General features: G+C 46.1%; 1 protein-coding gene across 2 annotated transcripts; it reads left to right on the forward strand.

The window, feature by feature from the left end:
* The first annotated feature begins 6,717 nt into the window (after positions 1-6,717).
* DDX3X (DEAD-box helicase 3 X-linked) lies at positions 6,718-44,990 on the forward strand. Of its 2 annotated transcripts, XM_069761637.1 has the most exons (19): positions 6,849-7,120; positions 11,959-12,016; positions 12,101-12,151; positions 12,447-12,518; positions 14,413-14,526; positions 18,814-18,940; positions 19,812-19,970; positions 20,053-20,152; positions 26,839-26,974; positions 28,387-28,472; positions 28,556-28,654; positions 28,743-28,903; positions 40,200-40,344; positions 40,450-40,594; positions 40,698-40,879; positions 40,959-41,076; positions 41,192-41,345; positions 41,577-41,701; positions 42,463-44,990. In XM_069761637.1, the coding sequence occupies exons 1-19, from the start codon at positions 7,076-7,078 to the stop codon at positions 42,543-42,545; spliced, it is 2,160 nt and encodes a 719-aa protein (XP_069617738.1). In that variant the 5' UTR covers positions 6,849-7,075; the 3' UTR covers positions 42,546-44,990. The 2 variants fall into 2 exon arrangements, with proteins under 2 accessions (XP_069617739.1, XP_069617738.1); XM_069761638.1 differs by lacking the exon at positions 12,447-12,518 and having other exon boundaries at positions 6,718-7,120.
* The last annotated feature ends 27,099 nt before the right edge of the window (positions 44,991-72,089 follow it).

Genomic DNA, 72,089 nt, shown 5'->3' on the forward strand with positions numbered 1-72,089 from the left:
CCAAGAATTAACAGTTATTTCTTTCCACTGTTGAACAAATTCTAGTAGTCTACCGCCCACCGGAGGAATAGGGTTCTCAGAATTTATCCGCTGGTCTGAAGGGACGCTTACTGAATAAATTTCCCTTTTGCCTGAACTCCTTGTTACTCCAGCGGTCCTTAAAGCCTCCTTTCCTGCCAAATGGCGGATTCCTGAACGCCCTTCTGTAGGAAGGAATAAAGGGATTAGGGAACCCCTTCTTCCTCTCGCCCGCCTTAGTGAGTATGTCATCCAGAACAGCTCCAAAGAGGTACTCACCCTGACAGGGTATGGCACACAACTTAGACCTGGACTGGGCATCCCCCTTCCAGTTTTTCAACCATAACGCTCGACGAGCTGTATTAGAGAGGTTAGCTGATCTGGCCGCCAGGCGGAGTGAGTCTATTGAGGCATCGGATATAAAGGCCGCAGCACACTTAATCAACGGAATAGAGGCACGTAACTTCTCCCTGGAAACGTCACTCTTGGGCTGCGTGTCCACGATCAGGATAGCCGGCGGTATCGTCGGAGCGGCTTAGCCGCTCTGCGGTAAGCCCCACCCCCTTCTGGAGACGCGATGATGCCGGATGTGTTCACAGCACACATCCGGCATCATCGCTCCCCACCATAGGGCCCTGTGCTATATCTTGCGGCGACGCAGCGTCGCCGCAAGATATACGGACATGCTGCGATCTGAAAAGACGTGCAGCATGTCCGGAGTCGCAGGGCCGCCGCGTGCGTGTTACCACGCATAGTGGAGACGGGATTTCATTAAATCCCCTCCACTATGCTGTAACATCTGGACGCTGCGTGTCTGACGCTGCGGCTCTATGCAGCGTCAGACACGCAGCGTTTCCTGATCGTGGAAACAGACCCTTGATATTTTGATCCAGCTGTTCCAGCCAAACCAGCATAGACCTGCTAGTACACGTGGCTGAGATTTCTGGTTTAAATGCAGTGACACAGGCTTCCCATGATTTTTTAAGAAGTGCGTCTGATTTTCTGTCCATAGGATCGGACAAAGAACCCACATCCTCTACCGGCAAAGAGGAACGGCGAGTGGTAGATGCTACAGCCGCATCAACTTTTGACACTTTAGCCCAGGTGGCCAAGTCCTCATCATCAAAGGGGTAGCGCCTCTTACAGGATACTGGTACAAACCCCTTTTGACCCTTACTCCATTCCTTTTTGACAAGGTCCTTTATAGCCTGGTTTACCGAAAACACATGACCCTTCCGTTGAGAGAGACCTGCGAACATAACCTCCTGTTGTGTTTGAGGTTCTTTTGATTCTGAAAACCCCATAGTACTCCTTACTGATTTAACCAAGTTATTTATGCCATCAGTAAGAAAACAGACATAGTCCTCTTCATCTGAGGAACCAGATATCTGAGAGACGTCTTACTCAACTTCCCCACTCTCTGCCGACGTGTCAGCTTTAGGCGAGGATGCTCTCCTACTTCTCCTCTCAATATTCACGGATGGACCACTTCCTAAAGACTGAAGCTCCTCACGAATCATAAGACGTATCTCATTCATTTTAACAGACTCCTCCTGCCGCAAGGTGTTATCTATACAAGCCTGACAGTTTTTTACTATAAAGGTACCTTCACACTGAGCGACTTTAGAACGATGATAGCGATCCGTGATGTTGCAGCGTCCTGGATAGCGATATCGTTGTGTTTGACACGCAGCAGCGATCAAGATCCTGCTGTGACATCGTTAGTCAGAGCTAGAAGGCCAGAACTTTATTTTGTCGCTGGATCACCCGCTGACATCGCCGATTCAGCGATGTCTTCACTGGTAACCAGGGTAAACATTGGGTTACTAAGCGCAGGGCCGCGCTTAGTAACCCGATGTTTACCCTGGTTACCAGTGTAAATGTAAAAAAAACCCAAACACTACATACTTACATTCCGGTGTCTGTCGCGTCCCCCGGCATTCTGCTTCCCTGCACTGTCAGCGCCGTCTGGCCGTAAAGCAGAGCACAGTGGTGACGTCACTGCTCTGCTTTACAGCCTGCGCTTACACAGTGCAGAGAAGGTGACGGCGAGGGACGCGACAGACACCGGAATGTAAATATGTAGTGTTTTTTTTTTTTCTACATTTACAATGGTAACCAGAGTAAACATCGGGTTACTAAGCGCTGCCCTGCGCTTAGTAACCCGATGTTTACCCTGGTTACCAGGGGACTTCGGCATCGTTGGTCGCTGGAGAGCTGTCTGTGTGACAGCGCTCCAGCAACCACACAATGACGAAACAGCGACGCTGCAGCGATTGGCATCGTTGCCTATATCGCTGCAGCGTCGCTTAATGTGACGGTACCTTAAGAATCAGGTAAGGGCTCGGTACATATTGCACACTGCTTGTGCTTGGTTTTCCCAGTCCTCTTCGCCAAAAAAACATAAGCAGAGGAGACCGACATAAGCTTCCATGAAGCTGCATATACACTCACCCCGAAGTATACTTGTATACCGGCTGTCGGGTTTTTTGTTCGGCCTGGGGTGTGGAACGGGACGACCTCTTCCCTGACTTGTCAGTGGAGTCACTCACTTTCGAGTGTCCACTACTCCTCTTTCTGGTATCCTCACTGGGTACAGCTAGCACTTCCATAGGGCGCTCACAGACCTCCTCTTGGGACGACATGATAACGCACCCTCTGCACCGCCGAGATGTAATTTATAGTGCAGGATCTCACACACCCCTTCCTGCTTTTTTTTTTTTTTACCTGTGCTCCAGTATAGCACCAGGGAGGACGGAACCGCCCTAGAGGAATCCAATATGGCGGTTCCCCCGGAAATGATACTCCGACCCCGGAAGTTCAGGAAACTTAGCCGTACTGCGCATGCGCTGGCATCTCTGCAGCCTGCCAGCAGATCTTACTGACAACGCTACCCCCGCATCATGTCACCTCCACTTCTGAGGGACCGGGGAAAGACGACACACCAACACGGCTCCTTATACGTCCGGAGGCCCCATTACCTGACCCAGGTCCGGGTCAGACCAGGTACATGCCACTCCATCCATTGACTCTGCTCGAGAAGTGGGATTTGGTGATTGCTGTAGCTAGAGATCTGGGAGTGTCAAGAGAAGCAATTTATCAACTAAGTTGATAATTTGTTGTTAATTAACAGTTGGAAAGAAAAAATTGGACAATAACTTTTGTGGTCCAGTTTCTCCTGTTACCCTTGGGAAAAAAAAATTGCGGGCAAAAATATCATTTTGTGGAAAGAAAAAATGATTTTTTTAATTTTCACAGCGCTACATTCTAAACTTTAGTGAAACAATTGGGGGTTAAAAGTGCTCACCACACATCTAGATTAGTTCCTTAGAGCAGGGGTCCCCAACTCCAGTCCTCAAGGCCCACCAACAGGTCATGTTTTCAGGATTTCCTTTGCATTGCACAGGTGATGCAATTATTACCTGGGCAAGACTAAGGAAATCCTGAAAACATGACATGTTGGTGGGCCTTGAGGACCGGAGTTGGGGACCCCTGCCTTAGAGGGTCTACTTTCCAAAATGGTGTCACTTGTGGGGGTTTCCACTGTTTAGGCACGTCAGGGGCTCTCCAATCGCAACATGGGCTCCGATCTCAATTGCAGCAAATCTTGCATTGAAAAGTCAAATGGCGCTCCTTCTCTTCCGAGCTTTGCCATGTGCTCAAACAGTGGTTTACCCCCACATATGGGGTATCAGCGTACTCAGGACAAATTGTACAACGACTTTTGTAGTCCAATTTCTCCTGTTACCCTCGGTAAATTGAAACAAATTGGACCTGAATTAAAAATTTTGTGAAAAAAAAAGTTAAATGTTCAATGTTTTTTAAACATTCAAAAAATTCCTGTGAAGCACCCGAAGGGTTAATAAACTTTTTGAATGTGGTTTTGAGTACCTTGAGGGGTGCAGTTTTTAGAATGGTGTCACTTTTGGGCATTTTCTGTCATATAGACCCCTCAAAGTCACTTCAAGTGTGAGGTGGTCCGTAAAAAAAATGGTGCTGCAAAAATGAGAAATCGCTGGTCAACTTTTAACCCTTATAACGCCCTAACAAAAAAAATTATGTTTCCAAAATTGTGCTGATGTAAAGCAGACAAGTGGGAAATGTTGTTTATTAACTATATTATGTGATATAACTCTCTAATTTAAGGGCATAAAAACTAAAAGTTTGAAAATAGCTAAATTTTCATAATTTGACAGTTTTTTTTTTTTCACAAATAAATGCAAGTCATATCGAAGAAGTTTTACCACTATAATGAAGTACAATATGTCACGAGAAAACAGTGTCAGAATCACCAGGATCCGTTGAAGCGTTTCAGAGTTATGACCTCATAAAGTGACAGTGGTCAGAGTTGTAAAAATTGGCCCTGTCAGTTAGGTGAAAACAGGCTTTGGGGTGAAGGGGTTAATATTAGACAGTTTTTTATTATCTCCCCCATTGTGTACACTTTTAAAAAGTGAAATTATGATGTGGATTTTATATGGAAAGTTTTTTTTTGCTGCGCAAGTGTAAAGATTTTTTTGCCGGCACTGTATATCACAAAACCAGTTTTCATTACGCATAAGTTAATTAAAAAAATCCTTATGTTTGGTGGCACTGCATTCACACTGACCTGCAGAATGAGGCTACATTCCACTGAGTTTTATACGCTGCTTGTTTCCCCTGCGTCAAAAATGCAGTGTCTTACATAAATGTAGGAGTAGCGAAATAGTTACTATATAGTGAAAAAATATATTCCAGCTTTATAAAAATCCAAAGGTTTATTAGAACCTCTTTGAAAAAGGACGCCTGAGAGCGCTTGAAACGCATTGCTTCCATTTGTAATCCACTATTAAAGGTGTCCTAATAAACCATTTTTATGAAGCTGTAATGTATTTCCTCATTATATGGACTGCACGTGGGGCCACGCCAGTTCCTTACTTCAGCATGCCGAGTGCTGCTATAGGTGAGCTGCTTTCAGTTACTAAAATGAGTCCCCTCCATTTATGACCTTACGGTGCCTGTAGTGTTGCCGCATATGTGTGTTCACTGCTTGACCCCCGAGAGAGAGTGTTTTGTTACCCATTTTGACTGTTTTTCAACAAAAATACACATTTTATTAAATAGGGTTTTCTGCTAAATTATTTATTTTGGGCCTTATTCACTCCATTTGTCCTTTATTTTTGTTTGAATTGTATTGGGAGTATCCAGAAATACACTTAGGAATATGGCCCTTGATTTTGTCCATTATTCTGGCAATTTTTAAAACTTTATAAATTTACTGCATTTTAACAGCCTAATAAAAAAAAATCAATTGAACTTGTTTCTTTTTACACTTCCCTCAGCAACAAAAACAAAAAACAAAAGCCAATCAGTAAAATATGCAAAAAAAGTCAGAACAAAATCTCCTACACACCTCCTTCCATAAAATATAAGTCCTTCTACAGCTAGAACATTGAAAAAAAATAATGGTTCTTTGCAAGAAACCAAGCTGCTCATTAACCAGACAAAGCGGCTCACTACGAGGGTTAATGAGCACCGTATGACGCTTCTATATAGCTGATTAGGAACTGTTGGGGGAAGCCGATCCTGCTGTCGTAGGGCTGCATTCACATTGGCCCCGTCAGGACTTATGTGGAGCATTTTCGGGCGTATACGACTATTGGAGGCACACATGCCTAAAAATGATGCATGTCAGCATACACTCACTCGGATGCCACCATTATAGTCTATGCCCCATCAGTGGGTACATCCAAATCCCATTTGGGTGGGGGGCTCAGACGTAAGCCCTGACGGGGCCACTGAACATGTGCCCAAACGCAGTGTGAAAGCATCTTAAGGCTTTGTGCACACCGCGTTATTAGCAGAAACGCTCAAAACCTTGAAGTTTCCGCTACTAAAAATAAGCACAAAACTGTGTGTAGGTACCCAAAGGCCGGGTTGCGGCTTTTAGCAGCATTGCCATGGTTGTTTCCTTGCACAATCACTTTATCTTGCAGGCAAACAGCTGGGACCCGGATAGGCTTGTAGCCATTATGATTGGCCACCTGGTTTGTGTTTGAAACTGCCGTTTACCTGCCAGGTTAAGTGATTGTGCAAAAAAAAACCAAAAAACTGAGAAAAGACTGTGGCGGCGCACGGCCGCTGCCACAAAATGACCGCGACGTGTAACCATAGTTTACACATGCAGATGTGAGCAATTTCTGTCCAACACCGTCTGATTAGTGAGGCTCATGGCGACTACTTGCTCTGACACACAGGCCTCGCCTCAGATCATGGTGGGGAGGAATGGGGTCCAATGGTGTTGTGACTGGCAACAAGCTAGACATAAAAAGACACAAATCCTACAGAATAGGAGTTCTCAGACGTAATCCCTTCCCTTTAAATGGTTTGGACCGGCTGCAAGTGTGCACATATATAGCTTGGACCAAACCATCTAAATTGAGGGGCCGTCTATTACGGAAAATCCCCTTATCATCCGAACTGCAGATGGGCCGCATATACTGATATAGCCTCCGTGTCCTGAACGACGGAATGCCACCAGGACGCCATATAAATGGCTGATTACACACAATGTCCAGCGCTTTACCGGCTGCGGCCTTCACAGCTACACCCGTATACCCACACGATGGAGCGAAATGGTAATCTCGCGATACTTCATGGGTCCCTGTGATAGGCGAGCGCGCGTGTAGGCTGCCCGGAGACAAGCGCTTCTCGCAGGACAGCCGAGCCTCGGTCCTCACTCGGGAGCGCGCCTCTCCGACCCCGCCTCCCCTTGCACGCCGGCCTCATACGTATTGACGTCATTCGTACGTCGTCTCTATTTAAGAAGTCGGCCCGTGTCGGACGAGCGATCAGTTGGGAGCAGCTACTCACACTGTTCGCTTCGCCAGTAATCAGCCGTAGAGTGAAGTACTAGCGACAAATTGTTAATTTTTTTTATAAGTTTATTTTTTTTTGTTACTCGCACACGTCACCAAGTTCGGGAATTGTGAGGCGGCCGCTGTGTTCATTACTTTCCTGTCCGCAAACACCGACACATTTCCTGCTTGAGGGACCCCGGCCTTCTTATCGTTTAGTTATGAGTCATGTGGCCGTCGAAAATGTTCACGGTCTAGACCAGCAGGTAAGTGTCCGTGTGAGGGAAGCGCGGCGGGCAGACAATGGCGGCCTAGTGCGGTGCCGGAGCCTGAGTGCGCACTTACATAACGCGCGTTCGCCCCCGCTCCTGTGGGGACCATCGTCTCCCGGCGCCCGGGACATTGCTCGCGGTGTGTCGGGGGGTGAGCGCCGCGCTCCGGCTGCGTCATCGGGGCCGGGTGTGAGATCCGCGGACACCCGGAATCGCTGAGCGTGTGCCGGGCGCTCCCTCCGCCCTCATCCGGTTTCCTTTCTCGTGTTGCCGGGCTGTGATGTGGAGGCAGGCCTGCTCGTCGCATCCTCACAATGGCGGCCTTTGTGAGAGGAGTGGGGGAGGGGAAGACACGCAGCGGCTGCTGTACTGCGCGGTCCCGTGTGACGGGCCGGGAATGAGGCCTACAGGCCCTTGTAAACAGCCCCTGGACACGTGGCTCGGGGGCGATCCTGCCCTTACATGGCTCCAGCCTGGCCGGTCTGCTCCCCCTGGATTCCTGTGTATTGGCTGACCTAGTTTTCCCCTGCTCCCTCACATGCCAAGGACCGACTATCCTTAATTTAACAGTCCACGGATGGTTGGCAGCATAAAAGTATAATGACGTTGTGGGGGCATAAAGTGATCCCCTAACATGAGCTGTACAGGAGCTCTAGGTAATAGGCGAGTATTACAAGATGGAATCTGGCCCCTTCCTTCACCCATGGGTGGCCTCAGCAGGCACATTCAAAGCTACCAGCATGGCCACTGATGTCACTGGCAATTTGTCAGCCGCAAGGACCACCGATAACACTTATCCTTAGTATATTCCCTAATTTAATCTCCTCTTTAGATTTCGGAACGTCAGGCTGTGCGGTGCTTCCCTATAATGTTACATAGGATGACTGACATGACGTTCAGAAGCATGTGCTCTGCCCCTATGGTCCCAATTTAGTCTGACATCCCAGGTTCTTACTGTGCAGTTACACATAGGTAACATTGGCCACCTGACCAGACTCTTTATAGTTAATGTTGGGTAGAACTCAAAATTCAGTTCCCTTTCGCTTTTAGTGGGAACCTGTCAGACACCATAACTGTTCAACCAGTAACATAACTATACTTATGCCCCATCTTCTAATGAAGTTGAAGTGAAGTAGTAACGATACGTTTTAATTTGCAGTGTTGCGTGTGTAAATGAGGCAGGACTAGGCAGACCTTTTTTTTTTTTTTTTTTTTTTTTTTATAATTTTACCTCAGCCCTGCCTTGAATCTTCTAATTATGCCTCCCTGGACACGACTACTGGAAATCTTACTCATGTTCATTACTATAACATAAATATACAATATCAAGTGTCAATCCCTCCCAGAGAGGCGTGATTATAAGATCTTAGACAGGACGAGCCTAAGGGAAAAGGCGCTTAGCGGACTAGTCCTGCCTAAAGCTGCAACTCTACAGATTAAAACTTTGTTTAAAAGCTAGTGTTACTTAGACCCATAAAGGACTTGTCCCTTTGTCAAACAATTTGAGTCTTCTGGGGTTCTGAACATTGACTCCTCCCAGACACTGGCAATCCTGACTCTGCAGTGTCTTGACTAGCTGGGGGGTGGTGATAGTGCACCCCACCCCCAGAGAAGACTCTGAGGAAACGCCCAGAACAGAAATGTCACATGCTGCTCTCCAAAAGCAACAAGTGAGAATCTCTGCAGTGGATGACATCACAAAAGTGAGAGTGGCAAAATCAGTGGAGTTCAGGGACTATTACAAGCTGTTTAACTTTTTTAATTTATTTTTATCTTATTTTTTGCTACTGACAGGTCCATCAGAATACAGGATTTGGAAAGGCTATGGCCATATTAGCAGTTTCTATTAGGCCGGGTTCACACTGCGTTAGCAGCAGTCCGTTCAGCACATACGCTAACGGGCTGCTGTAACGCAAGTGCTGACGTTTGCATCGCGCTAGCGCAGATGGAGCATCTGCTAGCTCTATCTGCGCTAGCAGTGACGGACCCGGAAATGATGCAGCCCGCGTCCCGGGGTCCGTCACTCAATGATGGCACATCCCTAGCGCATGTCCATTGTGGGTGTGCGCTAGCGATGCGTCTGACATTGCTTTCAATGGCGGCGTTAACGGACTACGTTACACCGCTTTATGCCGCGGTGTAACGTAGTCCGTTTAACGGACCACCATAACGCAGTGTGAACCCAGGCTTATGGGACCTGACTGATTCCCTTTGAAGGATCAGTAGCCCTTATTCTCTCTTGTCCCTGCATGGATCATGCATAAGACCCCATGCACCCCACCTTTATCTTGTAGCCTCTGTAAATGGAGAGGCGATTCCCCCATCCTTGAGATAAATGTGGCTCCCAAAGCTGGAGTACAGGTTAATTCTTGGCATATCCTATGGTTATACCATAATTTCTTAGTTGAGAATACACCTTTAATTAGAGCCTTTAACAGAAACTTGTGAAGTCCTGTGACACATCCTCTTTAATTACACAGTGCAAACTACATATATTATTAAATGGATATAGATTAGAGCTGGTGAAATGGATGTTCTCACTTTGCAAGAGTATAATACCGGTATTCCAACAGGGATTTTCAGAGTACTATGGTTTTGTCAGGTCTAACATCTATGTAATAATGTATGTTGCTTGTATTGTAAGATTTGGTGACCGATCCAAAGCAGTCTGACATTGATTAGTTCTTATTTCTTTTAATTTTACACTTGCCGGATGTTGCCTACCGTTCCATTTCTTTAACCCCTTTCTGACCTTGGACGGGATAGTACATCCAAGGTCAGAAGCCCCGCTTTGATGCGTGCTCCGGCGGTGAGCCCGCATCAAAGCCGGGACATGTCAGCTAGTTAAATGCCGCTGTCAAAGGCAGACAGCGGCATTCAACTACCGCGGCCGGAAATGACGGCAGCGCCGACCCCCGTCACATGATCGGGGGTCAGCGATGCTTCAGTATTGTAACCATAGAGGTCCTTGAGACCTCTATGGTTACTGATCCCTGGCAGCTGTGAGCGCCACCCTGTGGTCGGCGCTCACAGCACACCTGATTTTCTGCTACATAGCAGCGAACAGCAGATCGCTGCTATGTAGCAGAGCCGATCGTGCTGTGCCTGCTTCTAGCCTCCCATGGAGGCTATTGAAGCATGGCAAAAGTAAAAAAAAAAAAAAAAATAGTTAAAAAAAATGTGAGAAAAAATATAAAAGTTTAAATCGCCCCCCTTTCGCCCCAATCAAAATAAATCAATTAAAAAAATCAAATCTACACATATTTGGTATCGCCGTGTTCAGAATCGCCCGATCTATCAATTATAAAAAAGCATTAACCTGATCGCTAAACAGCGTAGCGAGAAAAAAATTTGAAACGCCAGAATTACGTTTTTTGTCGCCGCGACATTGCATTAAAATGCAACATGCGATCAAAAGAACGTATCCACCAGAATGCTATCATTAAAAACGTCATCTCGGCACACAAAAATAAGCCCTCAACCGACCCCAGATCATGAAAAATGGAGATGCTACGGGTATCGGAAAATGTTTTTTTTTTTTTTTTTTTTAGCAAAGTTTGGAATTTTTTTTTTCACCACTTAGATAACAAATAACCTAGACATGTTAGGTGTCTATGAACTTGTACAGACCTGGAGAATCATAATGACAGGTCAGTTTTAGCATTTAGTGAACCTAGCAAAAAAGCCAAACAAAAAACAAATGTGGGACTACACTTTTTTTGCAATTTCACCGCACTTGGAATTTTTTTCCCGTTTTCTAGTACACGACATGCTAAAACCAATGATGTCGTTCAAAAGTACAAATCGTCCCGCAAAAAATAAGCCTTTACATGGCCAAATTCACGGAAAAATAAAGTTATGGCTCTGGGAAGGAGGGGAGTGAAAAACGAACACGGAAAAACGAAAAATCCTAAGGTCATGAAGGGGTTAAGCAGATTGGGCTAGGTTCACATTGTGTTAGTGGCAGTCTGCTAATGGGATCCGTTACATAGCGCCACTAACACAATGTAACAGATCCGTTAGCGCACCCATTGACCGCAATGTATCTAACGCATCGTTAACGTATACCGTTTTTGGCATGCGATGTCCCGTTATTTTCTGACGGACTTCGAACGCTGCTTGCAGCGTTTTTCGGTCCGTTTTCGCTAGCGCAAATTGGGCATCTGTGCTAGCGAGATCGCTAAACGCAATCCCTTTTTGTACATTGCGTTAGCGCATTCCGTTAGCGTATGCGCTAAACGGATTTCACTAACGCAATGTGAACCTAGCCTTGCTAACTTGGATATCAGGAGGGTTTGTCTTTCGGATTAATCCTGCCCCTCTCTTTGTGCTCTGTTCAGCCTATGCTTGTTCAGGTTGTGTTTTAGTATCCAGTTTGCTATATGAAATGTCGTAGGATGCCTTTGCTGATTTGTAGGAATAATATTTTAATCGAGCGGTCTTCTATTTCTGGGCAGTACATCATGGGCGCTGGTGGATATTTAATTTATTTTATTTTTAAAAGATCCAGTTACTGTTGAATTTCCATGGTATTTGGCAAGGTGGCAAACTCACTAAAGCATCTTTTATTGGCATGTCTCCATTTTGTCTTTCGTCTTTCGTAATGTAATAATGTCTTGCTGGTTTCCTTGGCTGCAGTACCATGTGTAGCCAGAAGATGTCCAGTTTGTGTATACTGCAATGCATGTACCAGATGGGGGTGATATAGTCCTTTCACACAGATCTGGATGAACTGCATGTATGGTGGTCTACAAGTAAACTCTCGAGGGGCTTCCTTGTAAGGCCTTATTTATGATATTATACTCAAGTAACCAGTTATTTCTTTTTATCAGTTTGCTGGGCTAGACTTGAATTCAGCTGACTCTCAAAGTGGTGGTGGCTCATCAACTAGTAAGTATACCTGCTTTTCGTTCATGTACAAAGCCTGTGCAGGCGTTTTTATTAACTTTTTTTGTTCTACCTTTTGAACTTTAGAAGGTCGTTATATTCCTCCTCACCTAAGAAATAAAGAAGTTTCAAGACATGGTAAGTGTTGGCAGCTGCAGTTCATGTTAAAGTGCAGAAAAGTCTCAGATCTAACATATAAAGTAAATAAAAAGCCAATGCAGATGTTCTTTATGTATTTTGCACACACTTCTCTCTCCCTGTAAGCACCAGTGTCAGCAATCTGCAATAGATAGATGTTAACCTCCTCAAAATAACCTCCCAGGGTTTCAGTGCTCAGTTTGACACAAAATTAACACTTTCACCCCTTATTTAGCTTTTCTATAAATTCTAAATGGGTTGTAGAGTGTGTTCTGAAAGCTGTATTATCATGTAGGTTACCCAAGGTGTCAGTATCCAGCTGTAGATGTGTATAAGGGCTACGGTGATTGGTGGTCCCAAAGGAATGGTACGGTTGGTTACCTGTCTTGGTGTGTTGGCTGCACAATAGCTTTGACTGCATAAGCTAGCCACTGAGCTGCCTGTGAATTGCAGTGGAATCCTAATTAAATTGCTCTGTGTCTTCTGCACACTCCTAAGATACTGTAACAGGTCCACATGGCTTTGTGGCCCAAATAATTAATGGTTAGTTTATACCTTTTTATAGCCTGCATTTGCTGTCACCGCTATTCTCCATAGCAGTTTACATCACCCTAAAATGCTATTGTGAATGAGGCCTAATGTTGAGTCCCACGCAGGGTCACTGTGACCAAATATCTGTTTTTTAAAGGGAACTTGACAGCTGCTCTTGCCCCACTAAACTGCCATCTTGACTTTCATTCTAATAAGCCCCTTTTTTATTGCTTTCATTTAGCGACTTCGAAATAAGTGCAAAAGTTATTTTAAAGAGGTTGTCCACTACTAGGACAACGCCTTCTTAAACTAAATCTCATGCCCCGATAAAATAATAAAGCCTATACTCTCTTCCCATGCTGGCGCAGTTCCTGCGGTGTCTGCGCTTGCGGTCCCGGGGCCGTGAGATGCTGTGGAACGATGCATGGTGCCCAACTCCCAATCAGCGCTGGCGTCATGATCTCCACCTTCGGACAAACTGAACTTGAAAAGGAAGTCCATTCTACAGCTGATCTCTGGTTTCCCCTTCATGCTCAGTTTGTCCGGAGGTGGAGACAGTTACTCCAGCGCTGATTGGGTGCTGGTGTCCCGTGTCACAGCCCTGGAGATGGTGATTGCTGACACTGCTGGAACGGTACTGGTACGGGAGGGGAGAATAGTCTCTATTATTTTATCGGAGCCAAACATTTTGTTTAAGAAAGGGTTGTCTTAGTAGTGGACAACCCCTTTAACTTTGTTCTACATAAATCAGTGAGTGACTACTTGGGTGAAAGGGGCTGGATAGCATTGATTTGCCTGGACTAATACATCATTTCATTGTGTAATCATGTCCCTATGGGTGTGATTGACATAATTTGCAAGAGAGATGTTCCCTCTAGCTCTTTGCAAATCTTACGCATGCAATGTTATGCTTCCATGGTAATTCCCAATTAAGTGGGTGTAAGTTCCCCTGCTTCATTTGGGGCACTGCAAGTGTCTAGAGAGGCCGCAGGGATGCAGGACTCTTCTAGCCGTGTGATTTCCAACAAGCTGGTGGTAATGTCATTCATTCATACAGGAGCATGCTTAGACAACAAGGAGGATTATCTGTGGACATTCTCAACCTATACCTCTCCTTACTTCCACTAGTTCCTTAACTTTAAACCCTGCACAATGTAAATTAACTTTACATTTATTTAGCAATCACTAAGCAATAAGGGCCTTATTAGAATGCAGCAAAAAAGCTGCACTACAGTTGTTTTCAGGGCTGACTGGACTTTCAAGTTTCCTTTAAATTGAATAATTGCTCTTGCCATCTTGTGAGAAAATTCTACAATTTACCTGTAAATATGTTAATTTTAAATATCGCAACTTTTTGGTAAAATTGTATATTTGCCTTGCCCCATAGTCTGGAGTTTAAACTTCTCATTAAACAGACTCCAATGCAGGCTTGTTTTGATAAGACTTGGATTGCCTAAATTGTGATCTCTAAGTTCTTGGCATTACATGATTGGTGTAATGAACTCTACTTCACTTGTGGGAATCTGGCAGCTCTATAATAATTCACTAATGTGCATGTAACATGCATTACACCGGGGTATGTCAGCTTGCTTTAGCTTGCTTCTAGACACTAGTATTAAATGGTTGGTTTGGGTGATTGTCTGCAAAGTACTGTTTCCGTGAATACAATTTGCCACCGATGGGCGGTTTTCTGTCAACATCATTGTAAATGACTTTCTTCACTCCACAAGATGCAGGATGGGACTCTAGTCGTGGAGGAAATGGCTATGTGAATGGGACCAACGATGACCGCGATGGTCGCATGAACGGATATGCAAATAGAGGCACTGGTCGTACTGATAGAGGTAACTAGCCTTGTGATTATATCCAAATAACAGTAAGCCCCACATTGCTTTCCATGTTCATGAAATGCAATGTTTGCACTGCAGAGATTTCTTGTGTGGCTTTCATTGAACTGTTTGGGTTTATTTCAAGAACAGTTCTTTATTGGTTAATTTGTGTAAGGGTGATTAATGATCAGCAAAGTGCTTCGCAGTATCGTGGTCCAGCTGTGACTGAACTGCGAATTACCTCTACTTGTGAGAGTTCCCAACATCAGTTCTGATTTGTAGGCCCAGTGCAATGCGATTTGTTGCTGTGTGATTCGCGTCATATGAACATTTTACTTGCCTACTAATCAGAAGCACCAGGTATGCTGGCAGTTTAAGGCCTCTTTCACGCTTCCGTCTTCTGCTGTGCATTTTTGTGCAGTAAAATGACGTAGTGACGGACGTCACGTAAAGTGAAAAACGTGTGTGACTCATCAAGTGTCGTGACGGATGCGTCGTTTGTGTTGTTGCCACAATTTGAATGGAGAATTTTCTGGGAGAGAGAGACCCAACGCTGAGCGGTTTTCTAACGTGCAGAAAAAACCTTCCTCTGAACGTCTTCTCTCCATGACGGACCGCTATTTTCCAACGGATCCAGTGCACGACTGATGAAACGGATGGCCATCCGTCGCTAATACAAGTCTATGGAAAAATGCAGGATCCTGCATTTTAAAAATCGACGGATTGCCACATGACACAAGATAGAAGTGTGAAAGTAGCCTAAGACAGGGGTGTCAACTGCATTCCTCGAGGGCCGCAAACCATGCGTATTTTCAAGATTTCCTTAGCATTGCACAAGGTGCAGGGCTCTTGTCTAATAGCCATGGCCTACTGATGTGGCCTCTGGACTCTGTGAAGACCGTTTCTCCTATAATTGTGTCATTGTAGCTGTTCTAACAAATGATGTCCCTCACCAGATAGTAGCTGGTCAGCTTGATGCACTTTGGAAGAGAGATGAGGAAAGCACGGGTAATTATCCCTTTCATTTAAAGGGAACCTGTCGCCCCCAAATTCGAAGGTGAGCTAAGCCCACCAGCATCAGGGGCTTATCTACAGCATTCTGTAATGCTGCAGATAAACCCCTGATGTATCCTGAAAGATGAGAAAGAGGTTGGGTTATACTCACCCAGGGGCGGTCCTAGTTCTGTTCTGATCCGATAGGCGTCGTGGTCCGGTCCAGGGCCTCCATCTTCTTACGAAGATGTCCTTTTGTAGCCATGCTGCGGCTCTGGCGTACTTTGTCTGCCCTGTTGAGGGCAGAGCAAAGTACAGCAGTGCGCAGGCGCTGGGCCTCTCTGACGTTTCCCGGCACCTGCGCACTGCAATACTTTGCTCTGCCCTCAACAGGGCAGACAAAGTATGCCGTAGCCGCAGCGTGACTACAAGAGGTCGTCTTCGTAAGAAGATAGGAGGCCCGGGACTGCCCTGGGTGAGTATAATCTAATCTTTTTCTCATCTTTCAGGATACAAGGGGGGGGGTGTTAGGCGGGTGGGTGTTAGGCGGGTGGGCTATATCTACAGCATTCCAGAATGCTGTAGATAAACCCCTGATGCTGGTGGGCTTTGCTCACCTTCGATTTTGGGGGGTGACAGGTTCCCTTTAAAATAATCTCTAGAAGTACTCTTGGGGAGATCTGTGCCCAGCCCTTAGGTCTAAACAGCTCATTTGCATATTAAGAACTTGGATTTCTCAAGTCTAGAATGAGACATGAGAGCAAGTATCATTATTTGGCATCCTATGTGCTACATGCTTGTATAGACAGCTTAGGAGGGTAAATCCTACCCTAGCTGGATTGTGCACAGTAACCTACAGACAGTGTCAGGTCGGCGCCATTATATAGGTTAAATTAACCCCTTCACGACATGCGCAGTACTAGTACTGCGCATGTCGTGTCTCCCCCTTTGATGTGGGCTCCAGCGGTGAGCCCACATCAGTCGCGACATGTCAGCTGTTTTGTACAGCTGACAGCGGCATTTAACTACCGCTTCTGGCTGCGCGGCCAGAAATGAGCGCATCGCCGACCCCCGTCACATGATCGGAAGTTGGCGATGTGTCAGGACAGTAACCATAGAGGTCCTTGAGACCTCTATGGTTACTGATGCTGGCCTGCTGTGAGCGCCCCCCTGTGGTCGGCGCTCATAGCAAGCCTGCATTTCAGCTACATAGCAGCGATCTGATGATCGCTGCTATGTAGCTGAGCCGATCGAGTTGTGCCAGCTTCTAGCCTCCCATGGAGGCTATTGAAGCATGGCACAAATTAAAAAAAAGTGTTTAAAAATATGAAAAAAATAAAAAAAAATGTTTAAATCACCCCCCTTTCGCCCCATTCTAAATAAAACAATTAAAAAAAATCAAACCTACACATTTGGTATCGCCGTGTTCAGAATCGCCTGATCTATCATAAAAAAAAAAAAAAAGCATTAACCTGATCTCTGAACAGCGTAGTGAGAAAATTCGAAACACCAGAATTACGGTTTTTTTGGTCGCTGCGACATTGCATTAAAATGCAATAATGGGCGATCAAAAGAACATATCTGCACAAAAGTGGTATTATTAAAAACGTCCGCTCGGCATGCAAAAAATAAGTCCTTACCCTACCCCAGATCACGAAAAATGGAGATGCTACGGGTATCGGAAAATGGCGCTTTTTTTTAATGCATTTAGTGAAGCTAGAAAAAAAGCCAAACAATAACAAGTGTGGGATTGCACTTTTTTTTTGCAATTTCACCACACTTGGAATTTTTTTCCCGTTTTCTAGCACAAGACATGGTAAAACTAATGGTGTCGTTCAAAAGTACACCTCGTCCCGCAAAAAATAAGCCCTCACACGACCATATTGACAGAAAAATAAAAAAGTTATGGCTCTGGGAAGAGGGGAGCGAAAAACGCAAAGCGAAAAAGGGCTGCGTCTTGGAGGGGTTAATACCTTGGTTGATGAAAGCTGTCTTGTGGTTGTTGTGTAATCTTTATTTTCAGTTTTGAGTTAGATATGCTCGTGGTTCGGGGCAGCCTGTGGAGGGTCTCTGTGGTGCTCGGATTAGCTAGTCACACTGAAGACTGCTGACGGGTCACTGATCATTGTGACCTGCACCCTAGTTTGCATAATCAATAGCTGTACATACCTGCAGCATAATCACATGTTTACTGTGAATATGTTGGGTTGAACAATTAATAAAATGTTCACTCTAGTTGCCTACTCCTGGCCTAATAGATATTGATCAGGTGCTCACTAAAAAAAAAATAACATATGACAGTCAGATGTAAATTCTCCTTAATCAATCTATGGCTCAGCTCCAAGGGGCTTTATTCAGTCAGGACACAAGTTTATGTATCCCCTGTAAGGGGGGCTTGGTTAGCTTTAAAATGGGAGTGATCGGATGCATTCCATTGGTTAGTGGGTTGGGCAATGAGCAAGTCCATGGGCGGATCCATGAGGTCATCAGGGTGGGTTGGTCCATGAGGTCATCAAGGTGGGCGTCACTATGGGTTGGTCCATGAGGTCATCAGGGTGGGCGTTATCTTGGATATCAGCACATGGTCTGCTGATACAGGAAATGGCAGCCATATTTAGGGTCTCACTTTGATCTGAGAAAGCTTAAGTAAGGTTAAACAATACACGTTATGGGTCACTTCTCTCGACCTCTTATGTCTTGAGGTTAATTAAGTATTTGATCTTATGGCTCTCCTCAACATAGATACTACTTGTGGTTGAGTGTTTCCTGGGGAGTATAACAAAAACAATGTAAAATGGCGTGGGTGACGCCATCTTGTAGGACTTTTAATTCAGTGTGTTCAGGTATTCATTATGTAAACTAGGGGGCAGGTCAGTGAGGGATCAGTCCTGTCAGCAGTCTGCATTATGAATAGTTAATCAGAGCCCCACATGAAGACCCTACCCTCCAGGCCTGCCCTAGGGTATGAGCATATCATTAACTCAAAACTGAAAATAAAGATTAAAAAACAACCACAAGATGGATTTCGTCAAGGTATCATTTTAATCAGTATTGCTGTGCCGACCTGACACTGCATATAGGTTACACAATCCTGCTGACCGGTTCCCTTTAAATGTTTGACTTGTCCAGGTGTACAAGCCTAGTCAAAATGGACAGTGATGGTACAACTGCCTAATTGTTTTATAAATGCGCTCCAAGATACCTGATTATTTGATACTTAACTTTCATATGCTTCATTGAGTGGTGGGAATCCCCTATTGCTTGTCATGTACTTTGCGGTTTCTCAGTTGTGTATTTTTTCTGTTTTAGGATTTTATGACAGAGATAACTCAGGGTGGACTGCTGGTAGAGACAAAGATGCTTACAGCAGTTTCGGGTCACGAAGTGACCGCGGCAGACCAAGTTTATTTAATGACCGGGGTGGTGGGGCACGGAGGTAAGTTCTGTGCTATGCGTTATATGCAATTATTTTTGCTTTGTTTGAATGGCTGTAATGCATAATACCCCAAATACTTCTACTCCACAACCTAGAGTATGATCTTGGTGACTGAGATTCTGAGTTCTGCTTACTAGTACTGCAGCATTATTTAGTATTCCATGTCCGCATTGTTTCCTAAGGGAAGTGTGCTGCCACATATTTTGTTGAACGGCCTGTGTTAGGATTTTTCAGGGATGTATGTCAGTAGTGTATGGGTGGTTCTGAAATATCTGGGTCCTACAACCCCAAATCAAGTTGTCATTGTGAAACAAATGCCGTTTTGTGCCTTATGAATAGGCTTACACTAGGGGAGGTTAATTTTTCTTCATGTGGACAGCTTTTTTTTTTTTTTTTTTTTTTTTTTGTGGGGGGGGGGGGGATCTTTTTTGCATGTGTTGCAATGTAGTAATTTTTTTTTTTTTAAAATGTTTGGTAAGGGGAGGAGACTAAACTACATGGTTGTTAAATGCCTTGTGTTTTGTGCACACAAGTAAGGTGAGATCACTTTCCACACCAAATAAACCTGAGGGGTAGTCCCGTGCGTTGTTCACACCCTGGCAACCAGAGTCTAAACTGGTGGTGGACCTATTGCGCCTCAGGTAAGCTTTCACTACACCACAGAATGTCAGTCTGCAGTGTATGAAGCAGAGCCTGCCACTTGCTCCACAACTGTAACTAGTTATAACTAAATACTATACCTTCAGTCTATCCTGACACTTTTTTTTTTTTTTTTTTTTTATTAATTATGTTTTCAGATTTTGTAACCCATGTTGAAAAGTTCCATGAGAGGATGCAAACTTTTTTTTTTTTTGTGTGCACTTGCCTATAGATCTGATGATCGCCGTACAGAAGGCTATGATGGCATGGGAAATCGTAATGACAGGGGTGGCTTTGGTAGATTTGACCGTGGCAGCAGCCGTTGGACAGATGAGCGAAATGATGAAGATGACTGGTCAAAGCCTCTTGCCCCAAATGATCGCATAGAACAGTGAGTAATGTACATGGCTTTGTGTGTGTGGGTTTTTTTTTTTTTTTTTTTTCTCTTATTGATTGTCCATTTCTTCCCTTAGGGAGCTGTTTTCTGGAAGCAATACTGGCATAAACTTTGAGAAGTATGATGACATTCCAGTTGAAGCAACAGGCACAAACTCTCCTCCACACATAGAAAGCGTATGTGTTATTTGTGTGTGCAACAAACATTAGAAAATTCATCGTGTGACCGTTTCCTCTAACACCAACCCATTGCCTCCTGCCCATCCTTTTAATTTTCTTGCACATTTCATGCTGGTTAAATTTATTTTAATGGCTATAAAATGGCCAAAATCTGTCTATGCAGGTATGCGGCATCTTATAAAAGAGTACTGTAAATACTCCTGTAAAAGCAGAGTTTTTCAGCACATTTTTCTCCTTCGCCTCATTGGGGGACACAGACCATGGTGTATGCTGCTGACACTAAGTGATACAAAGAAAGTGATCTCATCCCCTGCAGTATACACCCTCTTGCTGGCTCTCAGCTAGCCAGTTCTTGCTTAGTGTCTGTAGGAGGCACACGGACGGGTCTGCTATTCAGACCCAAATCTCTTTATTTTATTTTTACCTTTTACATTTTTGATTTTAGATTTTATTTTTTCCACGGACGAATTGGGCGATGGATCCTTTCAAGGTTCCGATCTCCCTGAATCATCAACAGGCGAGCACAGAGTGTCGCCTCTCCGTATCCTCTCCTGCGACGTGGGATGCCAAGCCTGGGCTGATTCTTAGGGGCGACAGGTCCCTTCAAGGGCACCAACCTCCCCGCAACCTGAACGGACGAGCACATGGAGTGTCGCCTCCACGTACCCTCTTCCCCAGCCAGGCCTAATGCTGGACAACTGGCCCTGTCCACCCGGGGATTGAACTCCATGGATGTACAGAGGCCCCTATCTATGGCGTCCGAGCAGCCCCCACTGTCCCACCACTGTAAAAGCGAATGGCACAAGGAGGTGGACGGTTCCTCTCCACCTCCCTAACAAAGGCAAGGTCGATTTGAGGTTTACACCTTTATCCCTGCACCGTCCACGCTGCAATACCTGACCTGCGGCAGAACGGTAGAGTGCGTTCGCTTTCCTCGGCGCTGAAACCCAGTCATCCGCGGCGGCTCCATGCCGGGACGCGCACACATGGTGAGTGGATCCAGTCAGCGGTGGGACATGCACATGCTGACAGGCAGCCTCCGCTTCCCTGTGGCCCACATCCCTGAGGTAACGTTCTGGCCGGCTGCAAAAATTTAGCCCCCGTCTTTGGCCGATGTGTAGGCTGCAGACGAATGGGGCGACGGATCCTTTCAAGGGTCCGATCTCCCCGAACCATCAACACGCGAGCACTGAGGGTGTCTCCTCTCTGTATCCTCTCCTGCGACGTGGGATGCCAGGCCTGGGCAGATTCTTGGGGGCGATGGGTCCCTTCAAGGGCACCGATTTCTCCCGGAAGCCGTGCCCGCACTATGGCACGCTAAGGCGGCTCCGCCTGCTTTTTTGGCCCCCCCCTTCCCCCCCGAATTGGCGCTTCTCTCTCTGCGAGATTTTACCACCTCTGCCACTCCCAGTGGCCATCTGGATCCACCTGGCCGGCTTACACAGGGGCATCTGTTTTTGCATTAAAAGGGCACAACGACTCTACATCAGTACCCGGTTAAGGAAGTACCTGACCAGCATGCCCTGGTCTTAAAGGCACATGACCAGTATGCCCTGGTCTTAAGGGCACATGATCAATCCGAAGCCGGTCACCCTAAATGAGCTCAGGAGCCCTCCACCGCTGATCCCAGAGTACCTAGTCCCCCTCAGTGGACTTTGTCACTAACCGCAATCCATCGTTTCTCTGACCAAGAGATTGAATCCCTCCGTGAACCCTCTGTGGCTGAGTGCTCGCAGAACCAATATACATGGTCCCTCTCCTACGTGGGAGCCGTCTGCTAGCAGGGGCCGCAAGTATTCTAGAAACGTACAGGCATCTAGAAAACGGAAGTTTCATTTCCTGATCTCTCTCTGTCTCTCCCTCTCTCTCTCCCCAGAAGCCTCTACGTGGGATGCCATACCTGGTCTAATTTTTAAGGGCGACTGGTCCTTTAAAGGGCACCGATCTCCCCACACAATCAACAGACGAGCACATGGAGTGTCGCCTCCATGTATCCTCTTCTGCATCCAGGCCTAATGCCAGACAACCTGCCCTGTCCACCCGGGGGCCTCAACTCTGGGGATGTACAGTCACCCCTTTTTGGCGTCCGAGCACCCCCCTTTGCATCACCACTATTTAGCGGATGATGCAAGAAGGCGGACGATTCCTCGCCACTTCCCTGTTTGGTGGATCGAGGGTTCCTAGATTTCTACTCTGCACAGTCAAGAGAGCGACGATGGCAAGAGACTTTTTTTTTTTTTTTTTTTCCTGACCTGGATGCAGCCCTGCATTCTGGCAATTGGCAGACTAACCTGGTAGAATTTCTCGTGGTATACCTACCAGTATCCCTGCTCGATGTATCAATTAAAAATACCACGGACTGTCGGAAGGCAAATCTGGTTCATTCCATCTTGTGGCTTCGGGTTCAGCGCTCTACCCTTAGCCGCCACATGGGTTGCTTGAGCAATGGTCTCCTGGTCAGAGACCTTGACTACTTCGATTCACGCAAGTAACGTTTCCCCAAAGACAGTACAGCTGGCCAATCAAATCTTCTGAGCGGGAGACTAATAAGGGATCATATATTTTTTTTTTTATTTTTTTTTTTTTTCTACAGACCCAACCAATAGTGGAAGGGTTGTCCAGGACAGTCTAGATCTAAGGGATCTTGGTTCCAAAAAGGGGGAATGAAAAGTAAGACCAATCCTGGACCTCAAACTTCTAACAACCTTTGACAAGATCCTCCTTTTTCGGATGGAGTTCCTCCGCTCAGCCGTTGCTTCAACAGAAAAAGGTGGAGTTTCTGGCATTCATCGACATTCGGGATTCTTACCCTCACATTCCTATTTTTCCCTTCTACAAAAATCCCTTCGCCTTTCCATTCACGAACAGCATTTTCAAGTCACGACCTTGCCCTTCGGCCTGGCTACCGCACCCAGTGTTCACAAGGGTCATGGCGGTTGTCATGTTCCTCTGGCACCCTAGTAGCATGGTTGTCCTGCCCTATTTGGTAGACTTTCTAGCCCCTCTTCCAGGACTACGCGGAGTCGTCTATATCACTTGCGATACCCTCTCACCTGGTCTGGCAGCTAAACTTAGACAAGTTTTCCTCATTTCCAGCCCAGCGGATCCTTTTTGAGGATGATCCTGCTCAAGAAGGATGGTAATTCTCTCTCGAGTCAAGGTTGTGGCCCTTCAACAGGGAGCTCGCGCACTTGATCACTCATCCCCTCAGATCATTCGATTCTCTAGGAGGGTTCTGAGGAAAAATGGTGACTACAATGGAAGCAGTTACCTCTGCTCGTTTTCAACAAGTCAATCAGGCTTTCAAAGGGTAGTCTCTGAGCTCCTTCCTCATCCAGGGCCTTCTGCTGGTCCAATGGTTATTAGTGAATACCAATGCCAGTCTTCTCTCGATCATTGCTCTGGGGATCCGACCAGTACGCCTAATCCTACAGCAGGTCCACTCCCTTCAGGTGGGTCACCCCATTCGACTTCAATTGGATAATGCCACAGCTGTGCCATATATCAATCATCTAGCAAGTACCCACAGTCTAGTGTTGAGGAGAGCCATAAGATCAAATACTTAACCTCAAGACTTAAGAGATTGAGAGAAGCAACCCATAACATGTATTGTTTAACCTTACAAGCTTTCTCAGATCAAGTGAGACCCTAAAGATGGCTGCCATTTCCTGTCTCAGCATACCATGTGGCTGGTATCCAAGATGACACCCACAGTGATGCCCACCTTGATGACCTCATGGATCCTCCCATGGACTTGCTCATTGCCCAACCCACTAACCAATGGAATGCATCCGATCACTCCCATTTTAAAGCTAACCGAGCCCCCTTACAGATTTATATATCCCCTGTGTCCTGCCTAAATAAAACCCTTTGGAGCCGAGCCATAGATTGATCAAGGAGAGTTTACATATGACTGTGTGTTATGTTTATTTCTTTGGTGTGCACCTGATCAATATCCATTAGGCCAGGAGTAGGCAACTTAAGTGAAGTGAACATCTTATTAATTGTTCAACCTAACACTAGCGCCATGGCCGAGATACCTCACACTCTGATGGGCCGAGATCTATCATTTGGTTATCTCGGCAGTACATATCCCTGGAGTAGAACACTGGGCTGCAGACATATTCAGCCGTCAGGGTTTCTCCTCAAGTGAGTGGGAACTTCACCCGGAAGTCTTACATCAGATCTGACTTCACTGGAGTACTCCAGATGTAGGTCGAATGGCGTCCAAACTGAACGCCAATGTACTTGAGTTCATGGTTCAGCCTCTATATCCAAGAGTATCGCAGTGCATGCTCTGTTCTTCCATGGTACCAATTTCCATAACCCCACTTCCACTACTTCTGAGATCTTTTTGGAAGCTGGACGGGCCCCGGTGATCCTGGGAGACCCGGACTGACTGTCAGGATTTCTCGCATGTGGTACTAGTATTTTTCCGTCTTATTGCAACAAAACTGCAAATATGGACTTCCTCGCAGGGATTCTTGAACTGTGGTTCTTCCCTATCGCATACTGTTAGATCTTTGGGACCTTAATGGTCCTGGGAATCTTATAGTAGACTCCTTTTTGATCCGTACAGACTTTACGATCAGAGAAGCTCGCTTCCTTTTTTTCTCTGCGTTCTTGTCATCCTGATGAGTCTTCAGAGCTTGCCGCTCTGTTCTTTCAGACTTTTTTCCTTATTACCATCAAGGCAAGGTTGTCCTCAGGCCATCCCCTTGTTACCGAGGTGGTATTGTATTCCTACTGTTACAGGGGCATCGTCCTTCTCTCATCTTTCGGCTCCAGTCCACAAAACTGAATGGGTTCTCCATAATCTGAACAGTGAGTTCTCAGAGTAGGTACGTATCGAGGACGGCGTCCTTCCGAAGGTTGGACACTTTGTTTGGGCTTCCTGACGGTAAGAAGGCTTCCTGATGGTCACATTTCATCAGCCATGTTAGCCTGGTGGATTCGTTTCACCATCCAGGAGTCCTTTCGTGCTAATGTCAGCCTATCTCCCTGTCTGAGGGCTCTAGGCACCAGACGTCGGCAAGCATGGCTGCAAGCCAGTCCGCATGCATACTTGAAGCACTATAATTCCTACACTTCCACAGATGAGTCTGGGCAGGCGGACTCTGCAGGCCGCTGTGGTGCACTTGTAAGTAGCGGTTACACAGGGCCTGATCTGTTGTCCCCACCCAGGGATTGCTTTGGGACATCCCACGGTCTGTCCCCCAATGAGGCGAAGGAGAAATAGAGATTTTTTTTGTGTACTCACCGTAAAATCCTTTTATCCAAGCCATTCATTGGAGGACACCGCTCCCACCCTGTTATTAGCTTGTGCTTGTTTTTATAATTTGACATGCTATACTCTCATAGAATATGACGTGCTATACGCTCATGTTATTGATCTCCTACTGCTTTTGCACCAAACTGGTTAGCTGAGAGCCAGCAGGGGGGTGTATTCTGCAGGGGAGGAGCTTAGTGTCAGCCTCCTAGTGGCAGCAGCATACACCCACAGTCTGTCTCTCTCTCCCCTCCCCCCCCCCCCCCCCCCCCTCTTCTATGAATAGCTCGGAGAAAAGGATTTTACGGGGAGTACACAAAAATCGCTATTTTTATCTATTTTGTGTGCTCAAAATGTCCCCCTTTGCTTACACACGAGATAGTCACTGTTTACGACGGGGGGAGCGGCAGGTCAAAGGAGGCTGCGGCTAAAGCCTGTGCATGAATGTTCATTGTACTGGCAATAAAATATTCCGTTCTCTTATGGCGTGCACAGTTACTTCTGCAGCCGCCGGCTTCCTGTATTAAAAAAAAAAAAAAAAAATCCTACTTCACTTCCCTGCATGGAGAGATGTGAATATTCATTACCTTAATGAGTGGGGACACGTCATTGCCCGGTCGCAGGAGCTGCTGGCACCAGAACGAGATGCTGCAAGGGCGCGCAGGGAAGTAAAATGTAGTTTTTTTTTTTTGTTTTTTTTTATGCTTATCTCATGGAGGCCATGCATGCAAGGATGGGAGGATGAGGAGCTATGCATACCCAGCTTATACTCGTCAATAAATTTTCCCAGTTTTTTGAGGCACAATGAAGTGCTTCGGCTTATACTTTGGTCAACTTATACACGAGTATATGCAGTAATAACATTGTCACCGTCTCACTGGAGCTTGCTGCATTTCAATTAAGTGGAATATATAAAATTGCAGTAATATTAGTACCTCCTTGTGAATGACAGCCATTGTTACGTGCACAAAAAATGGTTAAATAACCAAAGAGTGTATATACCCGTTAAAAATATTTTTTAATTAAATTTGATATATTGAAACCAAAAATAAATTGGAAACAAATACACTACAGGACACTAAATAACGGGGACTCTAAACAGTACATAGTAACAATTTGGGCGCAAATAGATTACAGCATGACCACGTTACTTATGTGAAATTAGATTGTAAAAGCGTCCCCAACTCATGTTTCATCTTAGAACTTCATCAGGAGTCAGCAATCGTTGCATTGTTACACACTGCCTTACAGGAGGTTAGAGGTTCTGTGTCAAACACACCTCAAGCCAATAAAGTAGTGTTATCACCTATGCTGTAGAAGGCGTGTTTTTTTTTTTTTTTTGTTGTTGTTGTTTTTCACACTTATTAGGACAGTGGGAAAATAATCTTTTTTTTCTTTTTCTTTTTTTATGCAGTTCCATGATGTTAACATGGGAGAAATAATTATGGGAAATATTCAACTCACACGTTACACACGGCCCACCCCTGTGCAAAAGCATGCAATTCCAATTATCATAGAGAAACGAGATTTGATGGCCTGTGCACAGACAGGTAAGCTTCAGCATACAATCAAAAGATTACAGCAGCACCCTTTATTTGCTGACGTGTAGGCAATTGTTGAATATGTGAAACTTAGGGTACCGTCACACAGTGGCACTTTGATCGCTAGGACGGCACGATCTGTGACGTTCCAGCGATATCGTTACGATCTCGCTGTGTCTGACACGCTACTGCGATCAGGGACCCCGCTGAGAATCGTACGTCGTAGCAGATCGTCTGAAACTTTCTTTCGTCTCTGGATCTCCCGCTGACATCGCTGAATCGGCATGTGTGACACCGATTCAGCGATGTCTTCACTGGTAACCAGGGTAAACCTCGGGTTACTAGGCACAGGGCCGCGCTTAGTAACCCGATGTTTACCCTGGTTACCAGCGTAAACGTAAAAAAACAAACACTACATACTTACCTTCTGCTGTCTGTCCTCCGGCGCTCTGCTTCCTGCACTGGCTGTGAGCGGCGGTCAGCCGGAAAGCAGAGCGGTGACATCACCGCTCTGCTTTCCGGCTGGCCGCTCACTGTCAGTGCAGGAAAGCACAGCGCCGGAAGACAGACACCGGGAATGTAAGTATGTAGTGTTTGTTTTTTTACGTTGACGCTGGTAACCAGGGTAAACATCGGGTTACTAAGCGCGGCCCTGCGCTTAGTAACCCGATGTTTACCCTGGTTACCAGGGGACTTCGGGATCGTTGGTCGCTGGAGAGCTGTCTGTGTGACAGCTCTCCAGCGACCACACAACGACGCTGCAGCGTCGTTCCAGTGTGACGGTACCTAAAAATTAAGCATGCAAATGAGTCTGCCACCAGCCATAACAATGTTTATATTTGTTTTTTTCCCCCCTCGTCAAGTTTCAGTATTCAAGGTCTTTCACACTAGTTTTAATTAAAATAATTGGCATGCGTTATGTTTGAAAACTTTTGAGCATAGGTTTGTCTTTTTAGCCTCCAGAGAAACTAATGGGAAAGACTCTAAGCTGTGTATTTCAAAGTGCTACCTGTGCCAAAACTCTTCATATGTAATATTCTGTATTTTGCTATGGACCCAAGTAAACATCTGGCTAATTTTTTGTTTTTGTATTTTTTCTTCTTAAACATGGTAAATAGAGTAGCAGAATGCCATGTGAGAATCCAGCCAAATGTTTATGGATATTATCAAAATTCCTGTATTTTTGTGCTAATGAGGTGTACGCTCTAACGTGGACTGTTCAGTATTTGGTCAGTGGTTTAAATCCGTATTTGTAAGCCAGAACCAGAAGTAGGAAGAAATACAGAAGTGGTGCATGTGCTTCTATTATACATTTCCTCTGATTGTTCCTCGCCTGGTTTTGGCTCACAAATAGTAATGTAACATTCTGAACAAATACTGAATGTGTGAACATGGCCTTATTGGAAATCTTCTGCTTTCAGGTTCTGGCAAAACTGCAGCTTTTTTGCTCCCCATCTTAAGTCAAATATATGCCGAAGGTCCTGGTGAAGCCATGAAGCACTTAAAGGTAAATTGAATGTTTCTGCATTCAATTGAAAGCCCACCTATGTGTTTTTAAATATTGTTTGTTAATTTTATTTGTTTTTGTAGGATAATGGGAGATATGGAAGGCGCAAACAGTTTCCATTGTCACTTGTATTGGCTCCAACTAGAGAACTGGCTGTACAAATCTATGAAGAAGCCAGAAAGGTATGGTTTTTTTTGTTTTGTTTTTTAAACTCTTCCTTCATCTTTCTGTCTTCATTATTTCAACCATTTCCAACTATTTCCCTCCTAGTTTGCCTATAGGTCCAGAGTACGACCATGTGTTGTTTATGGTGGCGCCGACATTGGCCAGCAAATTAGGGACTTGGAACGAGGTTGCCACCTGCTTGTAGCCACACCGGGTCGTCTAGTTGATATGATGGAACGTGGAAAGATTGGCCTGGACTGTTGCAAGTATGTCAGTGTTTTTGCAATGCTCTTCTGCTGATTGACTTAACTATTGCTGTCTATAGATAACCTCTTGGCTACATGTGAATAACGTGCATGCCAAGCATGTATGGAGTCGGCTGAAGTGCTGACTTCCATGCAGGAGCCAGCTGTGTTATGGAGCTGACTGGTCCCAACTGCAGCTGTTAGTGGCAGTACTTCTATCCCAACAGTTCGCCTTCCTTTAAATGCCAATGCAGTGACATCTGCGGCATAAAGGGAACCTGTCAGCAGTTTTGGCCAATATAAGATGTGGCCCCTGCCTTTCAGGGCTTATCTACAGCATTCTATAATGCTGTAGCTAAACCCCCGATCCGACCTAAAAGATAAGAAAAATAAGTTTTATTATACTCACCTGTGGGGCGGTCCTGTCCAATGGGTGTCGCGGGTCCGGGTCCAGCGCCTCCCTTCTTCTTATGATTGCCGCCCTCCTGCTTGTTTAATCGCTCCTGCGCAGGCGTACGTATCTGCCCTCTTGAGGGCAGAGTAAAGTATTGCAGTGCGCAGGCGCTGGGAAAGGTCAGAGGCTCAGCGCGTGAGAATCTAAAACATGTGCCTCTTGCTGTGTAATAGTCATGTCTGATGGTGCAGTAACATGGTCTCATCATTCCACATCTCCTGAGCAGGGGAAGAAGCAAGAGTGTATAGACATTACAACATTGGATCACAGCTGATTCTTTCTGTGAGGTAAAACATTTCACTACCTTTTTTTTTTTTTTTTCTTCCTTTCCCAGCAATGTTTTTCCTCCGTCAGCTGTGGTCCCGTGCTGTAATGTCTGTATACTCTTTTGCTTCCTCCCTAGCCTAGATGTGGTATAATCAGACCATGTCCCTGTACAGTCACACACAGCCATTAATATCAAGACTGACTGTCACTTCCAAACAGAAATCTGGTGCGAACAGGTGCTTAAGAGTAGCTATAGCTATATACAGTGTGTATATGTGTGTGTGTGTGTATAGGAAAAAAAATTAATAGGTTTTTTTTTTTTTTCAATTTTTTTTTTTTTACTGATTTTCAAAGTTCAGAAAGTGCAAATTTCGGTGTTGACTGCCTTAACATTTCTCCTCATAATTCAGGCTAGAAAAAAGATAGACAAGCAAAATAAACACCAGTCTACTCAGAACTGTACAGGCTTTGACCAGATATGTCACAAGGGTATCTTTGTTAATATTTTACCCATGTGAATGCAAACGCAAAAGTTTAAATCGGATTTCTGAAAAATGTTTAATTTAGAAATTTCAAAAACTGCACATGTACCTGCTATGCTCCTAGCCACATCTGTACCAAAATTCAATGATGGGATCATATTTTAAAAAATTAAACTATACAGTGTCAATTCCAAAATCTTGAATTCAGATCTGTTTAGCATGTGGTCTAGAAGTGTGGGGTCTATATTTACCAAATCCATGATTTTTAGATATTGCTGTATTTTTTTTTTTATGTACTTCTAGTAGGAGAGGACAGAGGAGAAAGCTTTTAGGGCTCAACCTGAGAATGAACAGGGGTAGACGGTGAATGCAGAGCAAATGACAGGCCAGCAGCTCTGTCATGTTGAGTATCTGCCCACTGCAGAGTCAGGAAGTAAAGGTATCGTCACACTTAGCGACGCTGCAGCGATACCGACAACGATCCGGATCGCTGCAGCGTCGCTGTTTGGTCGCTGGAGAGCTGTCACACAGACAGCTCTCCAGCGACCAACGATCCCGAGGTCCCCGGTAACCAGGGTAAACATCGGGTAACTAAGCGCAGGGCCGCGCTTAGTAACCCGATGTTTACCCTGGTTACCAGCGTAAAAAAACAAACAGTACATACTTACATTCAGCTGTCTGTCCCTTGCCGTCTGGTTCCTGCACTGACTGCTGGCCGTAAAGTGAAAGTGAAAGCACAGCACAGCGGTGAGTCACACAGCAAGGGACAGACAGCTGAATGTAAGTATGTACTGTTTGTTTTTTTACGCTGGTAACCAGGGTAAACAGCGGGTTACTAAGCGCGGCCCTGCGCTTAGTTACCCGATGTTTACCCTGGTTACCAGTGAAGACATCGCTGAATCGGTGTCACACACGCCGATTCAGCGATGTCTACGGGGAGTCCAGCGACCAAATAAAGTTCTGGACTTTCTTCCCCGACCAGCGATCTCCCAGCAGGGGCCTGATCGCTGCTGCCTGTCACACTGGACGATATCGCTAGCGAGGACGCTGCAACGTCACGGATCGCTAGCGATATCGTCTAGTGTGACAGTACCTTAAGACAGAGCTTTCATGTCCTGACATATTCACTCTTGAACAAACAATAGTCTCTACACAGGCATCAAGGGAGTCTGTGCTACAATATTGGTGAGTGTGTTTTCCAATCAAATCCGGCGCCTGCATTGTTTAGTTCTGCCAGGGGCAGGCGCAGCGAGCTCTGCCCGTCTGACCTCAAATGCAGTCTCGCAGACTGCGCCTGTGCGACCACCCAGCTTGTGAATCCCAGCCCCGCAGTGTTGTGCTTTATTCACAGTGCGGGGCTGGGATTCACAAGCAGGGCGGCCGCACAGGCGCAGTCTGCGAGACTGCATCTGAGGTCAGACGGGCAGCGCTCACTGCGCCTGCCCCTGGCAGATCTAAACAGCGCAGGCGCCGGATTTGATTGGAAAACAGTGCGGAGGGGGCGGCGCCCGGCGCCGAAGAAGCTTTGAGTGACGGAAGTGTGGCGTGTGCAGCAGGGGGGTTAAGACCTCCCTCCCTGTCTAAAGACAGGTATTTTTGCGAAATTATAAAATGCTTCATTTCTGATTTGACTGCACCAATAACTAAAAGCCACCTTGTCAGAATGCAGCATTACTGCTGCACAAGGTGGCTCTTTTAGTTTCTAACGGCTGGAGGGGGTGACAGTCCCTTTAAGGGCTAATACACAGACAGCGCTATTCTGAGTGATCATCGTTCAGAAAAATGCCCCCAATTCATTTCAATGGGGTTAAACACATGCAGTGTTCTTTGTAACAGTGAGTAAATCACTGCTTGCACCACTTTTTGATCTGCAATAAACGCATTTATCACTATTTATATAAAAGCTGCCATCGTTTTCACTAGCGATTAAAAAGACTAATGCAGATATAGTGAAAACTCGGTAGAAAAATGTGCCAAAACCGCAGTGTTTATCCGCAGACGGAAAAAGCTGTGTGTGCATTAGCCCTAATACTCGCTTTATAGTTATATCTCAAGTGTATTGTAAATCTTTATTTCTCCTTTCCCTCATTGGGGAACACAGACCGTGGGTGTATGCTGCTGCCACTAGGAGGCTGACACTAAGTGATACAAAGAAAGTGATCTCCTCCTCAGCAGTATACACCCTCCTGCTGGCTCTCAAAATAGATACCAAGAGGAGTGAGGGCCCTGCTCGCAAGCTTACAAACTATGGGGAAAAGGGGAGACACGAGAGGTGGATGGTAACAATTGCTTTAGTTATTCGGACCAGCTATAGTGTAAGGCTCAGGTGTTCATGTAAAGCTGCATGAACCAGTTACCTGCCTAAGTGTGTAACAGTACAGACACAGAGGGCTAATACTGCATAAAGTGTATGAGAACATGATGCGAGGAACCTTTTTTTTTTTTTTTTTAATATAAATAGGTCACACAGGGATCGTTAGGTTAATGCATTGAGGCGGTAGGCCAGTCTGAACAAATGAGTTTTTAGGGCACGCTTAAAACTGTGGGGATTAATCGTATTAACCTAGGTAGTGCATTCCAAAGAATCGGCGCAGCACGTGTAAAGTCTTGGAGACGGGAGTGGGAGGTTCTGATTATTGAGGATGCTAACCTGAGGTCATTAGCGGAGCGGAGGGCACGGGTAGGGTGGTAGACTGATACCAGGGAGGAGATGTAGGGTGGTGCTGAGCCATGGAGTGCTTTGTGGATGAGGGTAATAGTTTTGTACTGGATTCTGGAGTGGATGGGTAGCCAGTGTAATGACTGGCACAGGGTAGAGGCATCGGTGTAACGGTTGGTGAGGAATATGATCCTGGCTGCAGCATTCAGGACAGATTGGAGAGGGGAGAGTTTTGCAAGAGGGAGGCCGATTAGTAGAGAGTTACAATAGTCCAGACGAGAATGAATAAGTGAAACAGTCAGAGTTTTTGCAGAGTCGAAATTAAGAAAAGGGCGAATTCTAGAAATGTTTTTGAGATGCAGGTAAGAAGAGCGAGCCAGTGATCGGATGTAGGGGGTGAATGAAAGGTCAGAATCAAGGATGACCCCAAGGCAGCGGGCATGTTGCTTTGGAGTAATGGTGGAACCGCATACGGAGATGGCAATGTCAGGCAAAGGTAGGTTAGTAGAGGGAGAGAATACGAGGAGTTCAGTTTTTGACAGGTTTAGTTTCAGATAGAGGGAGGACATGATGTTAGAGACAGCGGTAAGACAATCACTGGTGTTTTCTAAAAAGGTCGGTGTGATATCAGGAGAAGAAGTGTATAATTGGGTGTCGTCAGCATAGAGATGGTACTGGAAACCAAATCTACTGATTGTTTGTCCAATAGGGGCAGTATACAACGAGAAGAGAAGAGGGCCTAGGACTGATCCTTGAGGAACCCCAACAGTAAGGGGAAGGTGAGAGGAGGAGGAGGAACCAGCAAAACATACAGTGAAGGATCGGTCAGAGAGATAGGAGGAGAACCAGGAGAGAACGGTGTCCTTGAGGCCGATGGAGCGGAGCATAGTGAGGAGGAGCTGATGATCCACAGTGTCGAATGCTGCAGAGAGATCCAAGAGAATTAGCATGGAGTAGTGACCATTAGATTTAGCTGTTAGTAGGTCATTAGAGACTTTAGTGAGGGCAGTTTCAGTAGAGTGTAAAGAGCGGAAGCCAGATTGAAGAGGGTCGAGAAGAGAGTTATCTGAGAGATAGCGGGTAAGACGGGAGTGGACCAGGCGTTCGAGGAGTTTAGAGATGAAGGGAAGATTAGAGACAGGTCTCTAATTAGCGGCACAGTTTTGATCGAGGGATGGTTTTTTAAGTAATGGATGTATGATGGCATGCTTAAATGAGGAGGGAAAAATACCGGAAGTGAGGGAAAGGTTGAATATTTTTGTTAGGTGAGAGGTGACAGCCGGGGAAATGGACTGGAGGAGATGTGATGGAATGGGGTCACTGGTGCAAGTGGTCGGGTGAGAAGATGCAAGGAGCCTGCTTACTTCTTCTTCTGTAACTGCTTCAAAGTCAGAGTGAACTAGATGCAGTGGGGGAGGGAGGACAGTGCATGGTATGAAGAGATTGGGAGATGATTTCCTGTCGAATGTGGTCAATTTTTTCTTTGAAGTAATTGGCCAGATCGTCAGCACGGAGATCCGTGGTTGGGGCCTGCTCTCTTGGGTTGAGTAGGGACTGGAACGTGTCAAAGAGACGTTTAGGGTTATTGGACAGGGAGGTGATGAGGGTGTTGAAGTAGGTTTGTTTGGAGAGGTGAAGGGCAGAATTGTATGTCTTTAGCATGAACTTATAATGGATGAAATCTTCGGGTAGATTAGATTTTCTCCACAGACGTTCTGCGCACCTGGAGCACCGCTGCAGGAAACGTGTTTGCAGCGTGTGCCACGGTTGTTGCCGTCTGTGCCGAGTTGTTTTATGTATAGGAGGTGTCTGTAGGAGGCACTTGGGTCTGTTTCAGACCCCAACGTTTTTATTTTACTTTTCTGTAAATTTTTATTTTTTAATTAACGGAGTGAAGGGGGCGACGGATCCTTTCAGGTTCCGGTCTCCCCCGAACCATAAACAGGCGAGTATACCTCCCCGCACCCTCTCCTGCGACGTGGGAAGCCATGCCTGAGCTCGCGTCAGGGGCGACGGTTCCTTTCATGGTCCCGATCTCCCCACACCAGCAGCAGGCGACCACATGGAGTGTCGCCTCCATGTTTCCTCTCCTGGAGCCAGGCCTAACGCCGGACAACTGGCCCTGTCCACCCGGACTGAACCCCGTGGATGTACAGAGGCCCCTTTCTATGGCGTCCGAGCGGCCCCCACTGTCCCATCACTATGAAAGTGGATGGCACAAGGAGGCGGACGGTTCCTCTCCACCTCCCTAACAAAGGGATGATGGATTGAGGTTTATCCCTGCACCGTCCACACTGCACAGAACAGCGCTGAAACCCACATCCGCGGAGGCTCCATGCCGGGACGCACACTGATGGTGAGTGGATCCATCTTCAGAGGGATATCCACATGCCGACAGGCAGCCTCAGCTACTTCCCTGTGGCCCACCTCTTTGAGGTAACACGCCGGCTGCAAAAATTTAGCCCCGGATTCGGCCGATGTGTAGGCCGCATCCCGGAAGCCTCGCCTGCACTATGGCGCCCTAAGGTGGCCCCGCCCACTTTTCTGGCGCTTCTCGCCTAGAACGCCCCTCAACGACTGTTTCTGCATTAAAGGGGCACATCGATCAGTACCTGACCACGACCAGTATTCCCTGGTCTTAAAGGCAAATGACTACCAGTATTCCCTGGCCTTAAAGGCGCATGACCAGTATTCCCTGGTCTTAAGGGCGCATGATCAATCCAAGGAGCCCTCCGCCGCCGACCCCAGCTTATCCCAGAGTACCTAGTTTCCCTCAGTGGACTTCGTCACTGACCGCAATCCATGATTCTCTGACCAAGAGATTGAATCCCTCCGTGTACATGCTGTGGCTCGAGGTGCTCGCAGGACCGATATACATGGTCCCTATCCTACATGGGAGCCGTCGGCTAGCAGGGGCCGCAAGTATTCTAGAAACGTACAGGCATCTAGAAAATTGAAGTTTTCGTTTCCTGCTCCCTCACCAATGATTTGATGACGACAAGGCTCTGAATATGGATCAGATATTGACTGAACTTGCCAGAGCTTCAGAGAAGAGTAACCAATCTCGGTACATTGACGAAGACTCTGGCTCTGCTTTAGACTACAGTGTCCCTCATAAGGTGACTAAACTCCCTTGTAGAGCATTTGCCATTCAGTCCGGATAAGCGATTCACTGGACAGAAGCCTGTACGTGGGATGCCATGCCTGGCCTCATTTAAGGGCGACGGGTCCTTTTAAAGGGCACCAATCTCCCCACACAATCAACAGACGAGCACACGGAGTGTCGCCTCCATGTTTCCTCTCTGCACCCAGGCCTAACGCCAGACAACCTGTCCTGTCCACCCAGAGACCTGAACTCTGGATGTACAGAGGCACCCTTTTTGGCGTACGAGCACCCCCCTCTGCATCACCACTATTTAGCGGATGATGCAAGAAGCCGGACCATTCCTCACCACTTCCCTGGTAAGAAGTTGATGGATCGAGGGTTCCTAATTTTTATATCTGCATCATCAAAAGAGCGGCGATGGCAAGAGACTATGACCTGCTGGATGCAGTCACGCATTCTGCCACTGGGCAGATTAACCGGGTAGAATCTCCTGTGGTATACCTACCAGTATACCTGCCCGACGTATCATCAGTTAAAAATACCACGGACTGTCAGATAGCAAATCTGGTTCATTCCATCTTGCGGCTTCGGGTTCAGCGCTCTATCCTCCTAGCCGCCGCATGGATTGCTAGAGCAATGGTCTCCTGGCTGGAGACCTTAACGATCTTGATTCACACCAGTAACAACTGGCCAATCAAATCTCTTGAGCAGGAGACTGACAAGATCTAAACTATCTTGGTTCCAAGAAGGGGAACGAAAAGTAACACCGACCCTGGACCTCAAACTTCTGACAACCTTTGACATGGTCCTCCTTCTTCGGATGGAGTTCCTCCGCTCGGCCTTTACTTCAACAGAAAAAGGTGCAGTTTCCAGCATCCATCGACATTCGTGATGCTTACCCTCTTCAAAAATTCCTTCGCTTTTTCATTCGTGAACAGCATTTAAGTCACAACCTTGTCCTTCGGCCTTGCTTCTGCACCCAGAGTGTTCGCAAGGGTCATGGCGGATTTCATGTTTCACTTGCATCCTTGAGGCGTGCTCGTCCTGCCCTGTTTAATCGACTGTCTAGCCACCCTTCCAGGACTACGCTGAGTCGTCTATATCACTTGCGATACCCTCCCACCTGGGATGGCAGCTAAACTTAGACAAGTTCTCCTCATTTCCAGCCCAGCAGATATCCTTTTGAGGACGATCCTGCACACTTCCAGAAGGATGGTAATTCCCCCTCGTGGCAAGGATACGGCCCTTCAACAGGGAGCTCGAGCACTTGATTACTCATCCCCTCTTTCATTCCATTTGCTAGGAGGGTTCTGAGGAAAAATGGTGACGACAATGGAAGCGGTTTCCTTCGCTCCGCTCGTTTTCAGCAAGTCTGACAGACTTTCAGACGATAGTCTCTGAGCTCCTTCTTCATCCAGGGCCTTTCTCCCGGTTCAATGGTTATTAGTAAATACCAATGCCAGTCTTATTCTCCCTATCATTGCTCTGGAGATCCGAACGGTAGTCCTACAGCAGGTCCACTGCCTTCTGGCGGGTCACCCTATCCGAATTCAATTGGATAATGCCACGGCGGTGCCATACGTGAATCATCTAGCAGGTACTCACGGTCAGCCTCCATGACAGGGGTACCTCACATTCTCTGATGGGCCGAGACCTATCATTCGGTGATCTCCGCAGTATATATCCCAGGAGTAGAACTCTGGACTGCAAACAAATTCAGCCATCAGGGTTCCGCCTCAAGTCAGTGGGAACTTCATCCCGAGGTCTTCCATCAGATCTGCCTTCACCAGAGCTCTCCAGTTGTAGATCGGATTGCGTCCAGACTGAATGCCAATGTACTTGAGTTCGTGGTTCGGCCTCGAGATCCAAGAGCCATCGCACTGCATGCTCTGGTTCTGACTTGGTACCAGTTTCCATAACTCCCCTTCCACTACTTCCGAGAGCCTTTCGGATGCAGAAAGGGCCCCAGTGATCCTCCGAGATCCGCACTGGCCACGTCCGTTTTTGTTTATGGAGCTACGATCTTCTCGCCTTATTGCAGCAAAATTGCAAGTAGGGACTTTCTCAGTGTTCACATTTAGTTCTTCCCTATCGCATGCCGTTAGATCATTGGGACCCTAATGGTTCTAGGAGTCTTACAGTAGACTCCTTTTCATCCGGGCAGACTTTACTATCAGGGAAGTTCGCCCCTCTTTTCTCTGCGATATCCTCACTCTGACGAGTCTTTGGAGCTAGCTCCCTGCTCTTTATGACCTTTTTCCCTTATTTCCTTCAAGGCAAGGTTGTCCTCAGGCCATCCCCATCCCTTGTTACCAAGGTGGCATTGTATTACCACTGTTATGAGGGCATAGTTTTTCCCTCAGCTCTTTCGGCACCAGTCCACAAAATGGAATGAGTTCCCCATATTCTGGATGAAGTGAGTGCTCTGAGTAGGTACGTCTCGAGGACTGCGTCCTTCCAGAGGTTGGACGCTTTATTTGGGCTTCCTGATGGTAAGAGGAAGGCTTCCTGACGTTTTCAGGAAGGGTTTATCCGTTTCATCGGCCATGATAGCATGGTGGATTCTTTTCACCATACAGGAGTCCTTCTATGCTAGATGTCCGCCTATCTCCGAGGGTTCTAGGCACCAGGCATTGGCAAGGCACGCCTGCAAGCTTGCGGATTCGTCCAGTCCACACACATTCTTGAAGCACACTAATTCCCACACTTCCACAGATGTGAGCCTGGGCAGGCGGACTCTGTAGGCTGCGGAGGCGCACTTGTAAGTAGCAGTTACACAGGGCCTGATCTGATGTTGTCCCCACCCTGGGACTGCTTTGGGACGTCCCACGGTCTGTGTCCCCCCAATGGGGCGAAGGAGAAATAAGGATTTTTGTGTACTCACTGTAAAATCCTTTTCTCCGAGCCATTCATTGGGGGATACAGCTCCCACCCTGTTATTAGCTTGTGCTTGTCTTGTAATCTGACATGCTATATGCTCATGTTATTGATCTCCTACTGCTTTTGCACCAAACTGGTTAGCTGAGAGCCAGCAGGAGGGTGTATACTGCTGGGGAGGAGCTAACTTTCTGTCTCACTTAGTGTCCGCAGCATACACCCCATGGTCTGTGTCCCCCAATGAATGGCTCGGAGAAAAGGATTTTACGGTGAGTACACAAAAATCCCTATTTTTATTACCCATCTTCCTTACATAATGTTAACTGTTTTTCTCACACAGCAATGGCTGCTACTTCTCAAAGAACAGCATTTTATAATATATGCTGTTGCAATCCTTTTGAAAAAACTGGACACAACAAGAAAGCAAGTTGTTACGATGATTAAGATGGATTTATTCTGGCACTTCGGGATGTTTTTTGTTTCTTTATTGTTACATATAAATGTTAAATTCAATAAGTTGTAATTTGAAAAGAAAAAAGGAATAAACTCACAAACCTAAAATCAGATTCAAGGCTTAAGAAAAAAAATACAAATTTGATAGGTCCCATGTTAAATCCCTGTACAAATATAAACAAGAACACAAGTAACGCACATGCATTTTCTCACCATGTTAATACATGTTTTTTTCACAATTGCGCATCAAAATTATGAATTTGATTTCTCAAAAACAAAATGTAAAAGTCTTGTGACATATCAAATGAAAGCCGTTACCGTTCTGAGAAAAATGATGCCTCTCCCACATTTGTATCTTAATTCTAGCCCAAGATATGATGATAAATGTAAAGCCATACCAGGCCAAAATTCGCTCTTTTTCACAACTTTAGAAGTCTGTAAAAAAAAAAACTGAAGAGAAAAATTCAAAACTTTTAATTTGTAATTAACTAAAGTTGTACTTAATAAAAACAAAAAAATCTAAAGACTTCAGGGAAAAAATATTCATTTTTGGATCACTTGATGTATGTATGTATGTATGTATATATATATATTTTTTTTCTATCCAAATAAAGTAGCACTCTGTAGTGCTATAACATGCAAACATGAAATGTGAATTGCATCATGGCACTAGAAAATATGAAAAATTGAGAATACTTGGCGCATAGTTTTCATATTTTTTTTTTTTTTTTTTTTAGTGCAGTAATGCAATTCACATTCATGTTTGCATGCTACAGAGCTACTTCATTTGTTGGTTAGACACCGCCACTACACAGAACCTGAAAAATATATTTTTATTTTTAACACATTCAATTTATTTTTACTGCAAGATCTTTTTATTATTTAGGAGGCTGGTCACAGACTTCAATACATAATGTACCAGGGATAGAAGGATTAACAAAAAAAAATCAAAAATGTCACAGCACAATTGTTCCCATTCTGGTAGATCGTTATTTTTATTATTTTTTTTTTTAATGTAGATATCTTGTGTTGGATGAAGCTGATCGAATGCTTGACATGGGCTTTGAACCCCAAATTCGACGAATTGTTGAGCAAGACACAATGCCACCCAAGGGCGTTCGGCAGACCATGATGTTCAGTGCTACCTTCCCTAAAGAAATTCAGGTACAGTCGAGACCACATACCAAAGCAGACCTCGAATTACACATTATGCAACACTATTTATTTATTTATTTATTTTTCTCTAAAATTGTTTTTTGTTTACTCTAGATTCTTGCACGAGACTTCCTGGATGAATATATTTTCTTGGCTGTAGGCAGAGTAGGCTCTACTTCCGAAAACATTACGCAAAAAGTGGTCTGGGTGGAGGAAATGGATAAACGATCCTTTCTATTAGATCTTCTTAATGCAACTGGTAATAAACTACTAGTTCTGAAATTCTAACAAATGTACTAGTTAATTTGTGCATGTCTACAGTCTGATTCTATCGGCTACTCTCACATCACTTTGTTTTTCAGGGAAGGATTCATTAACATTGGTGTTTGTAGAAACTAAAAAGGGTGCAGATGCCCTTGAGGACTTCCTGTACCATGAAGGATATGCTTGTACAAGCATCCATGGAGACAGATCTCAAAGAGATCGAGAAGAAGCACTTCATCAATTCCGCTCTGGAAAAAGCCCAATTCTTGTAGCAACAGCAGTAAGCATCATTTATTTTGTTCAGCGGAATGGTTTTCTGTCCATTGTCTTGTGCAAACACTTTAGTTTTTCTGTTACAGGTAGCAGCAAGAGGTCTTGATATTTCAAATGTCAAGCATGTTATAAACTTTGATCTGCCCAGTGACATTGAGGAGTATGTACATCGAATAGGTCGTACAGGACGTGTGGGTAATCTTGGTAAGTGACTGTTGTCTAATCTAGCTATACAGGTTTATTTGAAAAGTATTGTTAAAGCTGCCCCACCTAATCCTTCTAGCTTCATTTGACACTTTTCTTCCCCCCCTTTTTATAGGTCTCGCAACATCCTTTTTCAATGAAAAGAATATTAATATAACTAAGGATTTACTAGACCTGTTGGTTGAAGCAAAACAAGAGGTACCATCTTGGCTGGAGAACATGGCCTATGAGCAGCATCACAAGAGTAGCACCAGAGGGCGGTCAAAAAGGTAAAAAAAAGCTGTTGTGGTATCTTAGGCCTAATTTAGATGTCCATGAAATGCGGTCAGTGTACAGACTGGCCAAGGATCTCCCACTTTGAATGCAACAAAAAATATGCCTGACGCTGTAAAGTTTGGGCTGGCAGACCGTGTGTTTCATGGGCATCTGACTTTAAGGAGGTTTTGGGTGGAAGTGGTTTTAGATATAATTTTTTTTTTTTTTTTTTCCCCACTTTAAAGTCGATTTAGCGGTGGATTTGGTGCCAGAGATTATAGGCAGAGTAGCAGTGCTAGCAGCGGTTTTGGCGGCAGCAGCCGTGGAGGTCGAAGCAGTGGTCATGGTGGTAGCCGTGCTTTCGGAGGCGGTAAGTTGTTTTAATATTTTGTGATCTTGAATTATAGCAGCAACATTCTTCTGCAGTGTTTTTACTCGTGTATTAAATAAGACCTGCACTGTGGAAGCTTTTTCCCTTAATTGGTTATCTGTCAAATGAAAACTTTAATGCATTTGTTTGTACAGTATTTCAACTAAGTTGTGGAGGGGGTAGTGATGCAGTCACTAAAGCTGAATAGATTAATAAATGTACTCAACGGTTATAGAAGAAAAGGGGGATAGCACTCACCGATCTTCAAAATTCCATCCTTTATTAAATCTCAGTTAAAATTCCTGGGCGGGAGAGTGAGGATGGGAGCATGCGATAGCAGGTGCTGACGACGGCCGTTTCGCGCTGAAACGGCCGTCGTCAGCATCTATCGCGTGCTCCTATCCTCACTCTCCCGCCCATGAATTTTAACTGAGATTTAATAAAGTATAGAAGAAAAAGGATAGCACTCCTCGATCTTCAAAATTCTATAACTGTTGAGTGGATCTACATGTTTCTTCTGGAGGGGCACCCGAGATCGTAAGGTATAGTGTCATTGAACTGCACACCTGACAAATACAGGCCTAATGGTATTGGCGTTGCCGTCTACTTTTTTTCTTCTTTGAATGGTAGATTAGTAAATGTGCTTTTTTTTTCTTTTTTCAAGGCTTTCTTGAGTTGTAAACAACTGTGTGTGGATGGCAGCACTTAAATGTGTAAACTAAAACATTCTTTCTTCTAACACTGCATCTTTCTGACCACAGGTGGATATGGTGGCTTCTATAACAGTGATGGCTATGGAGGAAACTATGGCGGCAGCTCCCAAGTTGACTGGTGGGGCAACTAAATCCCCCTACAGCAAAAAAAAAATGACTCAACCAAACAAGCTAATATGGAAACCACATGTAACTTTAGCCAGACTATACCTTGTGTAGCTTCGAGAACTTGTACATTACCAGCTGTGATTCTCCACTGAATTTTCTTTAAGGGAGCTCTGGGCCATGAAGAAAACACACAATAGGAAACAAAGACCTACTCTGATGGTGTTGGAAGATTTTCATTGCTGTAGTGTTGGATTAATTCCAAGTTCACCCCTTTCCCAACAACTGCATTTATTTTTGACTGAGGATAAATTTGTTTGTTAATGTACTGTGCCTTTGACTTTAGACAACTTTTTTATTTTGATGTCCTGTTGGCTCAGTATTGCTCAAGATCTAAATTGTTATAAGAAAATACATTTATTGAACTTGGGCGAAATCAAACCTTGGCACACAGGTGTGATACAACTCAAACAGGAATCGTTTCATCCATGCATTTAATATTACAAGGGAAAAACTCGTGCAGCCAGCCCGCATTAGGGTTTCTGTTAAGTTTGCCTCCTTGAGGCAACAAAACCTTAACGCATATCAGAATGGCTTCTAATGTGGCAAACTGTACGAAGTTAAGTTCTGATTTGCTCACTCTATCCTGGAAAGGTACTTAGAACCTGAAGTCTTTTTAATAAGCCATTCCAGTCACATAGGTGTATGAGTTTGTTCATACACGTTAGGCATTGTTTTTCAGAGGGCGCAATACAGCATTTCCTTTAACAATGTTTAGGCAGAAGAGTAACTCGTGAGCTAGCCAGATATGGGCCGAACATTACAGGGAACGTTCAACTATCTGAAACTTGAAATAGTTTTTAGGAGGTATCATCATTAAATTTGAAGCCTGTCGTGAAAAAACAACAACTGGTAGAATGGCTGACCACAGCAGTTTGTGGTTCTGTGACAGGCCTGGCTGATTTTGGTCTAAAAACGCATGCTAGTGTTAATGTTTTTTGGTCAAGAGGGAATGAACAGGAAGAATTATGCAGCAGGCTTTATTTTAATGCAGATTCACATTACTCTGTTCAAGCTGCGTTGAGAGGTTATAAACATACTTGGCTTACTGTAGACTTTGTAAAATGGCTCCAGATGAGTAAAATGAAATCTTTAAGATCTTTGGTGGAACAAATGTACATGACTGCACAAGGTGTAAAATCTGCTAACATGTGCAGTTTAGTCAGTTTTAGTTGCATAGGTTTCCATTGTATTTAGTATGTCAATGCTAAATCTGGCCAAAGAGTAATTCCCACCTTTTACGCCTCTGCCACTTAAAATTTAGCTAACTTTACGTAGTTAAATTCAAACAACTCTGGTGGCATAGGAGTGGCAAAAAAAAATATCTAACGTGCAATAGATTTTACAAGTGTTTTGTGCCTTGCTCCAAGTCTTTTTGTAGGTGCACTTGACAGTATTGAGGTAATTGTTATGGTGCTATTTAAAATATAGGTGGCCCTTGTACATTTTTGCCCATAACTTTATACAAAACTTCTTTTATTGCACATTCAGAGAATTTTTTATATAAGTCTTGTGTACGTGTCCTTAACCTCAAATCTTATTTTTGTCTCTTTGCAATGGCAAATACACTGCTTGGAGTCTAGGGCAGGATTGAGACTTATTTGGGACCATGGGAGTGATAGATGGGGAAGCAACTATTTTGCACACAATGGATTTCTAGATACTTTTTGCTGCTAGTTTTGTGTAATATTTATTGAACATTTTGACAAATATTTATTTTTGTAAGCCTAAGTGATTCTTTGAAAGCTTAAAGAAACTTGACCAAAAGACAGTACAAAAACACTGGCACTTGAATGTTGAATGTCAACGTATGCGTGAAATTATATATTTCGGGGTAGCGTGAGCTTTTAATGTTAAGTCATATTAAACTCTTAAGTCAAATTAAGCAGACCCAGTATTGGCTGAGTAGCCATAACGTTCTGGTGTAATTAAAATAAAATTGGCAACTTGAAATTTAAACATGCCAAGGTTTTGATACACTTGTCTTAAGATATTAATGAAACACTTCAAAACACTGATGTGAAGTGTCCAGATTCTCAGATGTTTGTTGCGTGAGTTTTGTTTAGTTGTGCGGTTATTTTTTTTTTTTTTGTTTTATTTTTTTTAAATTTCAGTGAATGTCTGGCACATTGCAATCCTCAAACATGTGGTTTATCTTTGTCATACTGAAAATTGGTGACTTGTCTTCGATGATTACATATTAGCAAGTGACTTTGGCAATACCTTTTTAACAAGAACAAGGTTCACACATTTATATGCAAAGAATGGATTTGAACTTGCTAAATGTCAAGATTGACCCTCAAGTCGCTTTAGTTTAGATTTTGCTTATTGTACTAGTATAGATGCTTGGCACTGCATGTGCTGTGCATTACTGATTTTATTAAAATAAAAGTTGAATGGCAAACAATAAATGACTCATTGCTTCCTTTGGCCACTACCATAAGAAAATATCCAAACTTCACATTACATAATTTTTTTTTTTTTTCCTTTTTGTCTAACTTGTCATTGGTTAACTGTCTCAAACATGTTTAGCAAAGCCGTTCCATTTGCTGTGGCATAAAGCTGTCCATTAAGTGTACTTTTGTGTGTGTATGTGTGTGTGTGTGTGTGTGTGTATATATCCCAATTCTAACGCTGATTCTAGAATATGCATGTCCACGTAGTATATTGCCCAGTCACGTATGTAACAGGTTAAAATAAACATATACTCACCTTCCGAGGGAGCCCTTGTAGCCCTGTCGCCTGTGTGCCGTGCAGGCGGCAGCTTCCGGTCCCAGGGTTGGATGAGCGCAGGACCTGTGATGACGCAGTCACATGACCATAGTGTCATGGAAGGTCCTTCTCGCATACGATCCTTGGCCCCGGAACCTGCCGCTTGCACTGCAGAGGAGAGGACACGACATCAGAGGGTGAGAATAACATTTTTTTTTTTTTTTTTTAACATTAGATCTTTTTACTATTGATGCCGCATACGCATCATCAATAGTAAAAAGTTGGTCACACAGGGTTAATGGCTGCGTTAATGGAGTGCGTTACACCGGTCCATTAATGCTGGCATTAACCCTGTGTGAGGGCTGACTGGAGGGGAGTACGGAGCGGGCACCGACTGCGGGGAGGAAGGAGCGGCCATTTTTCCGCCGGACTGTGACGGTCGCTGATTGGTCGTGGCAAATCAGCGACTTGGATTTCCATGACAGAGGCGGCGACCAATGAATATCCATGACAGAAAGACACAGAAGTGACCCTTGGACAATTTATATAGTAGGTAGACACACACTATGTGTATATATATACACATATATGTGTGTGTATATATGCACATTGTATACATTAGTATGTGTGTGTGTGTGTGTGTACACACACACACACACACTCACACACACACACAGTCTGTATATGTATGTATGTGTGTGTATATATATATATATATATATATATATATATATATATATATATATATATATAATTTATATTTAGTATATTACATTACATATTACTCTGTCGCCTCATTGGGGGACACAGGACCCTGGGTGTTATGCTACTGTCCACTAGGAGGCGACGCTATGCATAATCTGAAAAAGATTAACTGTGGCTCCTCCTCTGCAGTATACACCCCTGGACAGCGTCGGCCTTCTCCAGTTTTTGCTTAGTGTCGCATAGAAGGCACACCTAAAAAAAATTTACCCCGTTTTTTTTTTTTTCTTTTTCTGACGGATTACAGATGAAGAAAAGTGGGTCTCCTGTGAGACTCCCGGCATGGCTCCTTCCTTGGCCCCCGATTATGGGGTTCCCGGTTGAAGTTGAGATGGCTATTCCCCATGTCACACAATAGACACGGCTCCCTGCTCCACTGTCTATGCGGCAGCACCAGCTCTATACTGCCTCAGGGGGACCCCTCACAGGGCCCCCCCCTTCCACTTATAGCCTCACCGCTATCCTGCCTTAAAGCCGCCTAAGGTTTTCTCTAACCACCCAAAGTTTAAGGTGATCCTTAAAAAAGCAGCTCTCACAGCCTGAGAAAAAATTTGCTAATCACAAATATCTGGAGGCGAGGTACCCCTTCTCGCAGAAAGGATACCAAGGAATGAACAGACCCACCTGAAGTGGACCCCCCAGTCTCTAGAGTAGCAGCACAGACCCCCCTTTCACTGCCAGATAGCTCAACCCTCAGGGACGCAGCAGACCGGCAGGTAGAACGCATGGCTCGTTCAATTTTTGAGGCTGCAGGGGCATCCCTGGCTCCCGTGTTCGCTTCAGTTTGGGCTGCCAAGGCCATTCTGGCCTGGGCCAAAAATTTACAAGCTGGCCTCCAAGCATCCGCTCCTGAGCTGTCGGACCAAGCGTTTCAAATAGCAGTTGTAGCAGATTACATGCTTCATGCAGCTCTGGATTCAGCAAGGGGTGTAGCTCGGATAGCATCAAACACCATCACAATTCGGTGTATCCTCTGGCCGCGGGAATGGAAAGCGGACGCAGCCTCAAAGTCCCTCACGCACCTCCCCTACCTCAGTGGGCGACTTTTCGGTGAACAGTTGGACACGATATCCAACGCCACCCTGGGTAATAGTACATCTCTTCCCCAACTGAAACCTAAACGCACTTACAAGAAGCGTAACCAAACTATTCCGATCCTTTCGGAACTCCTCGGGCTGGTCGGTTTCGCGTCCAGCACAAAATCGTAACCGTTCCCCACGCAGGGACAAGTCACGATCGACACAAAGGTCGGACAAGACCTGGCAGTCAAAAGCAGGCCAGTCCAAGCCCAGAGGAGGAAAATCTCAGACTTTCTCATCATGACTCACGGACTCTGGAAGACACCACACCTGTAGGCGGCCAACTTTTTCTTTCATCAAGTCTGGCTGCCTATTACAGAAGACGGGTGGGTCAGGGAACTAGTGTCTTCTGGATACAAGATAGAGTTCACCTCCAACCCATCAGACCGATACTTCCTCTCTGTCCCCCCAAAACCACCAGCCAAGGCTCGTGAGGAGACAAGCAGTCTCCTCACTTTTTCAAGCAGGAGTCCTAATCTTCTTTCTTTATCTTTTTTATAAATTCACCAAAAAAACCAGCCTTCACACAGAAGCCATAAAGTAAAAAACTATATATAATCTTTATTAAGTTCAATACATATAAAATCAGAATTAGGCGGGTAACATACCCAGAGCACAGAACAAACGGTGGGCAACCCAGAGCGGAAAAGTATCGTAAATCACATCCCAAATGTAAACAATATGACGTAACAAAGTGCCAATGTGCAGTTGATCACATACATACATACATACATACATACATACATACATACATACATACATACACATAATACAAGTATATAAAGGCAAGGGCAAGTAGTAAATTATATATTTACCAGATGGAGCGCTCCTGGGGACCCACCACACCCGACGCGCGTTTCGGTGCGAAACGCGCGTCGGGTGTGGTGGGTCCCCAGGAGCGCTCCATCTGGTAAATATATAATTTACTACTTGCCTTTATATACTTGTATTATGTGTATGTATGTATGTATGTATGTATGTATGTATGTATGTATGTATGTATGTGATCAACTGCACATTGGCACTTTGTTACGTCATATTGTTTACATTTGGGATGTGATTTACGATACTTTTCCGCTCTGGGTTGCCCACCGTTTGTTCTGTGCTCTGGGTATGCTACCCGCCTAATTCTGATTTTATATGTATTGAACTTAATAAAGATTATATATAGTTTTTTACTTTATGGCTTCTGTGTGAAGGCTGGTTTTTTTGGTGAATTTATACGTTTCCTTCATGGCTATACATTAGGGATATTTATAGGTGTTGTTTATCTTTTTTATATAGCGCTAACATATTCTGCAGCGCTTTACAGTTTGCACACATTATCATCGCTGTCCCCGATGGGGCTCACAATCTGAATTCCCTATCAGTATGTCTTTGGAATGTGGGAGGAAATCTTATTACCTGGAGGAAACCCACGCAACCATCGAGAGAACATACAAACTCTTTGCAGATGTTGTCCAGGGTGGGATTAGAACCCAGGACTCCAGCGCTGCAAGGCTGCAGTGCTAACCACTGCACCACAGTGCTGCCCAAGAGTCATAGTACCGGTCCCCATGGCCGAGGGTTCTACTCCTTTCTATTCGTAGTCCCCAAGAAAGGAGGCAGCGTGCGGCCCATACTGGACCTAAAACAACTCAAATATGTACGGGTCAGTCACTTCGGTCCATCATTGCGTCCATGGAGAAGGGAGAATATCTCGCCTCCCATATAGACATGCAAGATGCATACCTGCATATACCGATTGCACCTGCCCATCAGAGGTTTCTCAGGTTTGCAATCAACCAGAACCACTACCAGTTTGTGGCTCTCCTGTTCGGACTCGCCACGGCTCCCAGAGTGTTTACCAAAGTCATGGCAGCCACCATGGACGTCCTGCACTCCAGAGGCATAGTAGTCGTTCCATACTTGGACGATCTACTCGTCAAGGCTCCCACCTTCAAGGACTGCGAGCTCAGCGTCTCAATCACAATTGACACTGAGTTGCATGGGCTGGTTAGTCAACCTACAAAAGTCATCACCAACCCTGAGTCAGTCTCTGACCTTCCTGGGAATGCTATTCAATACCTCCAGGGGTCTGGTGCTCCTTCCCAAGGACAAGGCACTGGCTCTCTGCCTAGGAGTTCACACCCTCCTCAAACCCCCTTGATCTCTGGTTTGCCATGAGAGTCCTCAGCAGAATGGGGACAGTAATAGAAGCGGTCCCATTTGCCCAGTTTCACCTCAGGCCTCTCCAACTAGCCATCCTCAAGTACTGGGACAAGAACCCTTTCTCGACAGGAAGTTCCGGCTAACGTCAACCAGGAGGTCCCTGCACTGGTGGCTCAAGCCAACCTCGCTAGCAAAGGGGAAATCCTTTCTCACAGGTCAATGGAAGGTTCTGACCACCGATGCGAGCCTGACAGGTTGGGGTGCAGTGCACCTACACCACAGGGCAAGTGGTTCCCAGTGGAAGCGATCATGCCCATCAACATCCTGGAAACTCGTGCCATCCTCCTGGCATTGAGGGCTTTCCATCACTTATTGGCAGCCTCTCGCATCAGAATACAGTTGGACGTTGCCATGACTGGCATATGTGAATCACCAAGGGGGGACCCGCAGTACCCAGGCGATGCGAGAAGTGTCACACATCCTCCACTGGGTGGAGGACACAGGGTCGGTTCTCTCAGCGGTCCACATTCCGGGTGTGGACAACTGGGAAGCGGACTTCCTCAGCCGACAAGGAATAGACTCGGGAGAGTGGTCTCCATCCCGAAATTTTTCGCCTGATCTGCCATCGCTGGTGGACCCTGGATGTGGACCTAATGGCATCCCACTTCAATGCCAAGGTCTCCAACTTCATGGCCAAAGCACACAATCCACGGTCACTCGGAGCAGATGCTATGATTCAGGACTGGACCCAGTTCCAGCTTCTGTACATTTTTCCACCTCTCCCCCCTGATATCCAGAGTGGTGAGGAAGATCAAGCAAGAGGGAGTTCCAACCATCCTAATCGCACCGGACTGGCCCAGACGTACATGGTACGCCGACATCATACAACTTACAGCAGACTCCCCCTGGCACTTCCCCGACCGCCCGGATGTCCTATCACAAGGCCCGTTCTACCACCAGAACTCAGGGGCCCTCAATTTGACGGTGTGGCCCTTGAAATCTGGGTTCTAACCCAGGCAGGGCTCTCGCTGGACATCATTAGGACCATGATCAGGACACGGAAGCCAGCCTCTGCCAAGATTTATTACCATACCTGGAAAGCTTTCTTTACCTGGTGCGAATCTCGTGGCCAGACCCCACTCCCTTATTCCCTCCCCAAACTACTTGGTTTTCTCCAATCTGGTCTGGAGGCCAGGCTGTCCCTGGGCTCGCTTAAGAGCCAGGTGTCGGCCCTCTCAGTGCTTTTTCAAAGGCGCATTGCTACCAAGCCGCAAGTAAGGACTTTTCTTCAGGGGGTTTCCCGATTGGTTCCCCCCTACAGACGACCACTAGAAACGTGGGACCTCAACCTGGTCCTGACAGCATTGCAGGAACCACCCTTCGAACCCCTTAAGGAGGTCCCGCTCCGCCTTCTCTCCCAGAAGGTGGTTTTCCTGGTGTCAATCACCTTGCTACGCATGGTGTCTGAACTGACAGCACTCTCCTGCAGACGGCCCTTCCTGGTTTTTCACCAGGACAAGGTAGTTCTCCGTACGGTCCCATCCTTCCATAGGTTGTGTCCCACTTCCACCTCACTGAGGAAATTTCACTGCCATCCCTTTGTCTGGTTCATAGAGTGGAGAAGGCTCTGCATACGCTTGACCTTGTCAGGGCATTACATATGTGTCTAGGACTGCGTCCTGGAGGTCTGATTCTCCTTTCCTTCTTCCGGAAGGCATCCGCAAGGGTCTGCCAGCTTCCAAAGCTACCCTTGCCAGGTGGATAAAATCCACCATACAAGAGGCTTGGCGCCGTAAGAATTCTCTTCCAGCTGGTATTACGGCACACTTTACACGGGCGGTAGGGGCATCCTGGGCTATTTGGCACCAGGCTTTGGCACAAGTGTGTAAGGCGGCCACTTGGACTAGTCTACGTTTACTAAACACTGCAGGGTTCATACCCAGTCCTCAGCGGATGCGAACCTGGGTAGATGTGTTCTGCAGGCGACGGTGCCCCAAGTGTAGGGGCCTGTCTGCACAATATTCGTCCATTGCTTCCCACCCAGGGGCTGCTTTGGGACGTCCCTTGGTCCTGTGTCCCCCAATGAGGTGAGAGTAAAGGAGACTTTTGTGTACTCAACGTAAAATCTCTCTTCGCCTCTAATTGGGGGACACAGCTCCCACCCTGTTGCCCTTTCTGGGCCGTTGTTACTGTTGAGTTCTCATTGTTTCTTAAGCTCGTACATAGTTGCCTTCTTATAGGCATGGTTATGTTATTCATGTTACGTTCCTCCTGCTTTTGCACAAAACTGGAGAAGGCTGACGCCGTCCAGGGGTGTATACTGCAGAGGAGGAGCCACGGTTAATCTTTTTCAGATTATGCATAGTGTCGCCTCCTAGTGGACAGCAGCATAACACCCATGGTCCTGTGTCCCCCAATCGGAGGCTAAGAGAGAGATTTTACGGTGAGTACACAAAAATCTCCTTTTCTGAAGTAGAAAAATATGCCTGTTCATTAAAAAAAAAAATGGAGAAAATTTGCACCTAGGTCACAATTGTGCAAGTAGGTTATTTGGTGCCCCATTCAAAACTTGTGATTTACACTTTATTCTGTCAATCTTCAGCTTCCACTAAACTACATTGCTGTCACCAGGATTTTGCCACCTGATCTGAGTGTAGCATAATGAAGAGACTGGAGCCCCAGATTCCAGTGGTGTCTCTTGCTGTAGTCTTAGCAGTAGATTACCACTAGAGGGCTAGTTAACTTGCAGCCATGTAGTTGCCCCTATTCCTACTGACCCCACTGACGACTACTTGTATAAACTGCATAGCGAGACAGCAGTCAATCATTGGTGGGTGGCATTTATACAGAGCTCTGCATTCGGAGAACTGTTAGATCTGCAGTAGAAAACTTAATTTGTCAAAACTGTAGTTGGCAGTCCAGTAAGATATACATGGCTGGAATCCTAATGTATCTGCCCCTACATTATGCTGCCAAGATTGATTACCAAAAACATGGTGACCTGATGGATCACACTAATGGTAAATGCAGCAACCTTCACTTGGCAGGAAGTCAGAATTTTGATCCCTTCATTTCCTTGTGTAGAATTCAAAATTCCCTGCATAAAGGAATTGACTATAATCGGCACTACATCTTCAAACTGAAGAGCATGGTGAACAAGTATTAGAATAACTGCCAACTGTTTAAAGTACTAAATATATATATTTCTCCTTCGCCACATTGGGGGACACAGGAGCATGGGGTGTTATGCTGCTGTCACTAGGAGGCTGACACTAAGCTGAGACAAAAAAAAGGTTAGCTCCTCCCCTGCAGTACACACCCTCATGCTGGCTTCCAGAGACCCAGTTCAAGCTTAGTGTCCGTAGGAGGCACACTGGATTTAACTTTTACTGGACGAAGGGGCGACGGAACCTTTCAAGGCTCCGATCTCCCCGAACCAACAACAGGCGAGCACGGGAGTTCACCTCTCCGTATCCTCTCCTGCGACGTGGGATGCCACTGCCTGAGCTGATTTTTGGTAGCGACGGGCCTTTTCTAGGGATCGATCTCCCCCACCCCCCTTACAGACGAGCACATGGAGGTCCTCCACGTATCCTCTTCTGCAGCCAGGTCTTTTTGCCAGACATCTGCCCTGCCCACCAGGTTTACCCTCGGCTGCTCAGAGGCACCTTACTTCGTGGCGTCCGTGCAGCCCCCACTGCATCACCACTGAATATGCGGTGGTTGGAAGGATGCGGATGGTTCCTCTCCCCCCCCCCCCTTTTTCAGGGGATGGAGGCTCCCCAATCCCTGCACCGTCTTATTCTAGAGATCCCTGGGCACAGCTCACCTGACAGGATCCCTGACAGCAAGAGTTGGCGTTCCCCCTCTTTTCGGGGTAAGTGCCTCGGGGGGGGGGGGGGGGGGGGGGAGGCGGCCTCTCTGCGGTCCGGAGGGCTCCTTTTTTACCAGCGGCACATTTATTTCTGGACCCCTTAGCCTCTGGCGTTCAGCGGCTGCGCGCTGGGCCGAAGCCTCAAATTTAGTCCCCGGCTTCAGCCTAGCACAGGCCGCATCCTGATAGGCTCCGCCCCCCCTTTCACATAATCCTGCGGTGCCGCCCCCTGGTCCTGGCGCTTCTCTCTCTCTGCGAGACTTCCTTCTCTTCTAATCTCGGCGGCCATCTTGGATTTTCCTCTGTACGCCGCAGCTTCCATCACGTGCAGCGTTTTGATCGCCGACTGTCGCCAACAACCGCCGCCTCTCTCCCTTTGCGGGACACAGAACCACGGATAAGGAGACCACGTCAGGTTCTCCCCTGCAGCGCCGCCCTCGCTTCCTTAGTTATAGACCCTGAGGTCTATCTTACATTAGGGTGCACCATGTCCCAGTCAAAGTCTAAAAAGTCCTCAAAGGTGCATACTACCTTTTTTTTTTTTTTTTCTGCGTGTACCACCTGCCAGGCTCCACTTCCTCAGCCTCAGAGTCCCCCCCCCTCTGCTCAGCCTGCGATGCCCCAAGTGCCCTGGAGCAATCCTTTTCATGGGTTAAGAGATCCCTCCGTAACAGGGGAATCGTCTGCCACCAGGGGCCGCTCTCTCCGGAAAGAAGCACGGTTATCCAGAAAACGGATCCGCACTACCTCTCCTGAGCACTCACCTTGCCAGTCAGCTTCAGGCAGCTCCACCTCTCGCTCACCCTCTTTAGGGGCTCGTAGCGTTCACGACTCTGAATATGAGTCTGATGTATCCTTAGACCCGGATGCTCCGGAGTTTAGATCTACTGTTGACTCCCTCATTGAGGCAGTCAATCACGCCCTCAGTGAACGATGACCCTAATTCGGCTCCGGACCACTCTGTCTCCTTTACTAGAACCAAGCGTTCTCATAAGACGTTCGCCTCCCACCCAGATTTCCTGGATATAGTCAGGCGACACAGGGAGCGTCCGGATAAGCGTTTCACGGGCAAAAAGGCCCTGGAATCGAAGTATCCTTTTTCCGCAGATCTCGTTAAAGACTGGATGGAGTCCCCTTTGGTAGACCCTCCGGTTTCGCGCCTTGCTTCCAAGACTCTTATCCAATCCAGATGGCGCTTCAATTAAGAACCTCACAGAACGCCAGCTAGATTCTCTAGCTTGCTCAGTGTACGAAGCCTTGCCTATTTCCCTATTTCCCTCCTTCGCCGCGGCTTGGGTGGCCAAGGCGATGGTTTCCTGGGCAGATGCCCTAGCAAAATCGGTTCAGGAGCAGGATCTCCTGTCTGAGGTGGCGGACCTTGCCAAACAGATTGCCATGGCTAGGGATTACGTGATGTACGCATCCCTCGATGCAGCGAACTGTGCAGCAACGGCGGCTTCAAACACCATCACCATCAGAAGAGCCATTTGGCTCAGAGAGTGGCGCGCAGATTCCTCTAAAAAGTCTGATTTCCCTTCCTTTTCAGAGCGGGCGTCTTTTTGGAGAAAAGCTAGACCAGCTTATTTCTGACGCTACAGGGGGAAAGAGCAAGTTCCTTCCCCAACAGAGGCCCAAGGCTGCCTTCCAGCGCCAACCATATTTTCGCTCTCGGCCCTTTCATAGCAGTCCAGCCTGGTCCAATCCTGCCGCCTCTTCCAGATCGGACCGATCCGCTCGCTCAGACATTCGTCCCTCTTTCAGGCCGAATCAGTCCTGGCGAGGAAAGCCTAGGCAACCCAGAACCAGAGGGTCCAGGCCTGCCAGATTCCCTTCGCAATGACTCGGGAACTGTTCCAGTCGATGCCACCAAAGTAGGCGGACGTCTACTTCTTTTTCAGCAAGTCTGGCTCTCCGTCATCCACGACGAATAGGTCAGGGATCTGGTGTCGTTTGGCTACAAAATAGTTCTCTGCCTCCCCCTCCAGCTCGGTTTTTTCCCTCTCGTCTCCCCAGTTCGGGGGCTCAGTCTCGCGCCCTTCTTTGCGCCATTCATTCCCTCCGCCAGAGCGGGGTCATTGTTCCGGTTCCGGTTTTTACTCAAACCTCTTCGTCGTGCCAAAAAAGGACGGAAAAGTGCGCCCCATTTTGGACCTGAAGCTCCTGAACAAGTGCGTAAAAGTACAGAACTTCAGGATGGAATCGCTCCGGTCGGTCATCTCCTCGATGGAGAGAGGGGATAGACATCAAGGGGCTTCGATAGACATCAAGGATGCCTATCTCCATATTCCAATATTCCCGCCACATCAAAGGTTCCTCCGCTTTGCCATCCTAGAGGACCACTTCCAATTCACGGCCTTACCCTTCGGTCTTGCCACGGCGCCCAGGGTATTCACGAAAGTCATGGCGGCCGTCATGGCCATTCTTCATTCTCGAGGAGTGGTCATGTTGCCTTACTTAGACGACCTCCTCAAAGGGTCCGTCTTTTCAGGCCTGCGAGGCAAGCGTCCGCATTACCTTGGATTCTCTTTCGCACCTGGGCTGGTTGATCAACTTGGACAAGTCCTCCCCCGTTCCTGCCCGACGGATCTCCTTTCTGGGAATGATCCTGGACACCTCAAGGGGACTGGTCTTGCTTCCTCGGTCCAAGGCCCAAGAGCTTCAGCCTGGAGCTCGGACACTCTGCCTTGCCCGCGACACATTCTGTTCGCCATGAAGATCCTGGGCAAAATGGTAGCTGCAATAGAAGCGGTCCCTTTCGCTCAACTCCATCTTGGCCCCTTGCAACAGGCTCTGCTGGACAACTGGGACAGGAGTCCCTTATCCCTCTATCGTCCATGCCCTTTGTCCCCGCGGGTCAGACAATCCCTTGTATGGTGGACCCTGGGTCCATCTCTCCTCCAGGGGAAGTCTTTTCTCCCGATCCGCTGGTTAGTGGTAACTACCGACGCCAGTCTCCTCGGCTGGGGTGCGGTGTTTATTCACCACTCTGCCCAGGGTCGTTGGACAGTTTGGGAGTCGAGGCTCCCTATAAACATCCTGGAGATTCGTGTGATCAGACTCGCCCTGAGACACTTTCACTCCCTGCTCGCGGGTCACCCAGTCCAAGTCCAATCTGACAATGTCACAGCGGTGGCATACATAAACCACCAAGGGGGTACCCGCAGCAGGGCAGCGATGCAGGAAGTCTCCCACATTCTTCGTTGGGCCGAAGCCAACCATTCCACCATTTCCGCGGTGCACATTCCGGGCGTCGAAAACTGGGCGGCGGACTTTCTGAGCCGTCAGGGTCTTGCCTCGGAGGAGTGGGAACTCCATCCAGAGGTTTATCGGCAGATCTGCCTTCGCTGGGGGACCCCGGACGTGGATCTGATGGCGTCCAGATTGAACGCCAAGGTTCACAATTTCATTGCTTGTTCTCTGGATCCCCAGGCTATCGGAGTGGACGCGCTGATATCCCCGTGGCATCAGTTCCAACTCCCGTATGTGTTTCCTCCGCTTCCCTTACTGCCGAAGGTGATCCAGAATATCAAGACGGAGGGGGTTCCGGTCATACTGGTCGCACCGGATTGGCCACATCGCGCTTGGTACGCGGAGCTCGTTCAGCTCGTAGCCGACATCCCCTGGCGGTTACCAGACCGCCCAGATCTGCTTCGCCAAGGGCCGATCTGCCACCGGAGCTCAGGGGCCCTACGTTTAACGGCGTGGCTGTTGAAACCTGGATTCTAACTCGAGCTGGTTTCTCTCAGCAGGTCATTCCCACCATAAGCGCTCGCATCTACCACCGCACCTGGAAAACCTCGTGGTGCAGGCTCCAAGGTCGCCCTCCGCTTGTTTTCTCTATCCCTTGCATTTTGGATTTTCTTCAGTCCGGTTTGGATTCCGGCTGGGCATAGAGTTCCCTCAAAGGTCAGATCTCAGCGTTATCCGTGCTATTCCAACGTAGGATCACTGCCAACCTTCAAGTCAAGACTTTCATTCAGGGGATCTCCCATGTGGTACCCCCCTACAGAATGCCGTTGGAGACCTGGGATCTCAACTTGGTCCCGGGGGTTCTTCAGGAACCTCCGTTTGAGCCTCTTCAGGACGTTCCGCTTTCTGTCCTCTCCTGGAAGGTTGCCTTCCTTGTAACTGTGACGTCCATCAGACGGGTATCAAAATTGGCCGCTTTATCCTGCAGGGCTCCTTTTCTTGCCTTCCACCAGGACAAGGTGGTCCTTCGCCCATCTCCGGCCTTTCTTCCTAAGGTGGTCTCAACTTTTCACCTTAACAAGGACATCATTCTCCCCTCTTTTTGCCCGCAGCCAAAACACAGGGTCGAAAGAGCCCTTCATACCCTGGGTGTAATACGGGCCCTTAGGAGGTACATTTCCAGAACGGCTCATTTCAGGAAATCGGACTCCCTTTTTGTTCTCCTGGAGGGTCACAGAAAGGGTTTGGCTGCGTCTAAGGGTATGTGTCCACGTTCAGGATTGCATCAGGATTTGGTCAGGATTTTATGTCAGTATTTGTAAGCCAAAACCAGGAGTGGCTGATAGAAACATATGCACCACTTCTGTATTTATTATACTTTTCCTCTAATTGTTCCACTCCTGGTTTTGGCTTACAAATACTGACATAAAATCCTGACCAAATCCTGATGCAATCCTGAACGTGGACACATACCCTTAAGCCACGATAGCCAGATGGATTCGATCTGCTATCCAGGAATCCTATCGGGTCAGGGGCAGATCTATCCCGGTGGGGATTAGAGCACAATTCCACTCGGTCGATGGGTGCTTCCTGGGCCATCCGGCACCAGGCAACAGCGGAGCAGGTTTGCAAGGCCGCAACGTGGTCCAGCCTGCATACTTTCACAAAGCACTACAATGTCCACATTCATTCCTCTGCGGACGCGGCCCTTGGCAGATGTATTCTGCAAGCGGCCGTTGCGCATTTGTAGTCAGATGGTACACGGAGTTATTTGGTTGTATTGTTTTCCTCCCAGGGACTGCTTTGGGACGTCCCATGGTCCTGTGTCCCCCAATGTGGCGAAGGAGAAATAGGGATTTTTGTGTGTACTCACCGTAAAATCCTTTTCTCCGAGCCACTCATTGGGGGACACAGCACCCACCGTTAGCTTGTTCTGCTTTTTACCTTTTTCAGTTTTTGACATGTTATACTCTAATGTTACTTGATATATTATTATTCTCCTACTGCTTTTGCACTGAACTGGGTCTCTGGAAGCCAGCATGAGGGTGTATACTGCAGGGGAGGAGCTAACCTTTTTTTGTCTCAGCTTAGTGTCAGCCTCCTAGTGACAGCAGCATAACACCCCATGGTCCTATGTCCTCTGAGTGGCTATTTTTAATGTATTTATACATACATTCCATTTTTACAGGTATAAACATTTTGCACATAGAAGCTCTCCAACTGTAAAAAAAAAAAAAAAAACAAAAAAAAAAACCCTTGCAGTAATACTGAGGTAATTCTCTACAATACCCCCTTGACAAACATACATGAAAAACTGGTGCTGGTGTAAACAGTTTTGGGTCAGAGTATCTGTTTTTACCATCAGTGTTTTTCCGGTATGTATAAAGCAATTACAACGCTTCTCCTATACTTGGGAATATTAAACCCGTATGTTGTAATTGTTTATCACGAGACAGATTTATATTGGTTCTTGCCATCCGTGCTGCTGGGGGGGACAAAAATGAGACATGTGCATAGGTCCATGAGTTATATTGGTTACATGTGGTATCCATCATATGTCTGTGTGTGACATCTGTATTTTTCATGGAGGGAGGCCTAATGCATATTTCCCCACCTGCTATGGCCAATACTTAAATTTTGCGGGTTCAGTTTTCAATTACAGTTTCATGTAATGGAAAACTGGAGAAAAAGAAAAAATTGGGGGTAAAATGGAGAAAATGTAAATTGGTTATTGTAGTTTGGTTTTTGTCTTTATGGCGTGGAATAAAAATAACAGGTAATAATCTTTATATAGCGCCAACCTTTTCTGCAGCGCTTTGCAGTTTAACAATTTCAAACATAATAGTCGTAAGTAACAATAATTAACCCCTTCATGACCTTGGGATTTTTCTTTTTCCGTGTTCGTTTTCACTCTCCTCCTTCCCAGAGCCATAACTTTTTTATTTTTCCGTCAATTTGGCCATGTGAGGGCTTATTTTTTGCGGGACGAGTTGTAATTTTGAACAACATCATTGGTTTAGGCATGTCGTGTACTAGAAAATGGGAAAAAAATTCCAAGTGCGGTGAAATTGCAAAAAAAGTGCAATCCCACACTTGTTTTTTTGTTTGGCTTTTTTGCTAGGTTCACTAAATGCTAAAACTGACCTGACATTATGATTCTCCAGGTCAGTATGAGTTCATAGACACCTAACATGACTAGGTTATTTTTTATCTAAGTGGTGAAAAAAAATTCCAAACTTTGCTAAAAAAAAAAAAAAAAAATTTGCGCCATTTTCCGATACTCATAGCGTCTCCATTTTTCATGATCTGGGGTCAGTTGAGGGCTTATTTTTTGCGTGCCGAGATGACGTTTTTAATGATAGCATTTTGGTGCAGATACGTTCTTTTGATCGCCCGTTATTGCATTTTAATGCAATGTCGTGGCGACCTAAAAAACGTAATTCTGGCGTTTCGAATTTTTTTCTTGCTACGCTGTTTAGCGATCAGATTAATGCTTTTTTTTAATTGATAGATCGGGCGATTCTGAGCGCGGCGATACCAAATATGTGTAGATTTGATTTTTTTTAATTGATTTATTTTGATTGGGGCGAAAGGGGGGTGATTTAAACTTTTATATTTTTTTCACATTTTTTTAAACTTTTTTTTTTTTTTTTTTTTTTTACTTTTGCCATGCTTCAATAGCCTCAATGGGAGGCTAGAAGCAGGCACAACTCGATCGCCTCTGCTACATAGCAGCGATCTGCTGATCGCTGCTATGTAGCAGAAATGGAGGTGTGCTGTGAGCGCCGACCACAGGGTGGCGCTCACAGTCACCGGTGATCAGTAACCATAGAGGTCTCTAGGACCTCTATGGTTACCATCCTGACGCATCGCCGACCCCTGATCATGTGACGGGGTCGGCGATGACGTCATTTCCGGCCGGAAGCGGTAGTTAAATGCCGCTGTCTGCGTTTGACAGCGGCATTTAACTAGTTAATAGGTGCGAGCAGATCGCGATTCTGCCCGCGCCTATTACGGGCACATGTCAGCTGTTCAAAACAGCTGACATGTCCCGGCTTTGATGCGGGCTCACCGCGGAGCCCTGCATCAAAGCTGGGCTTATGACCTCGGACATACTATCCCATCCGAGGTCAGAAAGGGGTTAAAGCAAAATAAGATGACCCTGCTCGTGAGCGCTTACAATCTACAATGAGGTGGGGGAGATACTAAGTACAGGTATGTATTTACAATGATGGTCCAGCCATCTTCAGGGGTTGGGGGATAGATGGAGATGGTGAATGTGCTACACACACAAACCTAAAATGTCTTTGATTAGGGAACTTTAAAGACCGCTCTGAACAAATGTGTTTTGAGGGAGCGCCTAAAACTATGCAAATTGTGGATGGTCCGAATATCTTGGGGTAGAGTATTCCAGAGGATTGGCGCAGCATTGGAGAAGTCTTGGAGTCGGAAGTGGGAGTTACGGATTAGAGCAGAGGTTAGTCGAAAGTCGCTTGCAGAGCGCAGCGGTCGGTTAGGCTGATAGACAGAAATGAGGGAGGAGATGTAAGGGGGTGCTGCACTGTGGAGAGCTTTGTGGGTGAGAACAAGGTAATTATGACTACAGCAATATCAAGCTTCTAATGTTTATTTCTCCTCCCACCACGGAGATAGGGGGATCTGCCCTTCAAGGACAGGAAACCTGCAGGTAAAAAGGTGGAACATCTCTCCCACTTCAGTTGGTTTCCTGTCCTTGACAGGTAACCTACAATACCTGTAAAGGCACATTCCCATCCACAAATACCATCAGAAATTCCTCAGGGTAGCAGTCCCGATAAGAGGGGTAATAAAGCACTATCAGTTCATGGCCCTCCCATTAGGTCTAGCCATAACTCAACGGGTGTTCACCAAGATGGTGGCAGAGGTAATGGCACACTTGAGAGAAAAAGATATCCTAATTGTCCCATACATTGATGATTTTCTCATAATGGGCAACTCCCTCCATCATTGCAAAAACCAACTGGAGAGAGTCATGGATTCCTTGAGCTTGGGCTGTCTTTTAACCCCTTAAGCCCCGAGGGTGGTTTGCACGTTAAAGGGAACCTGTCACACCGTTTTTTCAGATTGAGATATAAATACTGTTAAATAGGGCCTGCGCTGTGCGTTACAATAGTGTATGTAGTGTACCCTGATTCCCCACCTATGCTGCGAAATACATAACCAAAGTCGCCTTTTTCGCCTGTCAATCAGGCTGGTCTGGTCAGATGGGCGTGGTGACATCGCTCTTTTCTTCCCCAGCTTTCCGTTGGTGGCGTAGTGGTGTGCGCATGTCGCAGTGACGAATCCACTGCGCGCATGTGAAGAAGCAGCGCGCGATCTGTGCTATTACCCCCTGTCATCGGTGGGGGCGGCCATCTTCCTGGGGCCGCGCGTGCACAGATGGAGTGCTCTGCTGCACGGGGCTTCAGGAAAATGGCCGCGGGATGCCGCGCGTGCGCAGAAGAGATCGCGGCGGCCATTTTCCCAAAGCCAAGTTTGCATCTCTCTTCTGCGCACGCGCGGCATCCCGCGGCCATTTTCCTGAAGCCCCGTGCAGCAGAGCACTCCATCTGTGCACGCGCGGCCCCAGGAAGATGGCCGCCCCCACCGATGACAGGGGGTAATAGCACAGATCGCGCGCTGCTTCTTCACATGCGCGCAGTGGATTCGTCACTGCGACATGCGCACACCACTACGCCACCAACGGAAAGCTGGGGAAGAAAAGAGCGATGTCACCACGCCCATCTGACCAGACCAGCCTGATTGACAGGCGAAAACGGCGACTTTGGTAATGTATTTCGCAGCATAGGTGGGGAATCAGGGTACACTACATACACTATTGTAACGCACAGCGCAGGCCCTATTTAACAGTATTTATATCTCAATCTGAAAAACCGGGGTGACAGGTTTCCTTTAATGACCGGGCCAATTTTTACAATTCTGACCACTGTCCCTTTATGAGGTTATAACTCTGGAACGCTTCAACGGATCTTGGCGATTCTGACATTTTCTCGTGATATATTGTACTTCATGATGGCGGTAAAATTTATTCGATATAACGTGCGTTTATTTGTGAAAAAAACGGAAATTTGACGAAAATCTTGAAAATTTTGCAATTTTCCAACTTTCAATTTTTATGCCCTTAAATCAGAGATATGTCACACAAAATAATTAATAAGTAACATTTTACCCTTCGCCATGACAGCACCCACTGGAGAGATAGGGATCCGCCCCAAGGAACAGGAAACTTACAGAGAGATAAAAGGGGGGCGGTCCCCCTCTCCTCAGTTTAGGTTTCCTGTTCCCAGGGGCCAGGATCTCTGGATTCTCCGGAAAACTACAGAGGATCATATCTGGGCCACAAGCATTCGCCTTTGCGGTCTCTGCGGGAACGGCAGGGGATGCGGTCCAGAAGTGGCGTCGGGGGAGACTCTGTTAGACGGCTCCCCCCTCGTCTGTCCGGCATGTGGGATGGGTGGGTTCAAAAAGGGGGCAGCCGAATCCTGGATATAACGCTGTGGAGGCTCCGGACGTGGACTGGCAAGTAAGCTGTCCACGATCTAGGGCACTGCGGCAGCCGGCACACCGCTCCCAGACGCCGGCCGGAGTAATGGCGGCCGCGCATGCGGAGAGCGGTGAAAGGTTCCCCTTACTGACCCGGAGTTGTTGGAGCACTTCCGGGTCACTCACAGCGGTGAGGCAAAGCGCAGTTTTGCGCATGCGCAGTACACCACTGTGTGAGAAAGAAGGAAAAAAAAAAAACACAGGAACCGGATCTTGGCATATAAAAGGGGGATGGTTGCAAGCGCACAGGCGATGCAACATGTCGTCCCCAGGCAAGATGCTGGACCCAGCAGGTGAGCCAACCAGGAGGAGGTCCTCAGATGCCAGCCGCAGGAGCGATGCCAAGGATTCAGGATCCAGGAAGACCCTTCAACCACCTGATTCGGTACCGTACAGCTTCACAGGGTGAGTGTAAAACTCCTCTGCCTATAAAGCTGACACTCTTTTCCACAATATCTTCTTCACTCAGGCCAAAAAGAGACAAAAGTCTAAGCACAAACAGTGTGCATTATGTGACGAACCTCTCCCAGATTCCCACCCCAAAAAGCTCTGCAAACAATGTATTTCCGAAACAATGCAGAGTCCATCTATGTTGGTTACAGATGTACAGGCCATAATTAGGGAAGAGTTACAGGCCATTACACAAGCCAGTGCACCCCCTATGAAGTCCAGTAAAGAGAAGGCAGTATCCAGCTCTGAGTCCGATGAGGAAGGCGTCATCCACTCAGACTCCTCACATACATCATCCTCTTCCTCAGAACAATCTGACATTGGAGGTCGGGCTTGTTTCCCCCTTGATGGGGTTGACAACCTAGTAAAGTCCATCAGGAATACAATAGGTTGTGAGGATACAAAAGACGACCAAACTGCACAAGACATCATGTTTGCAGGGTTGGCAGAGAGGAAGAGAAGAGCCTTTCCAGTAATTCCCGCCGTCAAGGCAGTAATAAGGAGGGAGTGGGAAAAGCAGGACCAGAGGGGTTTTCTCCCATCAGCCTCCAAAAGGAAGTACCCCTTTAGTGACTAGGAATTAAATTCATGGACCAAAATTCCTAAAGTGGACGCAGCAGTGGCCTCCACTTCAAAACAGTCAGCCTTACTAGTCGACGATGCAGGCCTACTTTCTGATCCTCTAGATCGGAAAGCGGAATAGTCACTGAAAAGATCATGGGAAGCTTTCACTGGCATATTTAAAGGTACCGTCACACTAGACGATATCGCTAGCGATCCGTGACGTTGCAGCGTCCTCGCTAGCGATATCGTCCAGTGTGACAGGCAGCAGCGATCAGGCCCCTGCTGTGCTGTCGCTGGTCGGGGAAGAAAGTCCAGAACTTTATTTGGTCGCTGGACTCCCCGTAGACCTCGCTGAATCGGCGTGTGTGACACTGATTCAGCGATGTCTTCCCTGGTAACCAGGGTAAACATCGGGTAACTAAGCGCAGGGCCGCGCTTAGTAACCCGATGTTTACCCTGGTTACCATCCTAAAAGTAAAAAAAAAACAAACACTACATACTTACCTACAGCCGTCTGTCCTCCAGCGCTGTGCTCTGCACTCCTCCTGTACTGGCTGTGAGCGTCGGTCAGCCGGAAAGCAGAGCGGTGACGTCACCGCTCTGCTTTCCGGCCGCTGTGCTCACACAGACAGTACAGGAGGAGTGCAGAGCACAGCGCTGGAGGACAGACGGCTGTAGGTAAGTATGTAGTGTTTTTTTTTTTTACTTTTAGGATGGTAACCAGGGTAAACATCGGGTTACTAAGCGCGGCCCTGCGCTTAGTTACCCGTTGTTTACCCTGGTTACCGGCATTGTTGGTCGCTGGAGAGCGGTTTGTGTGACAGCTCTCCAGCGACCAAACAGCGACGCTGCAGCGATCCGGATCGTTGTCGGTATCGCTGCAGCGTCGCTAAGTGTGACGGTACCTTAAGCCAACAATTGCCAGCATGTGCACAGCTAGATCCATGCTTGTTTGGATTGATCAGTTAGATCAACAGATCGAGCAGGGGGTCTCCAGACAAAAATTGCAGGATGCGATACCACTAAGTAGAGGAGCAGCAGCATTCATGGCCGATGCATCAGCTGACTCTCTACGCCTCGCAGCAAGGTCGGCAGGCCTAGTAAATAATGCCAGACGTGCGTTGTGGATGAAGAGCTGGAAGGGGGATACACATTCGAAAGCTAAGATCTGTGCTATTCCATGTGAGGGTGAGTTTCTATTTGGGAAAGCATAGGATGAGATCCTCAGTAAAGCAAAAGAGAGGAAAAAAGCCTTCCCTGACCCCTCAATTCCTTTCTATAGGAAGACCTTTAGGAGGAGACCGTTCGGGAAAAGAACACAAAATGAAAGACCGTCGCGGTGGGCCACAAGAGAGGGAAAACAGAGTGGCACTATGTTTAAAGGCCCGCCCCCCCCTTCTATAGAGACAATAAATATTAAAGCACCAGTTACCCCAGTAGGGGGCAGGTTAAAATTTTTCTTTCCCCAATGGCAAAAAATTACGTCAAATTCCTGGGTTCTAAATAATATTAAAGAAGGAATGAAAATAGAATTCCTCCAAATTCCCCATGATTCTTTTGTTTTAACAGCCCTTTCCTCACCAATTCAACAAAAGGCCCTTGAACTGGAAATCCAAAGTCTTATAGTTAAAAATGTCTTAGTTAGGGTGCCGAACGGACAAGAGGGTAGAGGGTTCTACTCTCCGTTATTTTTAATCCCTAAACCCGATGGTTCATTTAGAACAATTATAAATCTTAAACTCAATACATTAAAAATTGTACGTTTAAAATGGAATCTATTAGATCTGCCATTAAGCTCCTTTATCCGAATTGTAAAATGGGCGGCATTGATTTAAAAGATGCCTACTACCATCTCCCTATTCATAGCAGATATCAAAAATACTTGAGTGGCGGTAACTCTTGAGGGGGAGATTCATCATTTCCAGTACACGGCCATGCCCTTTGGTCTCTCCACAGCACCAAGGAGCTTCATCAAAGTAATGTTAGAGGTAATGGCCTACCTTCGCCAAAAGGACACCTTAATCATCCCCTATTTAGATGATTTTTTTAGTTGTAGGAAATTCGTCCCTTCAGTGTGCTGAACGATTAGTGGACACTGTCTCATACTTAAAAGACCTGGGCTGGATCATCAACTCCAAAAAATCCAGACTCATCCCACTTTCTCTCCAGACATTCTTAGGGTTCAATTTAGACTCCACAAAACAAAAATGTCTACTCCCACAAGTAAAAATATCTCTAATAGAGAAGAAGGTAGCGGCGGCCATTCACAAACCCCAAATGTCCTTGAGGGCAGGAATGTCCTTATTAGGATCCCTTTCCTCCTGTACTCCAGCCGTTCAGTGGGCACAACTTCATACCCGAACATTGCAACACCAGATACTTCGGGAACAGAGGAAATTTTTAGGGCACCTCGAATAAAAAATAACATTATCAGAAAAAGTATTATCTTCCCTGTTGTGGTGGTTAGATAGTAAGAACTTAACGGGCGGTGTCCCTTGGGTGATAACACCATTCCACACGGTAACCACTGATGCTAGTCCCCACGGGCGGGGCGCACACATGCGGGATAAATTCTGCCAGGGAATATGGAATAAGGAGGAGATTTTATATTCATCAAATTTGAAAGAGTTGAAGGCAGTAAACTATGCACTGCGTCAATTTCTCCCACAGCTATGAGGAAATCATGTCAGAGTTTGTTCAGACAACACTACGACGGTGGCGTATTTAAACAAACAAGGCGGCACACGATCAGACGCTCTAATGTCTTCCGCAAAGAATACCTTAATCCTGGCCGAAAATCATCTATTGTCCCTCTCTGCGGTCCACATCAAAGGAGAGAACAATCAACAGGCAGATTTTCTAAGTTGACACACTCTACATCAAGGAGAATGGTGTCTAAACCCTCACATATTCCACAAAGTAACATTATTGTGAGGCAGGCCCCAGATAGACCTGTTTGCTACGAAACAGAACAGACAAGTCCAGAAATTTGCATCTCGATTCCGCACAGACCACCCGGACATTCTAGATGCTCTTCAAACACCCTGGCAATTCAGGCTGGCATATGCCTTCCCTCCGATAATTCTGCTTCCACAAGTAATACGGAAGATCAGGGAAGAACAGGCCAGGATAATATTGATAGCACCATTCTGGCCCAAGAGACCATGGTTCTCGTGCCTGCAATCAATGTCTGTGACAGATCCATGGGTCCTTCCCTCAACCCCAGACCTTCTCTCTCAGGGACCTTTCTTCCACCCTCGTGGACAGCCTCCACTTGACGGCCTGGAATTTGAAAGGCAAATATTAATTTCCAGGGGGTTCTCGAAAGGCCTAATGGATACACTCCTGCTTAGCAGGAAACCATCTACAACAAAAATTTATACCAAAATATGGAAAAAGTCTTCAGTTCCATACAGGTTCAAACCCCTCTGAAGTTCCAATAAAATCTATCCTAGAGTTTCTACAGAAAGGGAAAGAGTTAGGTCTGTCGGTTAACACACTAAAAGTTCAGGTGTCCGCTCTGGGAGCCCTCTATGGCCATAATATTGCTGGTAATAAATGGGTATCCCGCTTCATCACGGCCTGTGAACGAGTTACTCCTGTCCACATACCTAGAATAGCTCCTTGGGACCTAAACCTAGTTCTAGACTCTCTAACGGAACCTCCATTTAAGCCTATAGACACTATCTCTAAAACACTTGTCGCTAAAAACAGCCTTCTTAGTAGCCTTAGCATCGGCTAGAAGAGTCAGCGATATTCAGGCCTTGTTGATAGATCAACCTTACCTTCTCACATTTCATGACAGACTAGTTTTAAAACCAGACCCCTTATACCTTCCTAAGATAGCAGGGAAATTCCACAGGTCACAAGAAATACACCTTCCTACTTTCTTTAAAGACCCCTCTACTTCTGAAGAACAAAAATTTCACACTCTAGATGTCAGGAGAGTAGTTTTGCAATATATTGAAAAAACTAGTAGTTGGAGGCAGAGTAGGGCTCTGTTCATATCCTTCAAGGGCAAAAAGAAAGGGTATGGAGTTACAAGAGCAACGTTATCCAGGTGGATAAGGGACGCTATCTGGTTGGCCTACTCCATGAAAAATAAAGAACCTCCGGAGGGCATCAAAGTACATTCCACTAGAGCCATGGCTTCCTCCTGGGCCGAAAAAGGGAACGTTCCAATTGAAGACATATGTAGGGCCGCAACATGGTTGGCTCCTTCCACTTTCTATAATCACTAGGCTTAATCTTTCATCAGACTCTGACCTACACTTTGGCAGGACTATCCTCAGCACGGTGGTCCCCCCCTAGGTGTTGGTCTCTGGAAATCTCTCCAGTGGGTGCTGTCATGGCGAAGGGTAAATAACCGGATTACTTACGGTAATGCTCTTTTAATGAGTCCATGACAGCACCCAGTCACATCCCTCCCTAATAAATAAAAGCCAATGTAATTACTTCTATGAAGTTTATAACCTGATGATATATTGAAATATTTGACTAACACTGGCGGTCCTCCGGGTACTCTGAAATTAAACTGAGGAGGAGAGGGGGACCGCCCCCTTTTATCTCTCTGTAGGTTTCCTGTTCCTTGGGGTGGATCCCTATCTCTCCAGTGGGTGCTGTCATGGACTCATTAAAAGAGCATTACCGTAAGTAATCCGGTTATTCCCACATGTCTACTTTACATCAGCACAATTTTGGAACCAACATTTTTTTTTGTTAGGGAGTTATAAGGGTTAAAAGTTGACCAGCAATTTCTCATTTTTACAACACCAATATTTTCTAGGGACCACATCACATTTGAAGTCATTTTGAGGGGTCTATATGATAGAAAATAACCAAGTGGGACACCATTCTAAAAACTGTACCCCTCAAGGTGCTCAAAACCACATTCAAGAAGTTTATTAACCCTTCAGATGTTTTACAGGAATTTTTGGAATGTTTAAATAAAAATGAACATTTAATTTTTTTTCACAAAAAATTTACAGCTCCAATTTGTTTTATTTTTTTTTGTAAATTCTTTATTTATGAATAAACACAGAAACAGAGGCAAAAAAACATACGGTTATGGCCAAAATTGTGATGAACGACATAGTAAATTCAGGTACATCGTAATGGGGAAGAGGGAAGGGGGAAAACAGGAAGGAGCAGGGGAGAGGGAAACAGTGCGGGGGATTTGGGAAGAGGGCATCCCAGGGTGGGTAAAGAGGGAGGGGAAGCAAGGAAGGGATCGGGGGGTGGGGGGGGGAAGAGAAAAAAGTAGGGGTGTCAATTAGTACAGCATGAAATGGAACCATACATTGAAACTTAGTAAATATCCCGGAAAAGGCAAGAAAATACAAACAGACCTAACAAAGAACGACTTAGGTATACAATGAGGAGCATAAGTAATTTAACTATACCCGCTTGCTCGCATATCTTTCCAAGGGGCCCGTACCTTTTCATAAAGAACATGGCTGCCCACCTCCCAACTGGATAATTCTTCGAGCCTCGAGATCTGGTCCACTTTGGACAACCATTCTGCCACAGATGGGGGGGGGGGGGAGACATCTCTCCAGTGTAACGTAATTAAATGTTTTGCAGCACTTACTAGTAGAGGTAAAAGTCTGTTTCCTAGGCCTATAGTTATTCGAAGGGCAGAAAAGTAGGACTTCCGAGGTTTGTAAATCAGTCCCAATTAACTTAAGTTTCTTGAGGAACTTATTAATCTCAGCCCAGAAATTTAGCAAAGCAGGGCATTCCCAGAAAATGTGAGTATGATGTCCCAGAGAACTCCGACAGCGCCAACAGGAGCTATTTTTCATCAGACCTAGGTGGGTCAATTTAGCGGGAGTTAAGTGCCACCTGGTCAAGATTTTATAAGTGTTTTCTTGAAGTAAAATGCAGCGGGAGAATCCCCGAGAGTAAGCTAGAATTAAGGAAATTTGTGCCTCTGTGAAATCAACCCCCATCTCCTTCTTCCAGGAGTGGATAAATGCAGGTTTATATTGGTTGTTAGAGGAGTTAAGTTGAGAGTAAATACGAGAGACGCTTTTCATTTCGGGGTGGGGGATATTAAACATAATGTCGAGCCAAGACCAGTTAGATTTATGTGGAAACTTTTTCTTGAAATTAATAAGCGTGCGTCTGATATGCTGTGTTTGAAGAAAATCCTTTGGCCGCGAAAGGGAACCTTGGGGCCAGAACCCTCTATGAAGGACTTTCTCATTATAGAAATTCTTCAAAGTTTCTAAGGGGAGGGAGGACCACAATCCGTATGGATATCTATAGCTTGGATCCAATAAAAATGGTATGGAGCAAATTGGGGCAAACACAGAGGGGAAGGAGTCAGAAGGAAGTTCCGTATTTAATACACGCCTGATTTTTAGTGTAGTTAAAGTCACCTCGTCTAGTTTGAGATCGCTAGGCGATTTTGCCAGCGACCAGAGGAAAGGCATTCCCTTCCTCCCCAACAATGCTAGGTCCACACTATCACAGTTTCCCTTCTCGTAGCCAGAAACGATCCTCAACCATCTACATATATGGACTGCTCGGAAATATAGGGCCGGGTCAGGGACCTTCAAACCTCCAGCGAAGGTCGAGCGGGAAAGAAATTTATATGTGATTCTAGCAGGTTTCTGTTTCCAGATAAATTTGGATATTAAGGAGTTTAGGTTTTTGAAATAGGTTTGAGGGACATTTATCGGGACCATGGTTAAAGTGTACAAGATGATAGGCATGATATACATCTTGAAAATATTGATACGGCCCAACCATGATAGTGTGGGCAAGTTGTAAGCTTTCAGTAGACCCTGCACCTTCTTGGTTAAAGTGGAGTAATTCGTTTGGAAGAGGAGACTGGGGTCCCTAGTAATGTCTATACCCAGATATTTTATGGAATGAGTAGACCAAGAGAAGGGGCAGAGGGAATATAAAGTGGAGAGACGTGAGTGGGGGAGGGAGATGTTTAGAGCTATAGATTTTGTGGCATTGATTTTGAAATTGGATAGGTGCCCGAACTGCTGAAAAATATCCAGAATTACCGGAAAGGCTTGTGAAGGGTCAGTGATCAAAAAAAAGCAAGTCATCCGCAAAAGCCAACATTTTTAACTCCAACGTGCCTATCCTTAGACCCCTGATCCGTGTATCCTCACTCATTGTTTGGATTAAAGTTTCTATAACTAAAATGAATAAGGACTGGGACAATGGACATCCATGTCTTGTACCGTTGTGGATATTGAAGCTATTCGACAGGGTGCCGTTTATTCGTACTTTAGCCGTAGGTTGCGAGTAAAGGGATAGGATTGCGCCGATAAGTTGTGATGGAAAGCCAAACTTAAGCAAAGCCTGTTCCATGAAGCACCAGCTCACCCTGTCTAATGCTTTCTCAGCGTCTTTTGATAGGAGGACTAAGGGGATCCCGTTATTCTTAGTGAAGGTGATAGACTGAATAATTTTCGCAGTTATCTTTCCCCTCCCTTCCCTTCACAAACCCCACTTGATCCGTGTGGATCAGTCCAGGCAAGAAAGGGCTCAGTCTATTAGCTAAAATTTTTGCCCAGAGCTTAATATCTGAATTAAGAAGGGAAATGGGTCTGTAGTTAGCGCATTCTGCAGGATCCTTACCCTCTTTGGGAATTTGAGATAAAGGCCTCTAGGGATTGTCTAGGGAGGGGTTGGCCTTCTAGGAGTGAATTAAACAGAGAGACCAAATGAGGCTGGAGGAGTTTAATGAATTTTTTGTAATAAATAATTGGCAGTCCGTCCGGACCTGGGGCCTTCCCGTTGGGAATTAGTGCTAGTGTGTCTAGCCTTCTGCAGAGATTTTAGGGAGCTTAAGGGGTGCGAGAAAATCATTTATTTTAGTGCAATTTGTTTTATTTTACCAAGGGTAACAGGAGAAAATGTACCCCAAAAGTTGTTGTCCAATTTGTCCTGAGTACGCTGATACCCCATATGTGGGGGGGGGGAACCACTGTTTGGGTGCATGGCAGAGATCGGAAGGGAAGGAGCGCCATTTGGAATGCAGACTTGGATGGATTGGTCTGCAGGCGTCACGTTGCATTTGCAGAGCCCCTGATGTACCCAAACAGTAGAAACCCCCCACAAGTGACCCTATATTGGAAACTAGACCTCCCAAGGAACTTATCTAGATGTGTTGTGAGAAC

Source organism: Ranitomeya imitator, chromosome 3, assembly GCF_032444005.1.
Source record: "Ranitomeya imitator isolate aRanImi1 chromosome 3, aRanImi1.pri, whole genome shotgun sequence".
NCBI classification, from domain to species: domain Eukaryota; kingdom Metazoa; phylum Chordata; class Amphibia; order Anura; family Dendrobatidae; genus Ranitomeya; species Ranitomeya imitator.

What these genes read in the sequence shown, in the direction of transcription:
- DDX3X (XM_069761637.1), top strand. Translation starts at nt 7,076, where the DNA reads ATGAGTCATGTGGCCGTCGAAAATGTTCACGGTCTAGACCAGCAG. An exon ending in TAAAGAAGTTTCAAGACATG is followed by an intron (nt 12,152 to 12,446) that starts GTAAGTGTTGGC and finishes ATTATCATGTAG; the next exon opens with GTTACCCAAGGTGTCAGTAT. An exon ending in TAGCCGTGCTTTCGGAGGCG is followed by an intron (nt 41,702 to 42,462) that starts GTAAGTTGTTTT and finishes TTCTGACCACAG; the next exon opens with GTGGATATGGTGGCTTCTAT.